Source organism: Pelophylax lessonae (assembly GCF_965119305.1).
Source record: "Pelophylax lessonae genome assembly, chromosome: 12".
NCBI classification, from domain to species: domain Eukaryota; kingdom Metazoa; phylum Chordata; class Amphibia; order Anura; family Ranidae; genus Pelophylax; species Pelophylax lessonae.
The window spans coordinates 209,992,613-210,054,150 of record NC_138779.1 but is presented as its reverse complement, the minus strand read 5'-3'; the positions used below and the strand labels follow the sequence as shown (position 1 = coordinate 210,054,150).

Genomic DNA, 61,538 nt, shown 5'->3' with positions numbered 1-61,538 from the left:
AATCCGAGCAAGTTTTGTATTCAATAATCGAATGCATCGCTCCCCGTGATTGGCTCAGCGCGGTATACTGTATGTAGCTGATGCTACGGTACATACCGGTACACTATTCCTGCACATCCAGCCAGCGCTTTAAGAGATTACACCCTGTGTACTTACCTTGGGGATTAATAGATTAATACTGTAGGGACGTTTGTGTACTTACCCTGCTTAGAGATTATTAGGGATGTTTGTGTACTTACCCTGCTTGGAGGATAATAGGGACGTTTGTGTACTTACCCTGCTTAGAGATTAATAGGGATGTTTGTGTACTTACCCTACTTGGAGGTTAATAGGGACATTTGTGTACTTACCCTGCTTGGAGATTAATAGAGACATTTGTGTACTTACCCTGCTTGGAGATTAATAGGGATGTTTGTGTACTTACCTTGGAGATTAATAGGGACATTTGTGTACTTACCCTGCCTGGAGATTAATAGGGACGTTTGTCTACTTACCCTTCTTGGAGGTTAATAGAGACGTTTGTGTACTTACCCTGATTGGAGATTAATAGGGACATTTGTGTACTTACCCTGCTTGAAGATTAATAGGGACATTTGTGTACTTACCCTGCTTGGAGATTAATAGGGATGTTTGTGTACTTACCCTGCTTAGAAATTAATAGAAACGTTTGTGTACTTACCCTGCTTGGAGGTTAATAGGGACGTTTGTGTACTTACCCTGCTTGAAGATTAATAGAGACGTTTGTGTACTTACCTTGCTTAGAGATTAATAGGGACGTTTGTGTACTTACCCTGCTTGGAGATTAATAGGGACGTTTGTGTACTTACCCTGCTTGGAGATTAATAGGGACGTTTGTCTACTTACCCTGCTTGGAGATTAATAGGGACATTGGTGTACTTACCCTGCTTAGAAATTAATAGAAATGTTTGTGTACTTACCCTGCTTGGAGGTTAATAGGGACGTTTGTGTACTTACCCTGCTTGGAGATTAATAGAAACGTTTGTGTACTTACCCTGCTTGGAGATTAATAGGGACCTTTGTGTACTTACCCTGCTTGGAGATAAATAGGGACGTTTGTCTACTTACCCTGCTTGGTGATAAATAGGGACGTTTGTTTTGGGCCGTGTAAAGTAGTCCTCACATTTGGTGCTTTTCCACTGCATGGAACCGAACATTTCGGCTGGCTTTTGCGTTTTTCCACTGCAATGTACCGCATGGTACGGTGTAGGAACGGGTTGGCACGGTACGGTGGTGCTTTTCCACTACATGGAACCGAACGGTACGGCTTGCTTAAACAGTACCACCTTGGTTGTGGTTCCAAGAGGGCCATACTGATACCATATCCCACAATCCTTTGAATGCAGCCTTGACTGTTTGTCACTACTAGCCACTGATTGGTCAGAGAATCATTGTTATCCCACCCACTTACTACTTTAGTGGAAAAGCAAACCGTACCGAACCGTTCCAACACCGTACCATGCGGTACCATGCAGTGGAAAACCAAACCGAGCCAAGCAGGGCCGAGTGGAGCCGAGCCGGTACTTGCAGTGGAAAAGTGCCAATTTTATACTCCACTACGGTACAGAAGAGGGTTAGTCTTATACGGCAAGTATAGCCCAAAACCTATATTTTAACTTAAAAATTAGGGGGGGGGGGGGTTGTCTTATACACCCAGTTGTCTTATACGCCGGCAAATACAGTCCTCCCCTTGGCAATGCCTTCAACTGCTTTTCTCTCTAGAAGGACAGAGCCATGTTTGTTTAGGGCATCAGTTTGAGATGCTTCTGATTCAGATTCCAATGCAGAATCGGGTGACCTTGGGTGCAGTCAGAACTGGTTTCTCAACAAGGGTAAAACCGACACCATTATAATCCTTTCATGGCACCATCCCACTCGTAATACCAATAGTTATTCCACTTCCAGCCCAGAGTCCCAACACATGGGACTAAAGGAGATAGATAGGAACTTTAACTGTGCCTTAGAAGGAACACTTATCAACCACTTGCCGACCGCCCGCCAGCTTTTTACTGCGGAAGGGCGGCTCGGCTGCGTCCAGTCACGTAGTACTACGTGACTTGAGTGCATGTGGTTTCGGCGGCGCGCACGGCGCTGGAACCGCTCTCCCGCTGTGTTTAGACACAGCAGCATACGGGCCACGGGAGGTGAGGTGGCGATCGCCGCCTTCCTTCCTCGATCATCCTGGAAACGGAGAGAAGACCCGCCTGCTTTTGTAAACAAAGCAGGCGGATCTTCTCTCAGACAGGCAGGGACAGATCAGCAGTTTCAGCTAAGCTCTGTCTGTGCCTGTCACAGAACCCCTCCCCCCACACACAGTTAGTAAGCACAGAGGCATACATTTAACCCCTTTGATCAACCCCAGTATTAACCCCTTCCCTGCCAGTGTCATTTATACAGTAACAGTGCATATTATTTAGCACTGATTACTGTATTAGTGTCACTGGTCCCCAAAAAGTGTCAAAAATGTCAGTTAGGGGTCCGATCTGTCCACCGCAATGTCGCAGTCCCGCTTAAAATCACAGATAAACAAATAAATAAATAAAAAGTCCAAAAATCTATCTCGTAGATTGTAAACGCTACTACTTTTGCGCAAACCAATTAAAATATGCTTTTTGGGGATTTTTTTAAAACCAAAAATATGTAGCAGAATACAAATTGGCCAAACATGATAAAAACATTTTTTTTTTTTTTTATTGGGAATGTTTTATAGCAGAAAGTAAAAAAATTGCATTTTTTTTTCAAAATTGTCGTTCTTTTTTTTGTTTATAGCGCAAAATCTAAAAATCGCACAAGTGATCAAATACCACCAAAAGAAAGCTGTTTGTGGGGAAAAAAAAGGACATCAATTTTATTTGGGTACGGCATCGCTCGACCGCATAATTATCCGTTAAAATAACATTGTGCCGAATTGCAAAAAAATGGCCTGGTCATTAACCACTTTACCACCGGAGGATGGCCACTTTTTGCGATTCGGCGCTGTGCGACTTTAACTGAAAATTGCGCGGTCGTGCGACGCCGTACCCAAACAACATTTACGTCCTTTTTTTCCCACAAATAGAGCTTTCTTTTGGTGGTATTTGATCACCTGTGCGATTTTTATTTTTTGCGCTATAAACAAAAAAAGAGCGTAAATTTTGAAAAAATAACAATATTTTTAACATTTTTTTATATGGAATTCCCCCCCAAAAAAATGTAAAAATCAAAATTTTTTAAAATTTTTGGCCAATTTGTTTTCTGCTACCTATGTTTGGTAAAAAAAAATCACAATGCGTTTACTAACTAAGGGAAAGATTTCTGTCATTTTTGGTGTTTTTTTTTTAACGAGTAATGGCGGCGATCTGCAATTTTTTTTTTGCGGGACTGCAACATTGCGGCGGACAGATCGGACCCTTGACTGACATTTTTGACACTTCTGGGGGTACCAGTGACATTACTACAGTAATCAGTGCTATATATATGCACTGTTACTGTAAAAATGACACTGGCAGGGAAGGGGTTAATTTTATTGGAGAGGGAGGGGTTAATGTATGCCTGGTGCTTACTGACATGTGTGGGGGAAGGTGACTGAGTGACACAGGGACAGATCGGATGTTCAGCTATGCTGAACCCTGCAATCTGACCCTGCCTGTCACTTAGGAGATCCGCCCGCTCTGTTTACACAAGCGGGCGGATCTCTAAACTAGATTCCCCGACAATCGGGGAAGAGCGGCGGCGATCGCCGCCGCTCCTCCCCTGGCCCGACTCCTGCTGTGAATGAAAACAGTGGGAGTGCCGCCTACAGGGGGAGGAGTCCAGCGACGTAGTACTACGTCGCTGGACGATAACGAACCACTTTGCCGCGGTACGGTCAACGTGACCGGTCGGCAAGTGGTTAAGGGGGCAAATCCTTCCGGGGCTGAAGTGGTTAACAGATATAAAAAAATATATAAAAATAACTATATTGCAGCATTACTTTATTACATTACATTATAAAAAAAAAACAGTGAAAATACGCATTACAAGCACAAGTTATTTCTTATTCGCCATAACAATGTGGTATGATGTTCAAACCAAAAAAATAGTGCTGCGCCAGAAATCATTATATGTGGTGTGGGGTGCGCTAAACAACAAATAAATAATGAATATATAACATATATCTATGTGTGAACCAAATCAACAAAAGTAAATATATATAACATATATCAATCTGTGAAGCCAATTAATAATGCAAATCAATTGGTGCATAAACATAAAAGTTCATAAGTGTCCATAAATATTTTGCAGGTGAGTAGAATTGTATTCTATCCGAATAATACGTGTATCCACCACCGAGTGAAATTCATCCTTACCAAACGGAAATAAATAAGGTGCAACTATATTTTCTTGTGCTGAAAAAATATCCAATCTCCTTGTGAACAAACACCACGTGTAAATCACCAAGAATTAGCCTCTTACCAGATGGTAATAGGTATGCACTTGTTCAGTGAAACCACCGCCTTGCTTCCTCTTTAAAATCCTGAAGTGGGATGTAGAACCGCTCTACCTTTCTTTCTCCACTAGATGGCAACGAGTACCAGCAAGAAACACAGCCTCATCCTTCTTTACAAGCTCACAAAACCACCGTGTATTAAAGGAAAAAAGAGGGCTAATAGTGTATTACCCTTGAGATTTATTCAAAAAACAGTTGATAATGCACTTACAATTAGATGTCTTGTATTCAGCATAAACATAGGCATACGAATTCCTGCAAAGGCTTGCGGCCGGCTGCAGCACGGACCGCAAGTTGTGTGTGACGTGTGCGCCTCCTAATCTGACCGGTTTCTTCCCATAGGACTTCTACTGAGACAGGAGTCTCAGAAATCATTACCATCAAAATTGTGGCAGCCCCTGGAGGGCTTCTAAAATGGCGGATGGCTAAATCTGCAAGTCTGTTTCTGACAGACGCACAGCTTGTAGAAAACTTGGAGAACTACAGAAGCCAGCGGGGAAGTTGTGGTCACACAGCCCCCACCCCTAACACTCCGCACATAGCCCCCGCTCTCTCCCCTGCTATGTGTCTGTGCTTTGTGCATAGATATACAGGTGTCAAAAACGCACATTTAAACTAACAGGAAATAGCCAGAATATGTTAAACTGTTGATCTGATAAGAATTATCTGAAATGTATGTCTTGCATAGATGAAAAGTTTAATTTTTATACTTCTTCAGGCGATGTCTCAGATAATGTTTCCTAAGGCCCATTGTACTTCACCCGGTCCCGATCAGCAATATATAAAAAGCATAAAAAGAACATCTAGTGCTCTCCGTTTAAGCTGATTGTTTATTAAAATAAAGCAAAGCAACTCACAAAGATGGCACTTAAGAAATGCGAGCTGTTCCGGCATACAACATGTATACTGCAATGGCCGCGTTGTTGCATGCCGGAACAGCTTGCACTTCTTAAGTGCCATCTTTGTGAGTTGCTTTGCTTTATTTTAACCACTTAAGCCCCGGAAGATTTTTCCCCCATTCCGACCAGGGTTTTTTTTGCGATTCGGCACTGCGTGAATATAACGGACAATTGCGCGGTCGTGCAACGCTGTACCTAAACAAATTTGATGTCCTTTTTTTCCCACAAACAGAGATTTCTTTTGGTGGTATTTGATCACCTGTGCGATTTTTACTTTTTGCACTATAAACAAAAAAAGAGCGACAATTTTCCAAAAATAACAATATTTTTCACATTTTTTATATGAAATTCCCCCCCAAAAAAATTGTAAAAATCAAAATTTTTTAACATTTTTGGCCAATTTGTTTTATGCTACATATGTTTGGTAAAAAAAATCGCAAAAAGCGTATTTTGATTGGTTTGCGCATAAGTTATCGCGTTTACTAACAAACGGAAAGATTTTTGTCATTTTTGTTGTTTTTTTTTTTTAACGTGTAATGGTGGCGATCTGCGATATTTTTTGCGGTACTGCGACATTGCGGCGGACAGATCGGACCCTTGACTGACATTTTTGACACTTTTGGGGTTACCAGTGACATGACTACAGTAATCAGTGCTATACATATGCACTGTTACTGTAAAATTACACTGGCAGTGAAGGGGTTAACTTTTTTTTGAGAGGGAGGGGTTATGTGTATCCCTAGGGGCGTGCTTCTAACTGTGATTGACTGTGGCTTGAGCTGTATGAACAGTGATCAACGGTTCTACATAGTAGAACCGTATGATCACCATTCATAAACCGGGGAGAATGACAGGCGGCTTGTTTACATTAGCCGCCTGCCTTTCTCTCTCTGCACCGACGATCGTGAGTGACCGGCGGACCCGATCGTCCGCGCGGGGGGGGTCCGTGACCGCGCAGGAGCGCGCCTCTGGCTGTGTGCAGCAGGGACAGACTGTCAGTGACACAAATCGCTCTGTTATAGGAACACAAAAGTCCTTTCAAGGACTGGTATTTGGTATAGGTGTACTATTCTTTAGTGTGCACTATATAGGGGTGTAATACACTTATAATATACTTTGTAATATAGAAAGCATATTATAGTGGATTTGTATTGTGCACTGTGCAGCATTGTGACTGGTGCGGTGAGCGTTTCTGCAGCGATACTACAACTACAAAGAGTGACAAAAGCACTTTTAAAAAAGTATTATAACTGGTGTGATAGACCAGTGGCCCCCCAATACCACAGATTGAAGCGGGATGTTATCTAACAGTATACTTTCATAACAGCGTATTTATGTCCTGCAAAAATATTGCCTCTTTTGCTGTGTTAACTCTGCTACACACAGTGCCAAACTTACTGGCCAATTTTTTGTATAACTGGTATGATAGATCAGTGGCCCCCCAAAAACCACAGATTGAAGCGGGGTGTTATATACTTTCTTCCACATATACTTCGCTTCTCTAGAGACTTTTGTCACAGGGTAATTTAAAAAATGACAGGCAGAGGAAGAGGCAGGCCCTTACGCAGGGGTGGTAGGGGTAGGGCAGGAGCAGTAGGCCGGAGCCAAAGTTGGAAGTTTCAGAAGGTGCGTTCGATTACATCAAAGGATGCACCAGACTTGGTTGAGTGGCTCACTCAGCCTTCCTCTTCTGCACCCTCCTCATCCTCTCTATCTGCACCCTCTTCACTCTCTGCTGTGTGCATCCCCAAAGACACCACCACCACCACCACCATATACCCTCCTCTTACTTATTTATCCTGTCAATGCCTAATGTACCTCCAGCCACAGAATACAAAGTTCTTTGCTGTCAGGTGAGGGCATGTGGTCTAATTTTTGGGGCCTGTAATGGCCGACACTTACTTCTGTATCCTGTGAATGCCCAATGTACCTCCAGCCACAGAAGACAACATTCTTAGCTGTCAGGTAAACGCATGCGGGCTAATTTTTGGGGCCTGGAATGGGCAACACTGACTTCTGTATCCTGTGAATGCCTAATGTACCTTCAGCCACAGAATACAACATTCTTTGCTGTCAGGTAAACCCATGTGGGCTAATTTTTGGGGCCTGGAATGGGCAACACTTACTTCTTTATCCTGTGAATGCCTAATTTTTCAGACTGGAATTGAAAATCAATGGGTCTGTAAACGTTCTGCCAAATTGTGGAACGGATGCGGACCCATTTTACAGATGTGTGAATGGACCCTATATGTATTTGACAAAGTATTTACCCGCTGCTGTCAGTTTTGGCTGATTTAAAGAAAGAAACATTTTTTTTGCGGGAAAAAAAAAATTAAATTTTATGGCAACTTTTCCAATAGCAATACTTTTTTTATGACAGTGTCCATGTGCTGGGACTATTTGTGCACAGCTAGTACGTCTTTTGTGGCTGCAAATATGACCTGAAGGTTTTTAAAGTTCGCCTGCCATTAAATTCAATGGGGCCTGCCGCAAACTTGCGGTTCGCGAACATTTGAGAAGGTTTGCGGATAACATTCACGAACCGCCTCGGCCAATGTTCGTCCATCACTAAGGGGGAACTGCTTTATCTGACCTTCTGGTGACTCAGGGGTCAGAATGTAAGGTGAGTGGCTTGATCACAGAGGTGGAGGATAAGCACTGAGCACTTTGTTCTCTGCACGGATGGTGGATTCGATTTTATTGACTTTGCATTTACATGTGGATTATTCATGGACATTTTTTTACATTTTTATGTATTTTTATCTGCATTCTTATGTGCATTCTTACCTTGTTTTCTGTTTTCACGGAAGGTGGATTTGGTTTGAATTCACTTTGCATTTACATGTGGATTATTCATGGACATTTTTTTTTTCACCATTTTTAATGTCTTTTTATGTGCATTTTCACACTAATTTTTATGGTAATAATTTCTGGCGCAGCACTATTTTTTGGTTTGAATATTATTTTTGTGAAGTTAACACACATTATTAGTGACAGCAGCCAGTCCTTTAGAATTTTTGCTTGCTTTGATTTGCGCTGATTTATTTTTGGTTCATTTTTGGTTAATGGTTATTATAATGTGGTATAATGGACTAAAGAACAATACCAAAGAGTTGTAATGGATTGACGCGTTTCATAATGGTATTGCTACCTAAGGATCCAAGCCTTCAGTTAGATATTTAGAATATAGCTCAACCACTTTTAACTGAATGAATGGCAAACAGCACCAGAGATAAAACAATCTATATCCCTAAAAATGGGCTCTCCATCTCATCAAATTCCCCAAAAGTTGTCCCACAACAGGCCAAAAGGGTGGACAGGGTCTATAAAGTCTACAGGAGGATCCCAATTGTGGTACTGTTTCCTGAGTAGCATCAAGCCTCACGTTCAGCCAGGCAAAGGGTCCACAAAAATGGCATCCCAGTCAGAACTGGGTTTTGGACCGAACCCAGAAGTTAGCTGTCATTGCTGGGCCAATAGGCTGTGGGTGGGAGATTCCCTACCCTCCAGTCGCACCTATACAAAGGGGCCAGGATTTCCCATGATATTGTTGACCTAATATGGTCACATAGCCAATAAAGGTCAATGATATTGACCCAATATGGCCATGTGCCCATATTACATGTGACCAAAGCCTGATCCCCATCGCCTGTGTCAACCATGTTTGTTTGGCAAGTGCAGTGTGTTTTGTACATCAGTTTGAGAAGCTTCTCATTCAGAATGAATTGCAGGTTTGGTTGGCCAGAAGATGACCTGCAGTTGACTTGCTTCAGCAGCTTTTGCATTCCCATATTATATAGGGAGAAAAGCAGTTCTAATATTAGAAAAAGCCCGTTGACATGCCCCCTTATAGTGGCACCCCTGGCTTAGACACAAACAGTGGAGAAAGACAAGAAGTTGCCCTGCTTTGGCTTCTTTTGCATTTCCATAGGCTTTTATGGGGAGGGAAGCAATTCTCAAATTAACAAAAAACCTTTACAGTGCCACCCATGGCTTAGACTTCAAAAAAATGATGGCCATCTGCTCTTTTCGGGGCAAATCCCTGAAAAGGACAAAACGCGACTGTGGAGTTTTACCCATCTCATTTACATTTATGCAACAGGTAGTCGGTGTCTGTGTGCAGACAGCCACCATTTTGTTGAAGTCTACTGGAGCCTGACAAGGTTCTTCTGTCTATCTTGCACCAGTCTCTTCACATGTTGATCCGACTGACACAGGTTTGGAGGAGCATTCGAGCTGTACTATTTTCAGAGCAGAAGTTGACCTGATTTGGCTGCTTTTGCATTCATATAGACTTGTATAGGGAGTGAAGTAGTTCTAAAATTGACAAAACCTCACGACACACACCTTTACAGTGTCACTCTTTGCTTAGAACCATACAGTGCAGAAGGACCAGAAGCTGACCTGAAGTTGACCTGCTTCGTCTGATTTTGCATTTTCATAGGCTTGTAAAGGGAGAGAAGCCTGTCAGCACACACCCTTATAGTGCCACCTCTGGCTTAGACACCAATGGTGGAGAAGGACAGAGCCATGTTTGTTCAGGCATCATTCAGACTCAAATCTTTTAATGTACCACCCAGGCAAATTATACTTGCAAACTCTTACCAAAGCCTTGCAAACACTTACCTTAGTCTGCACCTTTTTACTTGCTCTATGTGACACCATCGCTTGGTGAGGGTTTTGGAGGTGGGTATTAGGGGTATATGTGTTTTTCTCATCGCCTTGACAAAGGTAGACTGCGATCCATTGGAGTGTTGGGCCGAATAAACTCTTCTTGTTTGGACACATACTCCTGGTTAAGACTAGGAATGAGCTTGAGCACAGTCAGAACCAGGGTCGGTTCAAATTAGCTGTATACCTATCACCCTACAGTGGCATGTATACATAGGGGCGAGGATTTTCATGACATCATTGGCCTATTATGATCACATGGCCATATTAGGTCAATAACATGGCTATGTGCCCATAACTTATGTGTCTAAAGTCTACGATCCACAACTCATAGACATTTTTAGGACCTGTGTTGACCATCTTCAGTAGGCAAGTGCAGTGGGTTTTGTACATCAGTTTGAGATGCTTTTCATTCAGAATTTAGTTGACCAGAAGTTGACCTGCTTCAGCTGCTTTTGTATTCCCATTCACTTGTATGGGTAGAGAAGCAATTCTTTCCAATATAACTTTTATTAAGGGTTTGTAATAAGGCTGTACAAGCAACAGGAGGTAAGAAACAAGAACAGAGCACCATATACAGTAGTCATATGCTTTAACAGTCAACATAAAATTCTTATTACATCAAAATTAATACAAGTGTCTAACTATCAGGGTCTCCTATCTCCTCTTAAACTTCATCAGGTCAATCTCTACCTCTTACCCTGCTCTAATCTTACCCTCTCGGTCTGGACAACCTCTACCTACCCTATCTTTTCTATTTTATATATAAATACTAACTCAAATAACCAAAAAATAAACACAACCCCAAAAAAGAGAAGAAAAAAAAAGGGGAAAAAAGGGGGAAAACCTAGCAATTCTAACGTTAATGGAAGCTTCTCCCAACACACGTCCTTATACGTCCGTATGACACCCTAGGCTTAAACCCAAACGGTGGAGAGTTCACATTTCGGAGATCATTCCCATTGTGGTCTTTCAGAATAATTGTAAAGCTCTGATATAGTAAAATACTCCAATAACTGCTTCTGACCATAGGAAAGGTAGAGAGAAGCTGATGCCTCGAGGAAGGAGTTCTACCTTCACCACATCCTCTGAGTCTTGATGACACCAAAAGCGGCAGAGCTACTGCCATTCTACTGTGGTGTCACCATTGTAGCACAATATTTTACCAAGATCAAGACTAAAATCTGGAGCCGGATATATCAAGAATATGGGTTACTATAGTGGACCAGGTTAGACACACTTATGAAGGATATTCTTTGGAACAGATGTAATAAAAAGTGCCTCAACTTCTACTTTTAATATCTAAAGAGCACCCGTGCTTTTTTGGGTTCCATTACATAATTGTTAGCTTGGCTTTCCATGGCACATAATAAGTATGTCTTCTGATCCTTTCATTATTAACCACTTGCCGACCGCCGCAAGTACATATACTGCGGCGGTCAGCCCCTCACAGGCAAAGTGAGGCTCTGGGGAGCGAGCGCGCGCTCCCGCTCCTGCGCGGTCACGGGCCCCCCCCGCGCGTTTGAGAGGCGGACCCGATGTCAGCCGCTCACTCACGATCGTCCGTGACAGCGGGAGAAAGGCAGGCGGTTAGTGTAAACAAGCCGCCTGTCCCCTGTGTAGGAACAGTGATCATACGGTTCTACTATGTAGGACTGTTGATCACTGTTCCTACACCTCAAGCCACAGCCAATCACAGTTAGAATCACACCCCTAGGGACACACACACAGCCCTCCCTCTCAAAAAAAGTTAACCCCTTCACTACCAGTGTCATTTTACAGTAACAGTGCATATGTATAGCACTGATTATTGTAGAAATGTCACTGGTAACCCCAAAAGTGTCAAAAATGTCAGTCAAGGGTCCGATCTGTCCGCCCCAGTGTCACAGTCCCACAAAAAAAATCGCAGATCGCCGCCATTATGCGTTAAAAAAAAAAAAAACAACAAAAATGACAAAAATCTTTCTCTTTGTTAGTAAACACGATAACTTTTGCGCAAACCAATCAAAATACGCTTTTTGCGATTTTTTTTACCAAACATATGTAGCAGAAAACAAATTGGCTGAAAATGTTAAAAAATTTAGATTTTTACATTTTTTTTGGGGAATTTCGTATAAAAAAATTTGAAAAATATTGTTATTTTTGCAAAATTTACGCTCTTTTTTTGTTTATGGCGCATGATCAAAAAATCGCACAGGTGATCAAATACCACCAAAAGAAAGCTCTGTTTGTGGGAAAAAAAGGACATCAAATTCGTTTAGGTATAGCGTCGCACAACCGCGCAATTGGCCGTTAAAGTCACGCAGTGCCGAATCGCAAAATCCCCCTTGGTCAGGAAGGGGGTAAAATCTTCCGGGGCTTAAGTGGTTAAATGTCAATATTCACAAATAAGATTTCCAAACCAGGTTTTGAATCTTGTTATTTTTATTTTTATTAAATAAGGCTAAAATTGTCCAGCAATTACAATGACTTACTACACCCAGTCCAGTAGAAAAGGTGTCCAATTCTTCTTTCTTTCCACCAATGGAACCAGTCCTAGACTGGGACTTCCACATTTATGTATGGAACCAAAGTTTGTTAGCTGTGCATTGATTTAATAATAAGATATAAAATCCAGGTAAACAGCTGTAGCCTTTTTTTAGGAGGACCTTGATGTAGCAGAATAGGATATATGTATGTAAAGATAGACTAGGAAATTGTTGTGGGACTTTTAAGGTGCAAACACACAAATAAATGATGGAGAAAAAAATCATTTTGATAAAACAATTTACACATTTTTATTAATCCAAAATGACAAACATATTAAAACCATATAAAAGGAAAAAATAACTATCTAATGCCTGCTCAACATGTTTCGCCATCTGGCGATAGCTTCTTCAGGAGACTGACGGCATCTCTATTGAGTTATTTTTCTCCAAGAAAACTGCATTGTGCTCCATATGGAAAGGGCCAAGATGGAAATGCCTCTTAACATGAAACTCCAGGATGAAATCGCCCATTTTGCATACGATGCATCATAGAGGGGGGAAGAGCCAAGCCTTTTTATTTATAATCTGATATGTATAATCTGAGTTTGACTGCTTGGTCCATGGAAAGGAGGATTACTAAAGGCCAATACTCTCAAATTACCGGTTGATTGGATATAGATTTGAGACTTCTTAAATAGGATTTTTTCCACACATTTGGGAAACCTCTCTCTTTAAAAAGTATTTTGAAGAGAAATTGATCGATTCAAGAGGCTTTGCTTCATTTACCTGTAAAATAATTAATATACATATATATATAATAGATCCCCCCTCTTCCAATCGAGTCTTAGGCTCCATTTACATCATAAGGACAGATTATATATATCAGATTAGAAATAAAAAGGCTTGGCTCTTCCCCCCTCTATGATGCATCCTATGCAAAATGGGGGATTTCATCCTTGAGTTTCATGTTAAGAGGCATTTCCATCTTGGCCCTTTCCATATGGCGCACAATGCAGTTTTCTTGGAGAAAAATAACTCAATAGAGATGCCTGTCAGTCTCCTGAAGAAGCTATCGCCAGTCCTGGCTCTATGTTATAACTTGGGTACATATTCAGAGATAGGGAGATTCCTTACCATCTCCAAGATAACATTGTCCAGTTCAAGTACAGTATATGCATCAGTTAAAGTACTGTATAGCTAAAGCATTTAACCTTTAAAGCCTGAAACGTTTTCATGTGGAATGGTTATAGCCCGTCAGGTTTTTCATTTTTTGCCACCTGTGTCTCATTGGGTAGATTTCAATTTGAGCCTAACTCCAGCCTTATCTTCAGTCTTGCAAATTTGTCCAGGCTCCTCTCCTGTACTGAAATGGCCTAATTTGATTTCACTGCACACTGTGAGCTTCTCACAATGTGCATTACAAGCTGCAGCAAGTCTTGAGCTAAGAGCCTGTTCTCAACCCTTTCATCTTTTACTAACTCTCCCGGCTGCCTGACAGGAGGGACCCAAGAAGAGGACCAGTGATGTCTCCATTGCTGAGATCCATTGTCTGCATCAGTGGCATAATTAGGGTGGTGCAGTCCACACTGGGTACTGGCACTCTGAGGATTCGGGCCCGCACCCTGATATTTGTTTTGTTGCACCTGCTGCCAGACAAGCAGAAGTTGCAGTGTAGTACCAGTTTCATAGATCCTAGATGCAGAAGATAATCGGGAGTGCCCACGTCAGAGGGAGTGGGGGGTACTGTTTGGCATTTTTTCACCCTCGGCACTGAATAATCTTGTTCTGGCATTGCCAGGGACCATCAGGCTGGGTAGCAAAAAGACTAGATGGTACTGGAGGTCCTCCAGCCAGGAAATGAGGAACCTCCAGTATCTTCTAGCCTTTTTGCTACAGTGGTGTAATTGGAAACCCGTCAATAAATAGTGTGCAGTTTTTGTATCATGCGAGAAGATATAACACTTCCGTGCATTTGTTTTTGGTTAATGTAGAAGAGATGCAGGGAGCTGCTGCAGCTCCATGTGTGCCCCTGCTTCTACATAGAGACTCTGCATCTAAGGCATGTGTCCCTTCTGCCCACCCCTTGTCCAAGGGTGTAGGAACCCACACAAATCTGGGGGGAACAGCATTTTTACTCACCAGGTATATGCTTTTTCAGTAAACTGCGAGAGAGAGAGAGAGAGAGAGTGTGTGTGTGTGTGTGCGTGCAATACAGTTAATTAATCAAATTTGTTTATTATATCCCACATAACCCACATAGCATTAATAAAAATTAACCCACATAGCATTAATAAAAATTAACCCACATAGCATTAATAAAAATTAACCCACCTTGCATTAATAAAAATGAACCCCCAAATTAATCCCATGGCATTAATAAAAATTAGTGCTGGTGCTGATGCTTGGCTTGCTGGCTGGGCTGGCATATGCTTGTCCATGTGACGCCACTCCCGCATACTGTCCATGTGACGCCACTCCCGCATGCGCTTTAGGCCTGGCCGCCTAGGCTGAATGCTTGGTGCGCGCCGCGCACTCTCCCTATGCTGGTGAGACGTCTTGCATGATGCCACTCCGCTGTGCACGCCCCCCTCCACCCGCCTGCCAGCCTGTGTTTGTAGGACATAACAGGACCCCCCAGGGCAAGACAGGACCCCCCAAAGACAGTAAAGGACCCCTCAGGATAAGACAGGACCCCCCAAAGGAACAGGACCCCCAAGGACAGGACAGGACCCCCCAAGGAACAGGAAAGGACCCCCAAGGACAGGACAGGACCCCCAATGATTGCAGAGTGCCAACCACAGCATTGCCCCTAATGATTGCAGAGTGCCAGCCACAGCATTGCCCCTAATGATTGCAGAGTGCCAGCCACAGCATTGCCCCTAATGATTGCAGAGTGCCAGCCACAGCATTGCCCCTAATGATTGCAGAGTGCCAGCCACAGCATTGCCCCTAATGATTGCAGAGTGCCAGCCACAGCATTGCCCCCAATGATTGCAGAGTGCCAGCCACACCATTGCCCCCAATGATTGCAGAGTGCCAGCCACACCATTGCCCCAATGATTGCAGAGTGCCAGCCACACCATTGCCCCAATGATTGCAGAGTGCCAGCCACACCATTGCCCCCAATGATTGCAGAGTGCCAGCCACACCATTGCCCCCAATGATTGCAGAGTGCCAGCCACACCATTGCCCCCAATGATTGCAGAGTGCCAGCCACACCATTGCCCCCAATGATTGCAGAGTGCCAGCCACACATTGCCCCCAATGATTGCAGAGTGCCAGCCACACATTGCCCCAAATGATTGCAGAGTGCCAGAACACAGCATTGCCCCCAATGATTGCAGAGTGCCAGAACACAGCATTGCCCCCAATGATTGCAGAGTGCCAGCCACACATTGCCCCCAATGATTGCAGAGTGCCAGCCACACATTGCCCCCAATGATTGCAGAGTGCCAGAGCACAGCATTGCCCCCAAAGATCGCAGAGTGCCAGCCACACATTGCCCCCAATGATTGCAGAGTGCCAGAACACAGCATTGCCCCCAATGATTGCAGAGTGCCAGAACACAGCATTGCCCCAATGATTGCAGAGTGCCAGAACACAGCATTGCCCCCAATGATTGCAGAGTGCCAGCCACACAGCATTGCCCCCAATGATTGCAGAGTGTCAGAACACAGCATTGCCCCCAATGATTGCAGAGTGCCAGCCACACATTGCCCCCAATGATTGCAGAGTGCCAGCCACACACTGCCCCCAATGATTGCAGAGTGCCAGCCACACATTGCCCCCAATAATTGCAGAGTGCCAGCCACACATTGCCCCCAATGATTGCAGAGTGCCAGCCACACACTGCCCCCAATGATTGCAGAGTGCCAGCCACACATTGCCCCCAATAATTGCAGAGTGCCAGCCACACATTGCCCCCAATGATTGCAGAGTGCCAGCCACACATTGCCCCCAATGATTGCAGAGTGCCAGCCACAGCATTGCCCCTAATGATTGCAGAGTGCCAACCACAGCATTGCCCTCAATGATTGCAGAGTGCCAGCCACACATTGCCCCCAATGATTGCAGAGTGCCAGCCACACATTGCCCCCAATGATTGCAGAGTGCCAGCCACACATTGCCCTCAATGATTGCAGAGTGCCAGCGATCCCCCCGCACTTACCTCTCTCGCAGCTTCTCTTCAGTCCCCGGCTCCATGCGTCTCCGAGTCTTCAGTCCTCCTGCGGCGCCTCCTCCTCGTCCAATGGCACGGTGTTTGCCTTTCGGCCAATCAGGAAGCGGGAGGACCCGCTCCCTGATTGGCTGGGAGGAGGATCCGTGTGACAATAGCGAATTTTCATTTGCTATTGTCACAGAATGGGCGGGTCGGGCGCTCTGCTGCTCCCTGGCCGCCACATCTGCGGCTGCGCGGTCCGAGCGCGGGACATTCAATTGTACTGCGCTCGGACGCGCCGCTGCTAAACTGGGGGGGATTTCACCATACCCGCCCCCCCCGCATTATTTCCTGGGGGGGATGTGTCCCCCCTGTCCCTCCCGGTTCCTACGCCCATGCCCTTGTCCCGGCCATGTTGGCCTCCCTTCATTGGATTACAAATCTTTAGATCAGAGTTTCTCATTCTTTTTTGAGTTAAGACACCCATAAAAATTATGAACAGTCTCAAGGCACCCATAAAAATTATGAACAGTCTCAAGGCACCCATAAAAATTATGAACAGTCTCAAGGCACACCATTCTAAAGAGTAAAAAAAATATTCTTATAATTTTATACAATGCGGGAGCATCTAGACACATAGGACACTGCCCGGGATCCCGAACCATTGGAAATTGCGGGACGCCCGTGCGATTCAAAAGTCCAACTGGCCAGCCTGTTTTTTTTTTTTTCATCTCATCTTCATTTGAATTTATTAACTCCGTTTTTTCTTTTAGATTTAGCAGGAATTATGTGAGTTCTGTTGTACTTGTGTCTGCTAGTAAAGTTTTTATTGCAATTTTAGCTAAATATATCTTTAGGCTTTATCCACATATAGGCATCTAGGATCGCGGGCAGAATTGCCGCAATTCTGCCCGCGATCCCGAACCATTGCAAGTCCCGGGACGCCCGAGTGATTCCCGTGACTTGCAATGGCACCCCAAACGTGGCATGATTTTGCTGCGATTGTCGCCCAACGAATCGCAGGAAATTGCACAAACAGAATTATGGGATGCATGTCACCCAAAAAAGTACAAGAGCTTCTTTTGGGCGACAGGCGTCCCACGATTCTGTTTGCGTGTTTTCACTGCGATTCGTCGGGTGACAATTGCGGCAATATCGCGCTGTGTTTGGGGTGCCGTTGCAAGTCACGGGAATCGCTTGGGCGTCCCGCGACTTGCAATTGTTCGGGATCGTGGGCAGAATTGCGGTAATTCTGCCCGCAATCCGAGATGCCTATATGTGTATGAACCCTAAAGCTATATTTAGCTAAAATGACAATAAAATTATTACTAGCAGACACAAATACAACATAATTCACATAATTCCTGCTAAATCTAAAAGAAAAAACTGAGTGAATAAATAAAAAAATCCGGGATCAGAGAGACAGAGGGAGGGAAACAAAGTTAGAGATAAACTCGGGAGCAGAGATAACATTAGAGCCAGGACTGGGAGGGGGGCCCACACAGGGAGAGGGATTAGTGAGGGACAACTATAGACAAATATGTATACAGCGCTATATAAAATCAAATAAAGTGACAATGTGCATCATATAAATCAATAAACTCACTTACAGTGCAATATATATTCCTCTTATATATAATGTCCACCTAAGAGAAATATATATTGCACTGTAAGTGAGTTTATTGATTTATATGATGCACATTGTCACTTTATTTGATTTTATATAGCGCTGTATACATATTTGTCTATAGTTCATTTCTCCCGTTAGTGAAGGAGGTTCTCGGCCTTTTGGCTAAGATCAAGTGTAGTATCTGTTCTTATCAGTTGGTATGGGCCTTAGCTAGTACCAGTATGACCGAAACCCGGAGCGCTCTTAGTTGGTGAGGCACGGGGAGTAGGTCATCTGGGAAAGCATGTGGGGACCGCCGCCTTCTGATTCGAATGGGTTGAACTGTCCTAACCAGTTTGAAGGGGGCAGGAAAGCCGGTCTGACTGGGTGGCCGGTGGAACTGCTCCTGGATGTAATGGGCTGAGGAACAGGATGGCGAGGGGAGGGCTTTCTCTCCTGGGTTTTGATCTGGCCTTGCAAAAGGCCTGTCCCCAGTGGTAGGTAAGCTCTCTCTAAGCTGTCCAGGTTCGGATGTCTGCTGGTGGGGATAGGCTACACTCGGTCTGGCCGGGGGCTGGGATTGAAAAAGCCCGTAGTGTAAGTGCCCCTGGGGTGGCAGCCCAGGGGTGCCTTAATTTCTCACTGGTGAGGGGCAGCTCGCTGTGAGTTTTTTCGGCACCTTGGTCACTGCACTATGCACACCTTTTTCACACCTGCCTCTTGGGACAGGCCTTTTGGCTTGCACCAGAGGAATTTTTTATTCCGGCTGGAAGGCCTGCCTTGGTTCCTCACATGGCACCATTGCACTTTCCCCACTTCCCTCTCCCCCACTTCTTTGTTTGTTTGTCTTTTTCTTTGGAGTTTGTCACTGCACTTTCACCTTTTTTCTTTATTTGCACGACTGGAGTGTGTGGGTCCTCGGGCCCAGCCTTGAGTCTTGGGAGGGGGTGGATATGGCCTTTTGGCTTAGTTCGCCCTCTCTCATGGGGTCTCCCTTCGGGGGAGCTCCACTTAGTACTTGGGGTGGGCTGTTTCGGCAGTGCCCCTGAAGAACGGGGTCAGTTTGGTTTCGGCCGACTGACCACAAGTACCTTAAATCCCTGTCAGGAGTCTTGCGCCCCGGGGGATCGAGGTTTCGGGTCCTACCTCTTCGGAGGGAAGACCATACGTTTTCGCACACCCTGTGCTTTTTTTGTGTTCTCACTTTGTGTGTGTGCACTTTTTTATGCACCGGGTGGAGTCTTTTGAGTGTGTTGCACACGCTACGGGCTTTAAAAAAAAAGTTAGTGAAGGAGGTTCTATATAGCTGCTGTATTTTCTTTATGTGTCCCAAATTATTGGGTCTTAACACTACACCACTTTATATTTAATTGCGCTGATTTACATTTTTGCACAAACAGTGAGGGACAACTGTCTCTTTCTCAGCAGATAAAAGCTGGCAGCAGGGAGAGAGTTCAGCTTTCAGCTGCTGGAGGAGTTCTGTATTTATTGTCCATCACTAATCCCCCTCCCTGTGGGCAACCCCTTGCTACAAGAGGACCGGTGGTCCCCCCCCCCCATCAGCGGCCCTGCACACTGGTACTGACTAGTATTCCAATGTTTCTCCTCTCCCCAGTTTCTCTCCATCACTCAGCTAATGTGACCCCATTGCTAATGGAGAGGGGCAGGGGCAGGGACGGGTCAAATAAGGATGCTGTGCAGGTGATCAGCACCCTTCTTATCAACACTGATGACATCACTGGTTGTTAGGATGCCGGTGGCTGGAAGGTTGAAATGGTGCGCAGTAAAAACCTGTGGCTTTGTGATGCCTTTAGATGCGGTGGCTGCATTCCTTTCCTTTTTTTCTTTTTCAAGCTATTGTTTCTTTATTTTCACTTATTGATCCTGCCTGTAACACGCTTCCAGACCTAAAGTGACAACGCTCACTCACTACACTATATCTACAGAGGAGCAGCATCGTCACCCTAGGTTGCTCACTCCTGATTTTTACTACAAGCACACCACCCTCTCTCTTCATCTCCATTACATAGGTGGGAGCGGTTTTGTAGCTCACAGAAAATAGCTTGGAAGGAAGATAACACTGTTTGAGATTCCCTTTGGGTGCACAGGAAGTTATAAGGACACTGCATTTCTGGCAGGATTCAGTTACTTTTTCTGCACTTGCATAATATGTACTTAGCCTGAACATAAAAGAATATGAATGCAGCCCTCACATCGAAGGACATGTATAAATGATATACTTTATTGTTTTTGTTCTTGGCTTTGGATACACTTTAAGCAAAACAGCCAGCTAACCAATCTGCTCCCAGTCTGTGATTGGACAGTTAAGGAGCAGCAGCAGACTGGCAAAGTCATCTCTCTGCTCCCTCCTTCTGTCAGCATATATACTTTAAACCACTTAGCAGATTTACTCGTACTGTCAGAGATGGTGGCAGACCATAAATTACACTGTAGGGGTAAGGACTAATCAGCGCATGATGGGCATTAAAATCAAAAGGAAGATGGCGGAAAGGGCCAACAGTAATGGGCTGTGAAGAAGAACATTGCTACTGGAACATGTATGATCAGAGGTTATTGTGAATGGTTTCTTTTTATCTTTTATTTTTTCTCTGAGATGAGCTTTACAGGTTTGGTTATTAGTACAACCTCGAACCGCCAATAAATAGTTGTATTCGCCTGTAGAGGAAATAAAAAAGGTGATTTTAATAGGATGGAAAGACGAGATTTTTGTCATACAAATGAAGATATGTCAGTACTTTACCCAGCTATTAGTTTGAACTTCAGGCAGATGTAAAGGTGTGGACTATACATGGTGTTCAGAGCACATGCGGAAGGGAAGATAGGGGAAGACAATAGGGAACAAAACAGGAAAGGAAAAGAAAAGAGAAGGAAAAAGGAAATGTAAAGGAAAAAAGGGGAAAAGGGAAAGGAAAAGGAAAAGAAAGGGAAAGGGGAAGGGAAATGAAAAGGAAAAAAAACAGGAAAGGGAAGGAAAAGGGAAGGAAAAGGGAAGGAAATGAAAGGAAAGAAAAGGGAAAAGGAAAAGGGAAGGAAAAGGGAAGAAAATGAAAGGAAAGGAAAGGGAAAAGGAAAAGGAAAAGAAAGGAAAATGAAAGGAAATGAAAGGAAAGGAAAGGAAAGGAAAGGAAAGGGAAAAGGAAAGGGTGGGAAATTGAAAAGGAAAACAGAAAGGAAAGGAAAACGAAAAGGATAGGAAAGGAAAAGGAAAACAAAAAGGATAGGAAAGGAAAGGGAAAGGAAAATGAAAAGGACAAGAAAGGAAAAGAAAGGAAAGGGAAAGCCAAAGGGAAAGGGAAAGGGAAGGGAAGAGAATTGAAAAGGAAAACGGAAAGGAAAGGAAAGGGAAAATAAAAGGATAGGAAAGGAAAAGGAAAGGAAAGGAAAGGAAAAGGAAAGGGAAACGAAAAGGACAGGAAAGGAAAAGAAAGGAAAGAAAAAGGTAAGGAAAGGAAAGAAAAGGGAAAGGGAAAGGGAAGGAAAGGGAAAAGGAAAAGGAAAGGAAACAGAAAGGAAAACGAAAAGAAAGGAAAATGAAAGGAAAGGGAAAGGGAAAAGGAAAGGGAGGGAAATTGAAAAGGAAAACGGAAAGGAAAGGAAAATGAAAAGGAAAGGAAAAGGAAAGGAAAACAAAAAGGATAGGAAAGCAAAAGGAAAGGAAAACGAAAAGGACAAGAAAGGAAAAGAAAGGAAAGGAAAAAGAAAGCCAAAGGGAAAGGGAAGGGAAGGAAATTGAAAAGGAAAACGGAAAGGAAAGGAAAGGAAAAGGAAAAGGGAAACAAAAAGGATAGGAAAGGAAAAGGAAAACGAAAAGGATAGGAAAGGAAAGGAAAACGAAAAGGATAGGAAAGGAAAACGAAAAGGATAGGATAGGAAAAGGAAAGGAAATGAAAAGAAAAGGAAAAGAAAGGATAGGAAAGCAGGGGAAAGGAAAAGAAAACAAAAAGGACAGGAAAAGGATAGGAAAGGAAAGGAAAGTGAAAGGAAAGGAAATGAAAGGAAAGGGAAGGAAAAGAAAATGGAAAGGAAAGGGAAGGAAAACGAACGGAAAACAAAAAGGATAGGAAAGGAAAAGAAAGGAAAGCAAAGGAAAGGGAAAGGGAAAGGGAAAGGAAAATGAAAAGGATAGAAAGGAAAGAAAAGGGAAAAGAAAGGAAAGGAAATTAAAATGACAGGAAAGAAAAAGAAAGGAAAGGAAATTGAAAAGGAAAGGAAAACAGAATAGAAAGGAAGAAAGGAAAACAGAATAGAAAGGAAGAAAAGAAAAGGAAAGGACAGGAAGAGAAGGGAAAGGGAAAGGGAAATGAAAAAGACACGAAAGAAAAGGAACGGAAAAGAAAGGAAAGGAAACAGTGGGGCCCCATAATCTTATGCCACCCCAGTCACTAAATGGGGCTCTTACTACTGACTGGGTATAAGAAGTGAGATACGAGATGACCCCTCCCTGGGATGTTTCTTTATACACATTCTGTATGCATTGGGATAACTGTGAATAACCCCCCCAATGAAGCAAATTCCAGCCTCCACTCTTCCAAAACAGCATTGTTGCAGATTATTCCCTTATTCCCTCAGCACTGATCCTGCCATTGTGGCTGTTCGGTGGCTACATGGGGTGGTACAGATAGAAGGACCTATAGTGTTCAACTCCTGTCCCTTGCAATGGGGCCAAAATAGCAAACGTTGATAGTTCTATCCATGGCACATTTCATATTTGGGGAGAGCTGATATACCAGACAAACATTTGAATGTTTCTGAGAAGGACTACATCAGTTCTAGCACTTCTTACTTTCTAATAGGCCCTAGAAACATAAGAAGGGTATGCTGACTGCAAAAGGCAACATCAGATACTTCAACAGCCAAAGATCCCTATTTTTTCATAAAGAGTACCTGTCACTATCGTATTCCGATGTATACAACTCAACTCCTGTCCGATGCAATTCACAAAAGTGTTGCAGTCACAGCTTTTGGCAGCGGTGTAGCAGGATTTGCAGATTACCCCATTGCGTATAATCTTCACATCCTTTGGGGGAGGTCTGTCTGGTTCAACTAATAGCAAAGAAAATACACATATTAAAAACATAAATATTACATTCTAGAGTAGTTTTAAAGCTAAAACCTCAGTAGGGAATAGTTAGAACCCCTGCCAGTTTTTTGCCATCTTGTTAAAGGGAGCTTCCAGATTTCGATAAGCCCCCTGCTCGCAGACCCCCACAACCAACGACCAGGGTTGTGGGGAAGAGGCCCTTGTCTCTATCAACATGGGGACAAGGTGCTTTGGGGTGGGGCAAAGCACCCCACCATGTTGAGAGCATGTGGCCTGTTATGGTTAAGGAGGGGAGTACTTGCTCACCCCCCCCCCCCCCATTTTCTGCCCTGCCAGGCGGATAAGGGTTTGGTATGGATTTTGAGGGGGACCCCACGTTGTTTGTTTTATTTTGGTGTGGGGTGCCCCTTAAAATCTATACCAGACCCAAGGGCCTGGTATGGACTGGGGGGGGGGGGGACCCCACATTTATCCCTTAATTTTCTTAAATATCTGGGTAATTGCAACCGTGAGTCAATTTAAATGTAATTTGACTCATTTTTTTTCTTTAGAAATGTCATTTTTGCTGCAGCAGGTTCTATACATGCTACAGATGCGCCACTTTACAGGCAGGCTAAGGGGCCCTCCAGCCACTATATTTAAAGGAATTTTACATTTTTATTGTTTCACTTTAAGCATCGTTAAAATCACTGCTCCTTTTTTGCATTGATACATGTCCCATGGGCAATACCCGAGCCCCCATACCTTTAATATGGGCAATAACGTGCATATAAGCCTTCAAAATGGGGACTTTTGTTTTTTTATGTTCAACTCCCAAAGACTTCAATAGAGTTTACGGCTCGGGGCCAAACTTTTCCCCTCTTTGGGAGTTCTGGTACGAATGAAACAGGAGAGGTGTTCCGCCCATCTCTATTAAGAATGAAGGGGATCCTCTAAGGCAGGGGTCTTCAAACTATGGCCCTCCAGTTGTTCAGGAACTACAATTCCCATCATGCCTAGTCATGTCTGTAAATGTCAGAGTTTTACAATGTCTCATGGGATGTGTAGTTCCGCAACAGCTGGAGGGCCGTAGTTTGAGGATCCCTGCTCTAAGGGGTGGAAACCTGGAGCCAGAAGCTTGGCTTTAGGCCTTGTGAGTAGGGGATACATTGCACTTGTCCTGGGTATTTTCCTTCAAAGTTGATTACATACTGGATACTTACTGGTAGGCTCGGGTGGAATGCAGGAGGTCTCTTTGCAGCATGTTGAGTTGCTCTTGACTGTTCCTTTATGAAACCTCACAGTGGCAGGAGGGAACATGTCACATTTTCCGCACATCATCAAAAATAACGTTGTCAATTTTGTACCTATATGTGGAAAACATGGCATTATTAAGACTGATTTATATAATTCTAAAATATTTACTGAGAGAAACAACCACCTTGGACATCAAAGGGTAATTTGCACAACTGGGTTTCCTGTGGTTGTCCTTTTTAGACCCAAGAGGAGGCCTTGGGTCCTAAAGTGGGAGGGGGAGCACAAAAAGGGGGTGACCTCTTCAGAGAGACCACTGCTTCCTCATAGGAAGTGAAAGTTTTTCTCTGCAGCATGAAATGTGACTTCCTTTATTGTTTGTGACTTCAGTGACAATCAGATCACATTGTATAGGCCAGGGATCCTCAAACTATGGCCCTCCAGCTGTTGCAGAACTACACATCCCATGAGGCATTGTAAAACTCTGACATTCACAGACATGACTATGCATGGTGGGAATTGTAGTTCCTGAACAGCTGGAGGGCCATAGTTTGAAGACCCCTGGATAGGCTATTCATTGGGAAATTCGTAAATATTCATATGTTTTTTTTTTTCTTTTTTCCACTTTTCCCATGACTGTAAATGCTGTGGAAACTCTGTAGATTTGTATTTTATTTATTTTGATATATCAAGAAAATGCTCCAAATTTCCTTACAAAAATCAATATTTCATATTTCGCTTTCTATACTGGGAATGTTGTAATCAGTGGTGGCTGGTACATTGGAGGCGCAGGGGTGCCGCCCCCCCTATCCATGCGTCCGGCCCCCTAATCTACATGCGGGGCACCGGACGCATGGATTTTCAATGGGGGTTTTTTATTTGAAGCATGTGATTTTAGACTCCCCCCCCAACAAGGCTGTTGAAAGAATGTTAAAAAAAGGAGGGGTAGCAGTGGCGGCCTGTCTATTGGGGGCGCAGGGGCACTGCCAGAGGCTCTACTAGACTTCTAAAAAGGGTGAGCTCGGGGAGCAGAGCACTGCACCCTGAGCCCACCCAGTTGTGTGACAATAGCGAATGAAAATTCGCTATTATCACACGGATCCTCCTCCCAGCCAATCAGGAAGCTGGTCCTGAGACCCGTTTCCCGATTGGCCAAAAGGAGAGGCCATGCTATTGGCCTAGGAGGAGGAGGAGGGAGGAGACGCAGGGAAAGCCACCGCCGCCTCTGCCGCCGCAGCTGGGGGAAGCCGCCGCCGCCTGCTTTCCATTTCAGTCCAGGGTGAGTGAGCCGGTGTCAGGGGGTGGGGGATGGCATGGTGTGTGAGCGAGCTTGTGTGGTCGGGGGGGGGGGGGGTATGGTGTGGTCCGTCTGCCGCCCCCCAGCCCATGGAGCACCAGCCGCCACTGGTTGTAATCTAATGTCATTGGTTACCTGAAGTCTGCATAGAGCTTGAAATCACATTTTAGGAATGTCCCGCTAGTACTGACAGCGGACCCCCCCCCAAATTGGCGTTCAGTTTAAGAGAACTGGCAGGGCTTATGTTCTTTCATATATTTATAATTAATCTGGAAAGGATACTTGGTGTGGAGTCTCCATGTAATTTTTTATTTAGCCAGGCCCCAGCAGGAGTCTGCACCCTTTTTATTCTAATTATTCTCAACTTACACAAGAAATCTATTGTTGGCTAATTAGCACAAACCTAGATAATATGTTTTTTTTGCTGAGGCTTCCTGTCTTCTAATTGCTTCCAGATCATCATCTGAATTGGAGAGAGGAACAGACTGCAAAATGGATATAGTTGGATGCATTTACTCAGGTGTTTGCCTGTATACTGTATATATATATATATATATATATATATATATATATATATATATATATATATATATATATAAATAAATATATATATATCTGTATATGTGTATATATATATATATATATACATATATATATATATCTATCTATAGTATCTCACAAAACTGAGTACACCCCTCACGCATTTGTAAATATTTTATTCTATCTTTTCATGTGACAACACTGAAGAAATGACACTTTGCTACAATGTAAAGTAGTGAGTGTACAGCTTGTATAACGGTGTAAATTTGCTGTCCTCTCAAAATAACTCAACACACAGCCATTAATGTCTAATCCGCTGGCAACAAAAAGTGAGTACACCCCTAAGTGAAAATGTCCAATTTTGGGCCCAATTAGGCATTTTCCCTCCCAATGTCATGTGACTCGTTAGTGTTACAAGGTCTCAGGTGTGAATGGGGAGCAGATGTGGTAAATTTGGTGTTATCTCTCTCATTCTCTCCTACTGGTCTCTGGAAGTTCAACATGGCACCTCATGGCAAATAACTCTCTGAGGATCTGAAAAAAACAATGTTTGCTCTACATAAAGATAGCCTGGGCTGTAAGAAGATTGCCAAGACCCTGAAACTGAGCTGCAGCACAGTGGCCGAGACCATACATCGGTTTAACAGGACAGGTTCCACTAAGAACAGGACTGCCCCTGCACCATGCCCTCGGGCCCTGCATCTCCTACACCATGCCTGCAGCCCCTGCATCTCCTACACCATGCCTGCAGCCCCTGCATCTCCTGCACCATGCCCACGACCCCTGCATCTCCTGCACCATGCCCGCAGCCCTGCATTTTTTACACCATGCCTGCAGCCCCTGCATCTCCTGCACCATACCCGCGGCCCCCCACATCTCTTGCACCATGCCCGCAGCCCCTGCATCTCCTGCCCCATGCCCGCGGCCCCTGCATCTCTTGCTTAATGCCCGCAGCCCCTGCATCTCCTGCACCATGCCCACAGCCCCTGCATCTCCAGCACCATGCCCACAGCCCCTGCATCTCCAGCACCATACCCACAGCCCCTGCATCTCCTGCACCATGCCCGCAGCCCCTGCATCTCCTGCACCATGCCCGCAGCCCCTGTATCTCCTGCACCATGCCCGCAGCCCCTGCATCTCCTGCACCATGCCCGCAGTCCCTGCACCATGCCCACAGCCCCTGCATCTCCTGCACCATGCCCACAGCCCCTTTATCTCCTGCACCATGCCTGCAGCCCCTGCATCTCCTGCCCCATGCCTGCAGCCCCTGTATCTCCTGCACCATGCCCGCAGCCCTTGCATCTCCTGCACCATGCCCGCAGTCCCTGCACCATGCCCGCAGTCCCTGCATTTCCTGTACCATGCCCACAGACCCTGCATCTCTCTCTTATTTGTTACAAATATTTTTTTCCTCTTTGTGTATGTTTAGGTGACCAGGGTGCGAGGGGCGAGGGGTGAGGATGGGGGGGGGGCACCACAAGATTAGCTCGCACAGGGCGCCTGAACACCTAAGGCCGGCCCTGATCCCATCCGATCCGACCCGCTGGATGGATGGCGAACGTAACCCCATCCATCTTTTTAGGGCAGATCTTGTCGGATCGGGTGACAGACAGGTGTCAGCGGACACATCTCCGCTGACATCCGCCTCTCCATAGATTAGAATGGGTGGCCCGATCAGGTCCGCCTGAAAAACGGACAGGCGGACCTGATCGTGTCCGATTGTGTAAAAGGGGCCTTAGTCTATGACTTAGAACAGGCTGATATAGGACTTTACCTTACCTACGGTGCCTTTCTCATAGTAGGAGATGCATGCGGTATCTGAGGTACTGCAGGTCACTAAGTTTCTTTTACACGTTGCCTGAGTTGAATTTGCGCATTGGTTACATTTCAGCAGATCTGTAAAAAAAAATACATTTATAGACAGAGAAAAAAAAAATTACATCAGTATGTAAAATTTCCCCAAAATCACAGCAGTATTTTTCCCTCTATGGGGTGGCTGGCCAGAAATCAGCTTTCCATTTGAAAACCTTTTGATTCCTCAGTATACCACCTGATTGGTTACTTTAACCCCCTTCGCGCCTAAGGGTAAAACAAATCTTAATGCCTAAGCCCAATTTTGTAAATTTAAAAGGTAACTCCACCTTCATAGGGAAAAAAAACAGCAAAAAAAAAATAATAATAATAATAATATAGCGTATACAATTGTGACACAAATCATATTGTAATTGAATGTTATTAAAAATTCCCTTTCCTTTTCAATCTGCAGCTGTTGTAATTTTCTGAAAATGCAATGCAATATGGCCGCCTGGAGCTGTTCTGTACACAGAATGTATACTGACCACACCCCCAGAAACATAATTTCCTGCTTGTGTGATTGGCTCACCAATTTTCCCAGAAGTCTGCACTAAGATACAAGTCAGATTTCTGGCATCCCCTGCAACACAAATGTCATTTTTGGTGAGATCCTCCCAATAGGAACACGTCTAAAGGGATGCAGGCCCAGCAGCTTTCCTCATTAGAGCCTTGCAGCTGCCACAGCTGATAGATAATTATGAAACCACTCCCATTTGACCCACTCAGCACAGAGGAACAAACAATGATTTCTTCAGAATAACAAAAGGAAGGAATCTGCAACAAAGTTTGTTATAATCCTTGTAATGTACAGAGATCACCCAGAGGGGAATGTTTTTTTTTTTTCAACAAAAGTGGAGTTACGCTTTAACATCTGTTTGCAAAACCATACATATCACAGCTACTTTGCGTATCCAGGTGAATTACAGGTGCATCTCATAAAAATAGAATGTCATCAAAAAGTTCAATATATGGTTGTGTGAAATGACAAAACAGATGCGAACGGTCGGGGTGACATTGACTTTTGGTGTGGGATTTTTACTTATATTTGCAGTTAGATGGCGTCACCTGTAAGGTTAAATTTGTTAAAATCTTTATTCTATTTGATTCTGTTTAGATAGATTTACAGTGCATTGCGAAAGTATTCGGCCCCCTTGAACTTTTCGAACTTTTGCCACATTTCAGGCTTCAAACATAAAGATATAAAACTGTAATTTTTTGTGAAGAATCAACAACAAGTGGGACACAATCATGAAGTGGAACAAAATTTATTGGATATTTCAAACTTTGTTAACAAATAAAAAAGTGAAAAATTGGGCGTGCAAAATTATTCAGCCCATTTACTTTCAGTGCAGCAAACTCTCTCCAGAAGTTCAGTGAGGATCTCTGAATGATCCAATGTTGACCTAAATGACTAATGATGATAAATAGAATCCACCTGTGTGTAATCAAGTCTCTGTATAAATGCACCTGCACTGTGATAGTCTCAGAGGTCCGTTTCAAGCGCAGAGAGCATCATGAAGAACAAGGAACACACCAGGCAGGTCCGAGATACTGTTGTGGAGAAGTTTAAAGCCGGATTTGGATACAAAAAAATTTCCCAAGCTTTAAACATCCCAAGGAGCGCTGTGTAAGCGATAATATTGAAATGGAAGGAGTATCAGACCACTGCAAATCTACGAAGACCTGGCCGTCCCTCTAAACTTTCAGCTCATACAAGGAGAAGACTGATCAGAGATGCAGCCAAGAGGCCCATGATCACTCTGGATGAACTGCAGAGATCTACAGCTGAGGTGGGAGACTCTGTCCATAGGACAACAATCAGTCGTATACTGCACAAATCTGGCCTTTATGGAAGAGTGGCAAGAAGAAAGCCATTTCTTAAAAATATCCATGAAAAGTGTTGTTTAAAGTTTGCCACAAGCCACCTGGGAGACACCAAACATGTGGAAGAAGGTGCTCTGCTCAGATGAAACCACAATCGAACTTTTTGGCAACAATGCAAAATGTTATATTTGGCGTAAAAGCAACACAGCTCATCACCCTGAACACACCATCCCCACTGTCAAACACGGTGGTGGCAGCATCATGGTTTGGGCCTGCTTTTCTTCAGCAGGGACAGGGAAGATGGTTAAAATTGATGGGAAGATGGATGGAGCCAAATACAGGAACATTCTGGAAGAAAACCTGATGGGAGTCTGCAAAAGACCTGAGACTGGGACGGAGATTTGTCTTCCAACAAGACAATGATCCAAAACATAAAGCAAAATCTACAATGGAATGGTTCACAAATAAACATATCCAGGTGTTAGAACGGCCAAGTCAAAGTCCAGACCTGAATCCAATCGAGAATCTGTGGAAAGAACTGAAAACTGCTGTTCACAAACGCTCTCCATCCAACCTCACTGAGCTCAAGCTGTTTTGCAAGGAGAAATGGGCAAAAATTTCAGTCTCTCGATGTGCAAAACTGATAGAGACATACCCCAAGCGACTTACAGCTGTAATCGCAGCAAAAGGTAGCGCTACAAAGTACTAACTTAACCACTTAAGCCCCGGAAGATTTTACCCCCATTCCGACCAGGGTTTTTTTTTGCGATTCGGCACTGCGTGATTTTAACGGACAATTGCGCGGTCGTACGATGCTGTACCTAAACAAATTTGATGTCCTTTTTTCCCCACAAACAGAGCTCTCTTTTGGTGGTATTTGATCACCTGTGCGATTTTTACTTTTTGCGCTATAAACAAAAAAAGAGCATCAATTTTGCAAAAATAACAATATTTTTCACATTTCTTTATATGAAATCCCCCCCCAAAAAAATTTAAAAATCAAAATTCTTTAACATTTTTTGCCAATTTGTTTTCTGCTACATATGTTTGGTAAAAAAAAATAGCAAAAAGCGTATTTTGATTGGTTTGCGCAAAAGTTATCGCGTTTACTAACAAAGGGAAAGATTTTTGTCATTTTTGTTTTTTTTTTTGGCGGCGATCTGCGATTTTTTTTGCGGTACTGTTACATTGCGGCGGACAGATTGGACCCTTGACTGACATTTTTGACACTTACCAGTGACATTACTACAGTAATCAGTGCTATATATATGCACTGTTACTGTAAAATAACACTGGCAGTGAAGGGGTTAACTTTTTTTGAGAGGGAGGGGCTATGTGTGTCCCTAGGGGCGTGATTCTAACTGTGATTGGCTGTGGCTTGATGTGTAGGAACAGTGATCAACGGTCCTACATAGTATAACCATATGATCACTGTTTCTACACAGGGGAGAATGACAGGCGGCTTGTTTACATTAGCCGCCTGCCTTTCTCCCGCTGTACCGACGATCGCCGAGTGACCGGCGGACATCGGGTCCGCCGGTCACACGCGCGGGGGGGTCCGTGACCACGCGGGAGCGGGAGCACGCGCTCGCTCCCTAGACCCTCACAGGCTAGCGACGCAGACCTACGTCACCCTGCCTGTGAGGGGCTGACCGCTGCAGTAAATAGTCATCCCCAGCAACAATAGACCCCCTTGCTAAATTATATCCCCTCCAGTTAGAGTAGATCCCCTCACAGCAAGAATCAATAGACCCTGCAGCACACCCCAGCACCCCTTACCATTACATACAGTCAGTCTGGAGGTGCCGGAACTGCGTTCCCCCGCGTTCCCGCTGAAAAAAAGCCCTGTGTATATATATATATATATATATATATATATATATATGTATGTATGTGTGTGTGTGTGTGTATACATATATACCGTGTATATATATATATATATATATACAGTATGTGTGGATATATATACAGTATATATACATATATACAATATATATATATATATATATATATACATATATATATATTTGAGCTTTGGGGGTGCACACCCTAATGCAATAGGCTGCGCACACCTATGGTTCCCTCAATGAACTGTAGCTCCCCAGTGCCGGCAGCACTCATGCAGCCCCATATTGTGAGATACTGTAGTTCCTCATTTTATAGCATGGATTTCTTCCATTTTTGAGCTAAAGAGTCCATTAGAGTGGTGGCATGTGCTTTGCAAAGAATATTATATCTACGCTGTGTGTATTTCACCTCATGCCCTTGATGCTGGTGAACTCTCATCCGGCATTGGCATTGCATATATGATAAGTAAATACTGTCGAACATTTGCTTATGTAAAGAAGTTTGCATACTTATTGTTGCAGTGGATGCAGCTGTGTCCTTTTAAAGCCTTCAATATAAATTCTGCTTCTTACTACGTGAGCTCCTCCTGCACACCTGGAAGTTTATAAACTATACATTTGGAAGTTCTTGATTATCCATATGTCAGTATAGACATTGCCAATTAATTAAATGTGAGGGAGACCCCATAAACCTGTTTGCAATTCTGAACATTCATAATGTCTCCTCTTGACCACAGATTTCAGATGCTATCTATGGATCACCTATATCATCAGAACTGAGTTTATATCATCTACATTTATCCCTAACTTAACCACTTAAGCCCCGGAGGATTTGGCTGCTAAAGGACCAGGGGTTTTTTTGCGATTTTTTACTGCGTGACTTTAACGGACAATTGCACGGTCGTGCGATGCTGTACCTAAACGAATTTGACGTCCTTTTTTTCCCACAAACAGAGCTTTCTTTTGGTGGTATTTGATCACCTGTGCGATTTTTTGATCACGCGCTATAAACAAAAAAAGAGCGTAAATTTTGCAAAAATAACAATATTTTTCACATTTTTTTATATGAAATTCCCCCAAAAAAAAAGTAAAAATCAAAATTTTTTAACATTTTTCGGCCAATTTGTTTTATGCTACCTATGTTTGGTAAAAAAAATCGCAAAAAGCGTATTTTGATTGGTTTGCGCAAAAGTTATCGCGTTTACTAACAAAGAGAAAGATTTTTGTCATTTTTGGTGTTTTTTTTTTTAACGCGTAATGGCGGCGATCTGCGATTTTTTTTTCGGTACTGCGACATTGCGGCGGACAGATCGGACCCTTGACTGACATTTTTGACACTTTTGGGGTTACCAGTGACATTACTGCAGTAATCGGTGCTATACATATGCACTGTTACTGCAAAAATGACACTGGCAGGGAAGGGGTTAACTTTATTGGGAAGGGAGGGGTTAAGTGTGTCCTAGGGGCGTGCTTTCTACTGTGTAGGGACATTGCTATTGGTGTAAAAGCAAAGATCAACCGTTCTACATAGTAGAACGGTCAGATCTTTACTTTTACACAGGGAGAACTGACAGGCAGCTTGTTTACACAAGCTGCTCTGTCTTTCTCCCTTCACAGGAGCGATCGTAGTGTGGCCGGCGGACATCGAGTCCGCCGGTCACACGCACTGACTTGCCTGTGAACGAGCCGCGGCGGGCGCGCGCCTCGGCGGGCGCGCGCCCGCTCGCTATAGGCTCGCAAGTCAGTGACAGGCTAGTGACGTACCGATACGTCACTCTGCCTGGCCGGGGCTGACCGCCGCAGTATATAGTCGTGCGGCGGTCGGCAACCGGTTAACTGGTTGCCGACCACCGCACGGCGATATACGTCGGCAGTCAGCCCTGGCCAGGCAAAGTGATGTATATATACGTCACTAGCCTGTCACTTGCTTGGGAGCAAATAGCGGGTGAGCGCGCGCCCATGGAGGCGCGCTCCCGCCCCGGCTTGTTCCCCAGCAAGTCCGTGCGTGTGACCGGCGGACCCGATGTCCGCCGGTCACTCGGCGATCGTCAGTGCAGAGGGAGAAAGGCAGGCGGCTGATGTAAACAAGCCGCCTGTCATTCTCCCCTGTGTAGGAATGCTGATCATACGGTTCTACTATGTAGGACCGTTGATCATTGTTCTTACACCAGTAGCCATGTCCAATCACAGTAAAAAGCACGCCCCTAGGGACACACTTAACCCCTCCTTCCCCAATAAAGTTAACCTCTTCCCTGCCAGTGTCATTTTGCAGTAACAGTGCATATATATAGCACTGATTACTGCAGTAATGTCACTGGTAACCCCAAAAGTGTCAAAAATGTCAGTCAAGGGTCCGATCTGTCCCCCGCAATGTCGCAGTAGCGCAAAAGAAAATCGCAGATCGCCGCCATTAAGCGTTAAAAAAAAAACACCAAAGATGACAGAAATCTTTCCCTTAGTTAGTAAACGCAATAACTTTTGCGCAAACCAATCAAAATTCGCTTTCTGCAATTTTTTTTACCAAACATATGTAGCAGAAAACAAATTGGCCAAAAATGTTAAAAAATTTTGATTTTTACATTTTTTTTGGGGGGAATTTCATATAAAAAAATGTGAAAAATATTGTTGTTTTTGCAAAATTTACGCGCTTTTTTTGTTTATAGCGCAAAAAGTAAAAATCGCACAGGTGATCAAATACCACCAAAAGAAAGCTCTGTTTGTGGGGAAAAAAAGGTTGTCAAAATCGTTTAGGTACAGCGTCGCACGACCGCGCAATTGTCCGTTAAATTCACGCAGTAAAAAATCGCAAAAAAAACCCTGGTCAGGAAGGGGGTAAAATCTTTCGGGGCTTAAGTGGTTAAAGGAAGGGGCTTTATAGTTCCATCTTCAATCAGACATTTATTGGATGGATATTTTGCTACCATCGCATCAATCAGTGATATGTGAGCATTACGTATCAAATTTATTCCCAAGAGTTCATCATTGATATATCAATGCAAGGTTTGGGAGGGAGACATACAGTGAACCTCATCACGAACATATTCACCGTTTGTTTAGATTGCCTCCTCTTGACCACAGAATTGATATGGTGTCTTTTGTTTTTTTTGGGTCATTTATATTATCAGAGTTGACTTTATATCTTTAACCAAGTTTCCAGCTCACCAGAAGGGGTCTACTAGTTCCATATACCTTTATCCTGATATTTGATCAATGGGGTCTAGATCTACCAACAGTGTAGCATTTGGGTCTGTGGATATCCATGTATGTCAGGGGCTTAGCTACAGGGGTTGCAGGGGTTGCAATTGCAACCGGGCCCCATGCTCCAGGGGGCCTGTGCGGCTCCCCTGTACACCTGGATAGGGGGGGGGGGCAGGGGTAGCATGTAGAGAAATCACTGTCCTTTTTTCTCCTGTAGCTGCAGGAGTAACATGGAGGAGATTGGTTCCTCTGTATGCTTCCCCCGTCACTCCTCCTATCCAGTCCAGTTTACTTGTCTTCTGCTGTCTCTGGGCCCCTGTGTGCCCCCCTGCCCCCCCCCCACTGTGCTGCCCCCCCCCCTCCCCCACACTGTGCTCCCTCCCCTCTCCTGCCAGCTGCTGCAATATGCAATAGGGTTTCCATCCATACAGATTTCACGGACAGGATCGGATGACATGTCCCCCCTGACATCCGCTGCCCCATAGGAGTGCATGGAGCATCCGATCAGATCAGCCTAAAAAACTGACAGGCGGATCTGATCGGAGCGGTCCTGTGAAAGGACCCCAAGGCATCAGCATACCAAGACATTTTGGACAATTTCATGCTCCCAACTTTGTGAGAAAAGTTTGGGGATGGCCCCTTCCTGTTCCAACATGACTGCACACCAGTGCACAAAGCAAGGTCCATAAAGACTTGGAAGAGCGAGTTTGGGGTGGAGGAAGTTGACTGGCCTGCACAACCCGATAGAACACCTTTGGGATGAATTCGAGCGGAGACTGCGAGCCAGGCCTTCTCGTCCACATCAGTGCCTGACTTTACAAATGCGCTTCTGGAAGAATGGTCAAACATTCCCATAGACACACTCCTAAACCTTGTGGACAGCCTTCCCAGAAGAGTTGAAGCTGTTATAGCTGCAAAGGGTGGGCCAACTCAATATTGAATCCTACGGACTAAGACTGGGATGCCATTAAAGATCATGTGCGTGTAAAGACAGGCGTCCCAATACTTTTGGTAATATAGCGTATATCTCTTGTATTTAGTCATTAATTGCATTTTGCACAGTTCAGCTTGAACTGCAACCCTTTCCAGCTTGGAATAGTCAGCTTCTGTTATCATCTGATGCTACATTCGGCCACCAGGGGTGAAGAGAAGTGTAATCTATGAGTCACCAATTTTATTGCTGTCTGTCCCTCTGCTAAGGAGATTTACTCTAATTGTCCTGGTCACCATTGTAATGGAATAAAAAGTGATAGGTTATATAAATTGCTACTATATGAGAAGCTGAGAAGCAGGGTCGCTGATAAGGCAGTACAGCCTGTCCTCCTGTACTGGGCCAATCAGTGCAAAAGGGTTGCCCGGGCACCTGTTGAGCAGGAGCAACTGCTGTACTGCTAACTCCCCATGGCCCCCCCTGCAGCTCTTCCGGGTTCTTCTTTTTCTTCCTTCATCTGCACTGCAGGCTGATTGGTATCTGCATCCCCACCCCCCCTGCTGTCCGGGTATCCCTTCTGTGTGGCCCCCTCCCCTGCAGCATTGCCAGCTTCCCTTCTCTCCTCTCCTCTCCCACCAGCAGCTGCTGAGGGCACACAGGAGGATGTTTTAGGATTGGAAAGGTGGTGTCCTTTCCTGAATTAACACAGTGAGCGTTCAGCACCTATCACTCATTGTGTCCATTCATTTCTGAAGCAAAGTAAATTGTGTTTACTATACTTCCGTTTGTGAATGAACAGGGAGCCTCAGAGCGCTTCCCATTAATGTACTGTCCAGTGCAGCTGAGGCTGCAGAGAAAGGGAATGGGGAATCTCTGTCCTCAGTCCCTTTCTCTGTCTCAAATGTCCCAAATGTGAGCAATCTGGGGTCTGTTTAGACCCCATATATTTCACAAAAGACCCCCCCCCCAACAATGCTGTTGAAAGAATGTTAAAAAAAAGGAGGGGGGGGGCAGTGGCGGTCTGTCTATTATCCCCCCTATCCATGTGTCCGGCCCCCTAATCTACATGCAGGGCACCGGACGCATGGATTCCAATGGTTTTTTTTTTTTTTTGAAGCACATGATTAAAGCCAGAGGCTCTAATAGGCTTCAGAAAAGGGTGGGCTTGGGGCGCAGAGCACTGTGCCCTGAGCCCACCCAGTTGTGAGACAATAGCGAATGAGTATTCTCACACTGATTCTCCTCCCAGCCAACCAGGAATCGGGTCCTAAAACCCGTTTCCCGATAGGCCGAAAGGAGAGGCTATGCTATTGGCCAAGGAGGAGGGAGGAGACGCAGGGGAAGCCGCCACCGCCGCTGCCGGGGGAAGCCGCCACTGCCTGCCCTCCATGTCAGTCCAGGGTGAGTGAGCCAGCGACGGGGGGGGGGTGATATGGTGTTTGAGCTGGTGTGGTACGGGGGAAAGTATGGTGTGTTGTCCATCTGCTGGGGGGGGGGGGACCTGTCAGGTAGGCTGTACGGGGTCCCCGTTATTTCTAACAGCAGCCCTGCTGAGGAGTCTTGGAGTATCCGAGACATGGAAGAAGTCAGCACACCAGGCTCCCTCTATAAATAAATAAATATCACTTTTGGGTGGACATGCCCTTTACGTTGTTCACAGAAGCTTACTATCATTCTCTTATCACAATGGGTACGTGCTGTCAGGGCCAGGACAAGGGGTGGGCAGTTGGGACATCTGCCCTGGGCACAGCCGAGCAAGGGGGCAAAGAATGGACACAGGACAGTAAACCCATTCTATGGCATGCACTAACGGCGGGGGGAGGGGGTGCAGTTCCACTTCCTTGGCCTTAGCGCTAGATGAACCTATCCCGGTACTGAGTAATGTGTATTCAATGTATCTCCTGCTGTCATCTGCCTGTGTATTTCTTTCCTCGCTGGGTCTCAGTGTTCTCTAAGTGCTCTGTTATCCTCAGAAAGCAATTTAATCAGCTGATGAGCGCAGACTGGACTGAGAGGACCCCGCTGCATTAATCCCCCAGTGACATGTTACGGTTTTTAAGCGAGCATTGAAAACCAAAACTTTATTTATAGCATGCCTCCTGACACTAACATGCTACTTATTCTGACATATGTGATGTCTGATCTACTGCTATTCTTGTGCCCCGCTCATTCACTTATCAACATCTATAATTAGCAATCATAATAAGGACACAACCCCTGAATTCACCATACATATTACACATTCATTGTACAATCTTTGTACACTTACCTTTAGATTTTCCAAGACTACACTATATTATTATTATTATTATTATTTCTATTATTATTTTTTAATATAAAAACACACTATATCATTATTGTTATTGTTATTATTATTTTTATTATTATTATTTCTATTATTATTTTTTAATATAAAAATACACTATATTGTTATTGTTATTATTATTTTTATTATTATTATTATTATTGTTATTATTATTATTGTTATTTCTATTATTATTTTTTTATATAAAAAATATACTACATTATTATTGTTATTATTATTATTTCTATTATTATTTTTTAATATAAAAATACACTATATTATTATTGTTATTATTATTTTTATTATTATTATTATTTCTATTATTATTTTTTATATAAAAAATATACTATATTATTATTGTTATTTTTATTATTATTATTACTATTATTATTATTATTATTGTTTTTTAATATAAAAAATACAATATATTATTATTGTTATTGTGCAGACTGCATACATTTTAACCGTAATTTCTGTAATAGATTAATTCCTATTATTGTCAGGTCCATCTAGTGATCAAAATGTGGTATATTTTCTCATTAGGGTATTTCAGAAAGCCTAGACTATTCTATTTTTATCTATATATTTTTTAATATATTTTTTCCATATTTCCATTTATAGTTTGATATTTGTGATAATTCATGATGGTATATTTATTTATATTTTTTGTACATTAATGCAAGCGCCACCTAAGAACAACTCTTTAAAAGTCAGAGATGGGAGTTTACTCCCACTTTAATCAAATCTGAGCAAAGTGGCAATTTGCATTAATAATAATAATAGTAATAATAATAATAATAATAATAACAATAATAGTAATAATAATAATAATATCAAAATAATATTAAAATATATATCAGCATAATTATCTTTAACTCTTTTATTTTACCAATATATTTTTTACAAATTATTTACTTGAAAATCAGGAACAATTTAAAACAATTTTGTGATTGGAACATTTCTTTTTGAAGGGATGCATTTGTAAAACACTTTGGGGAGAACATAGCACACATTCGTGCAGGCTGCATACATTTTAACCGTAATTTCTGTAATAGATTAATTCCTATGATTGTCAGGTCCATCTAGTGATGAAAATGCGGTATATTTTCTCATTAGGGTATTTCGGAAAGCTATACTGTATTATGGCCACTAGATGGAGCTGAGGATCGTAGAAAGGGAAAGGAGAAGTACAAGCATAGCTTGTTTGGCTGTACAGTACTCCTCCTGTGGATCACAGGAGTGCAGTTCCTTCTTCACTGCTGTGCCAGGTTTTCATCAGACAGCGGGCTGCTGCACTTTGCAAAGTGCACCGTCTGTTGGCCTTTAATAAATCAACCCCATATGGACTTTATGGAGGTTAATTTACTAAAACAGAAGAGTGCAAAATCTGGTGTAGCTGTGCATGGTAGCCAATCAGCTTGTTTAATGAAGCTTTGACAAAAAAAAAAAAAAAAAAAAAAAACCTGGAAGCTGATTGGTTTCCATGCAGAGCTGCACCAATTTATGTAGTCTCCAGTTTTAGTAAATAAACCCCATAGTGTTTCATTGTATTTACTGCTATGTTCATATACATATAATATGAGACCTTTCTGCATATTACATAATTTAAAGGAACTTTACAAATGTATTTTATTAAAATGTATTCATGTGTTAATACCCTTATTAACCCTTAGTTAACTCTAATCAGTCCTTATTAACTCCTTCTTTCCCTTCTTTTAGCATTTTTTTTGCCATTTTTATTTCTATTTTTATATTTACACACACACATTATCTATCTATCTATCTATCTATCTATCTATCTATCTATCTATCTATCTATCTATCTATCTATCTATCTATCTATCTATCTATCTATCTATCTATACTGTATACAGGTATATTGTAGTATCTCTCTCTCTCTCTCTCTCTACCCCCGCTCTCTAAACTGTATACAGGCATATGGGAGTATCTCTCTCTCTCTATCTCTCTCTCTATCTCTATCTATCTCTCTCTAAACTTTATACAGGTATATGGGAGTATCTCTCTCTCTCTCTCTCTCTCTACCCCCGCTCTCTAAACTGTATACAGGTATATGGGAGTATCTCTCTCTCTCTCTACGCCCCCTCTCTAAACTGTATACAGGTATATGGGAGTATCTCTCTCTCTCTCTACGCCCCCTCTCTAAACTGTATACAGGTATATGGGAGTATCTCTCTCTCTCTCTCTCTCTCTCTCTCTATCCCCCCTCTCTAAACTGTATACAGGCATATGGGAGTCTCTCTCTCTCTCTCTCTCTCTATCTCTCTCTCTCTCTCTCTCTCTCTACCCCCGCTCTCTAAACTGTATACAGGTATATGGGAGTATCTCTCTCTCTCTCTACGCCCCCTCTCTAAACTGTATACAGGTATATGGGAGTATCTCTCTCTCTCTCTCTCTCTCTATCCCCCCTCTCTAAACTGTATACAGGCATATGGGAGTCTCTCTCTCTCTCTCTCTCTCTCTCTCTATCTCTCTCTCTCTCTCTCTCTCTCTCTCTCTCTACCCCCCTCTCTCTAAACTGTATACAGGTATATGGTACTATCTCTCTCTCTATCTCAATCTATCTCTCTCTAAACTTCATACAGGTATATGGGAGTATCTCTCTCTCTCTCTCTCTCTCTACCCCCGCTCTCTAAACTGTATACAGGTATATGGTACTATCTCTCTCTCTATCTCAATCTATCTCTCTCTAAACTTCATACAGGTATATGGGAGTATCTCTCTCTCTCTCTCTCTCTACCCCCGCTCTCTAAACTGTATACAGGTATATGGGAGTATATCTCGCTCTCTCTACCCCCCTCTCTAAACTCAATACAGGTATATGGTAGTATCTCTCTCTCTCTCTATCCCCCCTCTCTCTAAACTGTATACAGGTATGTGGTAGTATCTCTCTCTCTCTCTCTCTCTCTCTATCTCTATCTATCTCTCTCTAAACTTCATACAGGTATATGGGAGTATCTCTCTCTCTCTCTCTCTACCCCCGCTTTCTAAACTGTATACAGGTATATGGGAGTATATCTCTCTCTCTCTACCCCCCTCTCTAAACTGTATACAGGTATATGGGAGTATCTCTCGCTCTCTCTACCCCCCTCTCTAAACTGTATACAGGTATATGGTAGTATCCCTCTCTCTATCTCTCTCTCTCTCTAAACTGTATACAGGTACATCTATCTATCTATCTATCTATCTATCTATCTATCTATCTATCTATCTATCTATCTATCTATCTATCTATCTATCTATCTATCTATCTATCTATCTATCTCTAATCTCTCTCTCTCTCTCTCTCTCTCTCTCTCTCTCTCTCTCTAAATATATATATATATATATATATATATATATATATATATATATATATTATTTTGTCTGTTTTGCTGGTGACATTCTTCATTGTCATATACCCCAAAAAACGTGCAAAATTAAAGAAAAAAAAAAAAAAGTATTTTATTCTTCCATTTGTAACCAACTTTGCCATGCTTTGTACTTGAAACATCATTTTAGTGCAATATATACATTCTAGAACAAAATGTATACTTTTTTTTTTTTTTTAACAGTAAATATTTTTTTTTTTATAATAACACTGGTCAAAACAGAAAAAAACAATGTTTACATTTTTTTTTTTTATAGAATCCATTGATTTTTATTTTCTTTTAAAATCAGATTTTATTTAATAAGGGTTTTACATTTTTTCCACAACAAAGAAACAAACGCCAAAATGGGCAACACAAAAAAAAGAAAAAAAAAGATTTTTGCAAAGCAATATTTCCAAAAGAGAAGTTTACTCCACCCCCCTCCCCATAAAATAAATAAATAAATAAATAAAAAAACAACTGTTTACTCTTACATACCATGTATTCTGTTTACTAGAGTTATGTTGCCAACTCTTCTATTTTACTGCTTAGTACTCATTGTACCTTAACCTACTCTACAAAATTCAATACAAATTTTATTTTGAAAAAAATAAATAAATGAATAAATAAAAAACAACCCTAATAAAACAGGCCCACAGTGGAAATATATAAGTTGCTCAGGTTAAAGCTTAAAGGGTAAGGTACAAAAGTTGAAGTGATAAATATATACCGTAGTTACCAGAATACAGTATTTTTTTTTTTTTTTTTTACTATAATGGTCCTTAAAAGTAAAATAAATAAAGTTAACTAACCAAATGTAATTTCTTATTTTTTTTTTTTTTTTTCCACTAAGTATTCTAATTTCAGAATATCTGAGGCCAGGTGTAGAGTTACCTGTGCAATCACTCACCTGCAGATGTGGCTGATGGTAGGACCCAGATGGAGAGGACCAGAGGTAGCAGCATGATGCTGCCAAGCCTCACGGAGGATGCTGCGAGGACACAGCGATTATGGGCAGACTGTGTTTGTGTTTCTGATTTACTTTATTTCAGGGCGTTGGCTTTATATGATTACGCTGTAAAAAACACGGACAGGGAGGGTGGGGGTTGTGGGGGGGGGGGGGGGGGTTTAGAGTATAAAATGCAAGTTGCTAAGAGCTACTTACGGGCTGAGATTACATCAGACATGATTGAACTGTCAGGGAACGGCGTGAGATGTTTTATCTTCTTATGGTGAGAGGAAGAGAGCGCAGACATGAAATGCCGGATTGGAAAGCAACAGTTGGAATGAGATTAATGTTGGCTACAGGGATTAAAGAGTCAGAAGTTTCTGTGAATAATGCCGGAATCACAATTAGGCCTGTACGCCACCCAACCCTCCATCCCCCCCCCCCCCACACCTTCACCCCTCACCCTTCCAAACCAACCCAAAGAGGGCAATATTTCAGCCAATCAGAAATCATCACTCAGTGACTGTACTAAATTCTGGCATATGACTTTGCATTTCATTACTCTGCCCACTGTACTATATTATTAAGGGTCAGACCACCCGATAAAAAAAAAAAAAAAAAATTATATATATATATATATATATATATATATATATATATATATATATAGATATATATATATAGAGATATATATATATATATATATATATATATATATAGAAATAGATATATATATATAGATATATATATATATATATATATATATATATATATATATATATATATATATATATATATATATATATATATATAATAGAAAAGTAGTGGCCACAGGGGAGGGGGTAATTTGCAAGGGACAATCAGTGACTGCCATAGGTGTGCGCCGCCCTGCAATGAATGGTGGCATATGAGCATATGACTTTGCATTTCATTACACTGCCCTTTGTATTATTTTATCAAGGGTCAGACCACCCAATGGAAAAAAAAATGTATATATATATTATACTATACTATATACGTGTGTGTGTATATATATATATATATATATATATATATATATATATATATATACACACACACAGTGAATCCGGAGAGTATTTACAGCACTTCCCTTTTTCCACATTTTGTTATGTTACAGCCTTATTCCAAAATGGATTACATTCGTTGTTTTTCTCAACATCCTACAAACAATACCCCATAATGACGACATGAAAGAAGTTTGTTTGAAATCTTTGCAACTTTATTAAAAATCAAAAAAATCACATGTACATAAGTATTCACAGTGTTTGCCATGACACTCAAAATTGAGCTCAGGTGCATCCTGATTCCACTGATTATCTTTGAGATGTTTCTACAACTTAATTGGAGTCCCCCTTGTTTTAAACTCAGTTGATTGGACATGATTTGGAAAGACACACACCTGTCTATATGAGATCCCACAGTTAACAGGGCTTTTTAGAGCTAAAACCAAGCCATGAAGGAGAGGATGGACTCCGGCGGAGTTCCATGACACACCAAGTACATATGGCCCAGGGGATATCTATACAGGAATCCACTTATTCTGATGATTTCTCTGTCTTAATATCGTCAGTGTATCATATTGAACATGGTCCCCCACATATAACTACCTACTCATCCCGAGATACAGTCAGATCTAACGCACATACCGAGGGACGATCGATTGACCTGGTGTAATTGGGACCCTTGTGATACCTCTTGAGAATTGGCAGCGGTGATGTCCTGGTTGTCTCTACCAGGACATCACCATCACATCCTCTGGCTCTAACTACGTTGACTCCTTCCTTCTCCCCCTCCATCTCCCTGTGTCCGTCCTTCATTGATTTTATTTCACACGGCTCCTTCATCATTGAGGTATCCTAAATTGGAAATCATACAACTCCATGTATGCCTCGTTTCCACTGAGTGGTACGGTACAGTTCGGTTCAGTACGGTAAGGTTCGGTACGGTTCGGTATGGAACACATTGCGTTTCCACTGCCAATAGTACCCTTTCATGATAGGCGTGGTGTAGCAGGAAAGCTGTGATAGAGAATTCTCTGTCAACCAATCAAAGTTCTGCAGAGTGTAGCTCCACCCAGTTGGTATGGTACTAATGTGCTTGGTACCCCAATGAAAGGGTACCAAAAAAGTGGTACGGTACGGTTCGGAATTAGGGTACCATTCATAATGGAAACGGCATAAATAGCGTACCGTACCGAACCAAACAGTACCAGAAAGCTCAGTGGAAACGAGCCATTATGTACCCCATGAGGAAAGGTGGTTTCACTTGAAACGCGTCGGATTTGCAGGATTTCCCTGCCATCATCTTCATACTCCTGATGAATTATTTTTGAAAGCAGTGTTCATTATTTTAATTCTTTATACAATTTTTTTTTGACATGTATGTATTGTAATATGTATCTAGACACTTGATGTGTCAATCTATCTACATTTGTTACTGATTTGAATAAACTATAATTTTATGTATCTGGACTTCATAGTCCCATTCCACTAGGGGGTTTCTTTGTTTCTGTCATACCGGGACGATGGCAACCCACATCCCGGATTTTGAATAATTGGGGACCATTTCCAAGGAATTGTCTGTAGAACTCGGAGACAGGATTGTATGGAGGCACAGATTCGGGAAGGGTACAGAAGAATGTCTGCAGCATTGAAGGTCCCAATGAGCACAGTGGCCTTCAATACCAATAAATGGGAGAAGTTTGGAACCACCAGGACTCCTACTAGAGTGGGCCAGCCAGCCATACTAAGTGTTCAGGGGAGGGGAATTTGGAAACAACAGGTCTCTTCCTAGAGCAACCCGCCCGGCCAAACTGAGCGATGGGGGGAGAAGGGCCTTAGTTAGGGAGGTGACCAAGAACTCGATGGTCACTCTGACAAAGCTCCAGCATTTCTCTGTGGAGAGAGGAGAACCTTCCAGAAGAACAACCATCTCTGCAGCACTCCACCAATCAGACCTGTATGATAGCGTGGCCAGACAGAAGCCACTCCTCAGTAAAAGGCACATGACAGCCCGCCTGGGGTTTGCCAAAAGGCACCTAAAGGACTCTCAGACCATGAGAAACAATTCTCTGGTCTGATGAAACAAAGATTGAACTCTTTGGCCAGAATGGCAAGCAACATGTCTGGAGGAAACCAGGCACTGCTCATCACCTGGCCAAAACCATTCCCACAGTGAAGCATGGTGGTGGCAGCATCATCCTGTTGGGATGTTTTTCAGCGGCAGGAACTGGGAGATTAGTAAGGATTGAGGGAAAGATGAATGCAGCAATGTAAAGAGACATCTTTGATCAAAACCTGTTCCACAGTGCTCTGGACCTCAGACTGCGGCGAAGGTTCATCTTCTAACAGGACAACGACCCTAAACACACAGCCAGGATAGCAAAGGAGCGGCTACGGGACAACTCTGTGAATTTCCTTGAGTGGCCCAGCCGGAGCCCAGACCCAATTGAATATCTCTGCACCAACGCTTCCCACCCAACCTGATGGAGCTTGAGAGGTCCTGCAAAGAAGAATAGGAGAAACTGCCCAAAAATAGGTGTGCCAAGCTTGTAGCACCATACTCAAAAATACTTGAGGCTGTAATTGGTGCCAAAGGTGCTTCAACAAAGTATTGGGTAAAGACTGTGAATACTTATGTACTTTGTACATGAAGTATTCCTTTAATTAAGAGTACCTTCCATTAAGAGGACCTTAATTATGAGGAGCGATTACAAGCGCCTAATTTAATCTCCTTGGAGAGGAGAAGCCTGAGAGGGGACATGATAGAGATTTATAAATACCTCAATCGTGATCCCAGCATAGGAAAAAACTATTTAGTCTCAATGAGTGCAAGAGGACACTTGGCCACACAATGAGAATAGAGGCGGTTTAACCTTAAGCTGTGTAAGGGGTTCTTCACTGTAAGGGTGGTGAGAATGTGGAACTCTCTTCCACAATTGGTGGTAGCTGCGGGGAGTATGGCTACTGGACGTGCATCTCACAGATCACAACATTCAGGGTTATAGGAAATGAGCAGGCCACTGACACACACACACACACCTGTACAGGTTGAAGTGGATGGACTGATGTCTTTATTCTCAGAAGAGCAGCAAGGGATGCTGCATATGTAAATGCACCCTAACCCAGCTACTCACCTCTGCATCCCAAAGCCCCCCTATTTGCTTACGTCTACATGCCCTGCTCACTATTGCACCCCCACAAATCTGATGACCTTGTAAAGATTAGCCGGTCAGTGGTGTGCACTCTTCTTCCTCACGTGCCCACAGAGAGGGCTCTGCGTTCCAGCTGTGGCACGCGTGCCATGGGTTCACCATCACTGCTTTATAGTATTCTTTTTCACTCCTACCCAGGAGGTAAGGGGAGGGGCAAAAGAACTGGGCCAGCACTGACAACAATTAGCCACTCCCAGAAGAGAGAGGACTATAACATGGAAGGAGGAGGGTTGGAATAGTAGACTGAATAGAGCTGGGCCCCTAGCGGATTTTCCTTGGTACCCATGATTGTATTTGAAAAATACTCTATTACTATTATCCCAATGGGACATCTGGGTGATGTATAGGCTGCTTCTGTACACCAAGGGTACAAAATCGGCATAATGGTTTGTAACAAATGTGGAAAATATAAGTCTGTTATTAGATTATAAATATTAATGGAATAACAGTAATATAATTTATTAAAAGCAAAAGACTGCATACACTTGAGCAGATTAGTTCTTAATTGTTGCAGCACAATATACTGAAGTTGCAGGTATACTGGACAGCCACTGAAATATCTCGTGAATATTTAAAATGCACAGATAAAAAGCATAAAACAAAACTTTACTGGACATCAAAATACATAAAGCTTCTTACGCATAAAAGTTACCATAAGCAGTACACAAAATACCACGACTTAAACATACACTCCTATTCCCGACATCCCAAAATATCAAATAATACTTAGCTCTGGTAGTTGAATGTCAACAGCTCACACTGGATAGCTGGAGGAACAGGACAATAAGAAATCCTGGCTGCATGCTTGGTCTTTCCACAGCTCCATAAAGCAGCCTATTCCTCATGCTATGGACTCTTTTTATAGGCATGTATACCAGAGACCGCCCACAGGATGTAATCATTCCTCTTGACCACTCACAGGTAATTTTGTGATTAACCTCCCTGGCGGTATTCCTGAGTGTGGCTCGGGGTGAAATTTCAGTGCCATTAGCGGTAACCCCGAGCCTCACTCAGGGTACCGCCAGGGAGCATCGCTGGATCCTGGTAGAGAGGTTACTTACCTTGTCCCTGGGATCCCGAGATGTGTCACTGCAGCATACGGCGGCCGGATCTTCCTCCCGATGCTGTGAGCCCCCCGGCTTCCGGCTTCCGTCTCCTGCAACGTGAGGGGGGGGGGGGGGAACCGGCTGCAAATTTGAAAAGTAAAACACGCTGATATATTGCAATCCTATTGGATTACATTACAAAATAAAATAAATGGACATTAGTTTGCCCCCCCCCAGTGCCCTTTCCTGCAGTTTTACTGTACTTATATATACAGTATATATATATATATATATATATATATATATATATATATAGGTATACACACACACACACACACACACATTATTATAATTATATTATAATTTATGATTTTGTGTTTCAAACTTTATCATACCCGAGATGTTATAAAGAAGAACGCACAGTACAAAAAAACCATATGTAAATAGTTGGTTTGGAAGAATTACATGCAAAATAATTGTACCGCTTTCAGCACCTAAAATTGGAAACAATCATACCGCCAGGGAGTTTAAGGTCAGCAACACATGGTTGCACTTCCCCCCCACAACCACATGGTCAATTGGATATGTGGCAGCCATCTTTAACCTCTTTACGACCGCCCGCCGCAGATGTACTGCGGCAGGCAGCCGATCCTGCGCAAACTGCCGTAACTGTATGGCGGTTGTGAGCAGGAGGCTCAGTAAACAGCAGAGAGGTATAAAAAAGTAAAACGTTTATTGCCTATACAATGCATGTAAAAAGGTGATAGACATCACAATAAATTAGAGCAATGAATGAACATATAATATATGAATATAATGCTTAACCACTTTACCACCGGAGGATTTTGCTGTCTTACGGCCAGCCCACTTTTTGCGATTCGGCGCTGTGCGAATTTAACTGACAATTGCGCGGTCGTGCGATGCTGTACCCAAACGAAATTTACGTCCTTTTTTTCCCACAAACAGAGCTTTCTTTTGGTGGTATTTGATCACCTGTGCGATTTTTACTTTTTGTGCTATAAACAAAAAAAGAGCGTTTATTTTGAAAAAATAACAATATTTTTAAAAAAATTTTATATGAAATTCCCCCCAAAAAAATGTAAAAATCTAAATTTTTTAAAATTTTTGGCCAATTTGTTTTCTGCTACATATGTTTGGTAAAAAAATCACAATAAGCGTATTTTGATTGGTTTGCGCAAAAGTTATTGCGTTTACTAACTAAGGGAAAGATTTCTGTCATTTTTTGCGGGACTGCGACATTGCAGCGGACAGATCGGACCCTTGACTGACATTTTTGACACTTTTGCGGTTACCAGTGACATTACTGCAGTAATCAGTGCTATAAATATGCACTGTTACTGTAAAAATGACACTGGCAGGGAAGGGGTTAATTTTTATTGGAGAGGGAGGGGTTAATGTATGCCTGGTGCTTACTGACGTGTGTGGGGGGAGGTGACTGAGTGACACAGGGACAGATCGCATGTTCAGCTATGCTGAACACTCCGATCTGTCACTCCCTGTCACTTAGGAGATCCGCCCGCTTTGTTTACACAAGCGGGTGGATCTCCAAACTCGATTCCCCGACGATCGGGGAAGAGCAGCGGCGATCGCCGCCGCTCCTCCCCTGGCCTGACTCCCGCTGTGAATGAATACAGCGGGAGCGCGCCTCCGGTGGCGCGCGAGCGCCGCCTACAAGGGGAGGAGTCCAGCGACGTAGTACTACGTCGATGGACGATAACGAACCACTTTGCCACAGTTGAGCTCGAGTGAGCAGTCGGCAAGTGGTTAATGCCATCCACATATAAAGGAACCCTACTGGTTTGCATAATAAAGAAACAATAGTTTGGTGGTGAATTGGCGCAAGAAGAGGTCTCAAAAAAAAAAAAAGTCTGGTCCTGGGGACCCGGGGGAGGGGGGGAAGGGAGAAGGGAAACACCAGGGGTGGGGGGACCCCCAAACAGTTCAGGGGGTAGCTGTCCACTGTAGCGGCTGCCGGCGGAAGAGACAGAAGGGATCTCTGGGGGGAGACAAGAGGGAAGACAGCGCAGCGCCTTCTAAGTGCAGCAAGACATTTATTGAAGTATGCGCAGCAGTATTACACTCACATTTAGTCGGTGAATAAGATGCAGTTAGTCAAGTAATGTTGATCATCAGGAGCATCACTGGAGCGGGTCCTGGTGGTGGAGGCAGTGGATCCCGGTGAGAGCGGCAGGGGGTTCCTCCGTGTGTACAGGGACGGCCTCGGTGGTGTCCGTGGGCTCCTCGTCAACAGGTGGAACGCTGGCACTCGTGGGTCCTGGGATCCTGAAGTCACTCCTGGCGGTGATGCGGGATGCTACGGCCAATGAGGAAAATAATAATCTAATAACAGTGGGAACCAACAATTTTTTTTAAAAAGCAAAAGACTTCTTACACTTTTGGGAGATTTTATAATTTTTTTATCAGCTGATTCTTACACTTGGATGGACTCCAAGCACAATATGCTATTTTTGCAATGCTCTTATTAATTTTGTGAGACTACACGTGTTTGTATTATATTCTTTTATATTTACATGTCTTTGAATATATATTTTCAGAAAAATCAGTGTAACCTTATTGTCCATTATCACCCCTGAAGAAGACAGAACAAGTCGAAACGCGTCGGGGGTTTGGACAAGAATCAAGGGGACTGCACCCTGTTGTGTACTAACACTGTTAAGTCCATGCTGTGATGTGCTACATTAGTTTCACAGTCTTAATGGTTGTTTTAACTGTTTGTTATTGAGTCCCACCTGTGGGGATGTTTTAACTTGTGTTAGCAACAAAAAATGCATAACTTTTATATAACAACGTTCCTGTTGATCACATGATTTTTGGCATCGCTCAAAGTCCCGCCCCTTCCCCTCTTGGCCCACGTGGCATATTTGGTCTACCAATCAGGGGCAGATGCCTTTTTTGCATGATTGGTATAGCCAACAGTTAGATGTTTGCAAAAATAAAATGACTGCATACACTTGAGCAGATTAGCTCTTTCTTTCTTTTTTTTTTTTTTTTTCGGGAATAGCCTTTTTTTTTTTTTTTAATAAATTTTATTAAAAGGAATTAACAATACAATGTATAACACTTTGAGGAAAGTCGAGATATACGTGTTTCAGATTAGCTCTTAAAGCGGTTGTAAACCCTATAAAAAAAAAAAAAAACCTGCAAGACAAAGGCATAATGATCTAGTATGCATCGCATACTAGCCCATTATGTGTAACTTACCTTAAAACGAAGCCCCGATACGGACCCCCGGACATCGCTGCGGGCGCTGCCATGATCCCTCGCCGTCTCTTCCGGGTTCGGCGGCTCCGGCACGCTGATTGGCCGGAAGAGACGGCTTCGGCGCGATGATTGGCCGGAGCCGCGATGGGAGTGATTTTTCCGGCAAGCTCCAGCAAACATAATTGAAGGTCCCCCCGGACCTTCAGAGCGCATGCGCCGCTCGCGCGAGCGGCTGCATGCACTGTAAATATCTCCTAAACCGTGCCGGTTTAGGAGATATTATTTGTACCTACAGGTAAGCCTTATTATAGGCTTACCTGTAGGTAAAAGTGTCAAAAAGCGGGATACTACCGCTTTAATTGTTGCAGCACAATATACTGAAATTGCAGGTATACTGGACAGCCACGCAAATATATAGTGAATATTTAAAATGAACAGACACACCAAGAGCAGTTTTGAGAAAAAGAATAAAACGAATGAGAAAATTATGCGGGGCTCTGTGTATCATCCTCTCGACATATTCACAATGTTATTAGGTAGAAACGTAATAGTGATTTATTGTTTTCTTAACCGCTTCAATACTGGGCATTTTTACCCCCGTCATGCCCTGGCCAAGTTTCAGCTTTCAGCGCTGTCACACTTTGAATGACAATTGGGCAGTCATGCAAACACTAACAAAATTACATTTTTATCATTTTTTTTTTCACACAAATAGAGCTTTCTTTTAGTGGTATTTAATCACTGCTGGTTTTTGAAAAAAAATTTGCTAAAATAAAAATGAAAAAAGACCAAAAATTCTGAAAAGAAAAAAAGTTTTTCTCAGTTTCTGTCAGAAAGTTTTGTAAATAAGTAATTTTTCTTCTTCACTGATGTGCATTGATGAGGCTGCACTGATGGGCATTGATGAAATTGCACTAAAGGACACTGATGAGGTGGCACTGATGTGAAGGCACCAATATGCCTCACTGATGGGCACTAATAGGTGGCTGAAGGGCACTGATAGGTGGCACTGATGGACACTGATAGGCGGCACTTATGGGCAATGATAGGTTGCACCAGGGTGGATAAACATCAATGATTAGAAAAAAAAAATGAAATTTAAATAAGATTTCTTTTTATTTAAATCAGATATTTTTTTTTATTTAAATCAGATTGTTTTGATTTTTATGAAATTTATTTTATTAAAATGCTTTTGGAGTAAAAAATCTATCTAAAGATAGTTTCTGTTTAAGATACATTAATAATTTAGTTTATTCAGCGTGAAATGGAGCTTAGTTATGTAGCATGAGGCTGTAAATTCTGCAATATTTACATTTTTGGTAAACTCATTCAATGAATCCAAACTCTTCAAGCTGAGATAACATGCACTGCATTGATGCATTTACACAATTTCACACTAACTACCAGCAAGAATAAGTCCTTACATTTAACCACTTGCCGACTGAGTACGGTAGTACTACTGCGGCAAAGTGGTTCGTTATCGTCTGACGACGTAGTATTAACGTCGTCAGACACTCCCCCTTCTGGGCGGAGCTTGCGCGCCGCCGGAGGCTCGCTCCCGCTGCTTTCATTCACAGCGGGAGTCGGGCCAGGGGAGGAGCAGTGGCGATCGCCGCTGCTCTGCCCCGATCGTCGGGGATCTAGTGTGGAGATCCGCCCGCTTGTGTTTACACATCTCCATAGTGACAGGGAGTGACAGATCGGACTGTTCAGCATAGCTGGACATCCGATCTGTCCATGACTCACACAGTCACCTCCCCCCCTACACGTCAGTAAGCACCAGGCATACATTAACCCCTCCCTCTCCAATAAAATTAACCCCTTCCCTGCCAGTGTCATTTTTACAGTAACAGTGCATATATATAGCACTGATTACTGCAGTAATGTCACTGGTACCCCCAAAAGTGTCAAAAATGTCAGTCAAGGGTCCAATCTGTCCGCCGCAATGTCGCAGTCCCACAAAAAAAATCGCAGATTGCCGCCATTACGCGTTAAAAATAAAAACACCAAAAATGACAGAAATCTTTCCCTTTGTTAGTAAACGCAATAACTTTTGCGCAAACAATCAAAATACGCTTATTGCGATTTTTTTTTACCAAACATAGGTAGCAGAAAACAAATTGGCCAAAAATGTTTTAAAAATTTGGTTTTTACATCTTTTTTGGGGGGAATTTCATATAAAAAAATGTTAAAAATATTGTTATTTTTTCAAAATAAACGCTCTTTTTTTGTTTATAGCGCAAAAAGTAAAAATCGCACAGGTGATCAAATACCACCAAAAGAAAGCTCTGTTTGTGGGAAAAAAAGGACGTAAATTTCGTTTGGGTATGGCATCGCACGACCGCGCAATTGTCAGTTGAAGTCGCACAGTGCCGAATCGCAAAAAGTGGCCTGGACGGAAGACAGCAAAATCCTCCGGTGGTAAAGTGGTTAAATCAGATTGTTTTGATTTTTATCAAATTTATTTTATTAAAATGCTTTTGGAGTAAAAAATCTATCTAAAGATAGTTTTCTGTTTAAGATACATTAATAATTTAGTTTATTCAGCGTGAAATGGAGCTTAGTTATGTAGCATGAGGCTGTAAATTCTGCAATATTTAAATTTTTGGTAAACTCATTGAATGAATCCAAACTCTTCAAGCTGCATTGATGCATTTACACAATTTCACACTAACTACCAGCAAGAATAAGTCCTTACATTTAAAGAGCACCTGTCATTTCAGATCCCTCATGGCAGTGCCTGTTAGCGGGCATCCACTCACCTGCTGCCGCCACGTCCCTCACCTTGTTGTGTCACTGCCGCATCACCAGCTGTCCCATTAAAGTGAATGGGACTGTCGAGAAGTCAACAGCGGGTCAGAGGAGGAACCGCTGTGGGACAGAGATGACAGTTGCTCTTTAAAAGTGATAATTTAAATTGAGTTGATTTAAATCAAGCCTTTTTACTAGTGATTTAAATCAGGATTTAATTGGTGATTTAATTGACTTGATTTACAAACCCAATTCCAAAAAAGTTGGGACACTGTACAAATTGGGAGTAAAAAAGGAATGGACTCATTTACAAATCTCATAAACTTATATTTTATTCGCAATATAATATAGAAAACATATCAAATGTTGAAAGTGAGACATTTTGAAATGTCATGCCAAATATTGGCTCATTTTGGATTCCATTATATTATAATATATTATATTATAATATTAGTAATTATTATATTATTAATTATACTCATTGTTTTAAAAATTAATATTCTAATAAGTATTATAAGAAAAAAAAAAATAACACTAATGCAGCCATCACATCTAATGATTGGTAAGCTGCAATATATTCCATTTGTGTTTTTTTGTGTTTAATTCCACTTTTTATTACCACTATGAAATTCAAAACAACGAGTGTAGTCATTATAGATATTTCAACTGTCATATACAGAGTATGAGATTTCATTTTTAGGCATTCTTCCCAAATCGGCCCTAAGTTGGGTTTTCTGGCTTTCTATGACAGTAGTATGGCGGTCGGCCTACTTTCCAAACCCTGAAAACTTGCACAATGTATTCCAGCCAGATGGAAATTCAGTCACTTAATGAATTATTCAGCCCATTTTAAAGCGTCGGCCAAATACATCATTATTATCAATTAACTTTAAGTGATAAGATTCTCGCAATTCGCAGAAGTAAGGAGATGGCCATCATTAGGGCTAAATAACAAAAAAAAATGATTCACTTTAGAGAAAAGAAAAAAAAATCTTTCATTGGCAACTTTCTGTACTGCAATATTTAATAGTGAAGTGATAAACAAAAAAGAAAGGAAAAAATTGCCATGGTAGAGAGAGATAATGAAGACTGAGGTTTGCGTTACGGATTTACAGAGCAGTGGTTTCAACTTTCTTGATATTGGTGGCCTCAAGCGAGGCCCCCTGAGTTCATCAAAGGACAACACATAAAATTCAGTGAATATTCAGAAGCAGCATGCAGGCAGGTGCAGTTTGCTTCTTTGCCACTAGGTGGCTCTGTACCAGAATAGTGTCTGGTTACAGTAATTAAGGTCATCGCAGAAATGTCATAGGTAAGTCCAGGGCTGGGACAAGGAGTGGGCAGGAGGGCACTGTGGTATAATGTGCGGTGCAGGGGCAACACAAGGAGATTGGGGGGAGGGGATGCCATAGGAAATGGTAAGAGACTATGAGCATGCCATTGGACATGATAAGAGACCACGTGCATGCCATAGGACATGGTAAGAGACTACTGGCATGCCATAGGACATGGTAAGAGACTACTGGCATGCCATAGGACATGGTAAGAGACTACTGGCATGCCATAGGACATGGTAAGAGACTACTGGCATGCCATAGGACATGGTAAGAGACCACTGGCATGCCATAGGATATGGTAAGAGACTTCAGGCATGCCGTAGGACATGGTAAGAAACTATGGGCATGTCATAGGACATGGTAAGAGACTATGGGTATGTCATAGGACAGCGGTCACTAAATGGCGGCCCGCGGTCCATTGGCGGCCCGCGCGATGCTTCCGCCCGGACCGCCACCTGTATTCTGCCCCCTCCTCACTGCGGCTCCCGGCTCACTTGCAGCCGGTGTCCTGTCAGGCCGCGAGCCGGGAGTAGGGGCGTGACGTCACGCGCGCGCCCTGCCCCCTGCTCCTGACTGATAGACATTGCGGTGTCCTGTCGGTCCGCGAGTAGGGGCGTGACGTCACTCGCGCGTCCCGCCCCCTGCTCCTGACTGCGGCTTCCTCTAAGCAGGGCAGCGAGCTAGGGTGTGACACTATGTGCACGCCCCGCCCCCCTGTTCGCGGCTTTTGGACAGCTCCTGGCTCCAGGTATGTGGAGCACATTTTTAGAGGGGAATATCTGCATTTAAAAAAAAACCTCTCAAGCTTTAACAAGTGTGCAGACAAGTGGCATATTTTGTTGTGCTCATTAGAGTGCCCCATAAAAGAAACAAAATATGCCCATCAGAGTACTCCCTTGACATAAAATGTGCCCCATATTTTATGCTAAGGGACAAGCTGATGGGCATATTTTATGTTAAGGGGCACGTTAATGGGCATATTTTATGTTAAGGGGCACGCTAATGGGCATATTTTATGTTGAGCGCAACGCTGATTTACACGTTTTGTTTTGCCCATCAGAATGCCCCCTAACATAAAATGTGCCCATCAGAGTGTACCTTATTTTATGTTAATGGTCACGCTGATGGGAATATTTTATGTTAAGGGGCACTCTGATGTGCATATTTATGCTGTGGTACACACTGATGGGCATATTTTATGTTAAGGGGCACTCTGATGGACATATTTATGCTATGGGGAACTCTAATGGGCATATTTTATGTTAAGAGCAACGCTGATTTACACGTTTTCTTTTGCCCATCAGCGATCCCACGATCATAAAATATGCCCATCAGGGTGCCCCCTAACATAAAATGTGCCCATCAGCATGACCCTTAACATAAAATATGCCCATCAGCGTGCCCCTTATTTTATGTTAAGGGTCACGCTGATGGGCAAATGTTATGCTAAGGGGCACGCTGATGGGCATATTATATGTTAAGGGTCACGCTGGTGGGCACATTTTGTTCTGCCCATCAGAGTGCCCCTAACATAAAATGTGCCCATCAGCGTGACCCTTAACATAAAATATGCCCATCAGCGTGCCCCTTATTTTATGTTAAGGGTCACGCTGATGGGCAAATGTTATGCTAAGGGGCACGCTGATGGGCATATTTTATGTTAAGGGTCACGCTGGTGGGCACATTTTGTTCTGCCCATCAGAGTGCCCCTAACATAAAATGTGCCCATCAGCTTGCCCCTTATTTTATGTTAAGGGTCATGCTGATGGGCATATTTTATGTTAAGGGGCATGCTGATGTGCATATTTATGCTGTAGTACACACTGATGGGCATATTTTATGTTAAGGGGCATGCTGATGTGCATATTTATGCTGTGGTACACTCTGATGGACATATTTATGCTATGGGGCACACTGATGGGCATTTTTTATGTTAAGGGGCACTCTAATAGGCATATTTTATGTTAAGAGCAACGCTGATTTACACGTTTTGTTTTGCCCATCAGCGTGCCCCCTAACAAAATGTGCCCATCAGAGTGCCCCCTAACATAAAATGTGCCCATCAGCGTGCCCCCTAACATAAAATGTGCCCATCAGAGTGCCCCCTAACATAAAATGTGCCCATCAGCGTGCCCCTTATTTTATGTTAAGGGTCACGCTGATGGGCAAATTTTATGCTAAGGGTCACGCTCTCGGACACATTTTATGTTAAGGGGCACTCAAATGGGCATATTTTATGTTAAGAACAACGCTGATGAACACGTTTTGTTTTGCCCATCTTTCTGAGTCATAGCACAGACTTCAGATCCGGACCTCGGCCCAAAGAAAATTTTAGCGACCGGACCTCCTTGAATTTTAATTCATTACCCCTGACATAGGACATGGTAAGAGACTACAGGCATACCATAGGACATGGTAAGAGACTACGGGCATGCCATAGAACATGGTAAGAGACCACGGGCATGGCATAGGACATGGTAAGAGATCACAGGCATGCCGTAGGACATAGTAAGAGACCACGGGCATGCCATAGGGCATAGTAAGAGACCACGGGCATGGCATAGAACATGGCAAGAGACAATGGGCATGCCGTATGACATGGTAAGAGACTATGGGCATGCCATATGACATGGTAAGAGACTATGGGCATGCCATAGGACATGGTAAGAGACCACAGGCATGCCATAGGACATGGTAAGAGACCACAGGCATGCCATAGGACATGGTAAGAGACTAGAGGCATGCCATAGGACATGGTAAGAGACTAGGGGCATGCCATAGGACATGGTAAGAGACCATGTGCATGCCATAGGACACAGTAAGAGACTATGGGCATGCCATAAGACACAGTAAGACACTATGGGCATGCCATAGGACATGGTAAGAGACTACGGGCATGCCATAGGACATAGTAAGAGACCACAGGCATGCCATAGGACATGGTAAGAGACTATGGGCATGCCATAGGACATAGTAAGAGACCATGGGCATGCCGTAGGACATGGTAAGAAACGATGGGCATGTCATTGCTTGTGATTAGTCAAAGCAGGGGCATAACTACAGGGGTTTGCAACTGCAACCGGGCCCCATGTTCCAGGGGGCCTGTGCGGCTCCCCTGTACTCCTGGATAGGAGGGGGGTGGGGGCAGCATGTAGAGAAATCACTGTCCTCCTTTTTCCTTCTGTAGCTGCAGGAGGAAAATGGAGGAGATTAGTTCCTCTGTATGCTGCCCCCCCCCCCCCAACTCCTCCTATCCAGTTCACTTGTGTTCTGCTGTCTCTGGGCCCCTGTGTGCTTCTAGTGGGTGAACTTCAAGGATCGCAAAGCTCACACTTGCAACTGGGCCCTGGCATTCCACCATCATGGGGAGGCCCCAAGAATGCAGGAAGGGGACCCACTGCAGAACTTGTGAAAGGGTCCCAATGCGGGACAGTAATAAAGGGCCCTGCAATGAGAGTAAAGGGCCCCAGGATCAGTGGGAGGAGCCCCAGGCTTGAAGGGAAGGGCCCCGGCCAGGGGTCCGGGGGGCCCTTCATGGTTTCTTGCACCGGGGCCCTGAAGGATTTAGTTACGCCTCTGGGCCAAAGCATGCACCTGACCTGTATGCTTTGGCCAATCACAGCACAATGTCCTTTCAGAGTCATGATTGACCAAAGGCAGGGTGCCTTTAGCCAATCATGGCTCAGGGGCTGGATCCACGCCCCACACTGTATAAGGCTGCTGCTTACATGGCAGCCCTGTATAGTGTGTGATAACAGAGGTTAGGCACGTAGTAAGTGGATAGTCGTACGTCGTACCCCTACCCATTCACCAAAAAAGTGGGCAGTACCCGGGTCCCCATACACTTTTTATGGCAATAACTTGTATATAACCCTTTAAAATGAGGACTTTTGATTTTTCATGTTCGTGTCCTCATAGGCTTTATTAGAGTTCGAACGTTCTCTAGAACTTTTTCCCAGTTCGAGATGTTCTGGTGCGAACCGAACAGGGGTGTGTTCGGCCCATCACTAGTATACAACTATGTATAATGTGTGTCATACCATAAACCAGAAATCATTAATGATGATGCAAAAGTATTGAGACGCCTGCCATTACACACACATGAACTTTAATGGCATCCCAGTCTTAGTCCGTAGGGTTCAATATTGAGTTGGCCCACCCTTTGCAGCTATAACAGCTTCAACTCTTCTGGGAAGGCTGTCCACAAGGTTTAGGAGTGTGTCTATGGGAATGTTTGACCATTCTTCCAGAAGCGCATTTGTGAGGTCAGGCAATGATGTTGGAGAGAAGGCCTGGCTCATAGTCTCTGCTCTAATTCATTCCAAAGGTGTTCTATCGGGTTGAGGTCAGGCCAGTCAAGTTCCTCTACCCCAAACTCGCTCATCCATGTCTTTAATAGACCTTGCTTTGTGCACTGGTCTAATTCATTTGGTGGAGGGGGGATTATGGTGTGGGGTTGTTTTTAAGGGGTTGGGCCTGGCCCCTTAGTTCCAGTAAAAGGAACTCTTAAGGCATCAACATACCAAGACATTTTGGACAGTTTAATGCTCCCAACTTTGTGGGAACAGTTTGGGGATGGCCCCTCCCTGATTTCGCACCAGTGCACAAAGGAAGGTCCATAAAGACATGGATGAGTGAGTTTGTTGTGGAGGAACTTGACTGGCCTGCACAGAGTCCCGACCTCAACCTGATAAAACACCTTTGGGATGAATTAGAGCGGAGACTGCGAGCCAGGCCTTCTCATCCAACATCAGTGCCTGACCTCACGAATGCGTTTCTGGAAGAATGGTCAAACATTCCCATAGACACACTCCTAAACCTTGTGGACAGCCTTCCCAGAAGAGTTGAAGCTGTTATAGCTGCAAAGGGTGGGCCAACTCAATATTGAACCCTATGGACTAAGACTGGGATGCCATTAAAGTTCATGTGTGTGTAATGGCAGGCGTCTCAATACTTTTGGTAATATAGGGTATTTCTCTGCTGGGAAAGACCCCTGTTTCTACAGACCTTGTGTCTGGGCACAGGAACTCACTAATCAATTATGCAGATCAGCTGACTTTTTTACGCACTGCCTGTATTTTAGTTTTTATGTAACAAATTTTCTTTTCCCACGCTGAGCTGTAAGCAGTAGCTTTGCTGTGGAGGCGGGTGCAGAGGACACAGCCGACAACGGAAGCCCCAATGTAAGTTTATGAGTGACGTCACTTCCTATTGATTTCACAGCCGTTGTCGGCTGTGTCCTCTGCAGAGCTTCCGCCGCTGGAGTCAAGACCAAATCGGCTTCAAAAAAGGTAAGTATACTGATTTCTTCTTTACAGGGCTAGATAGATTAGTGTTAGAACATAGAGATCTATAGATGCAGGGATTGTAGTTTTAGGGTGGACTTATCCTTTAAGTACAGAAGCTTGGCACCAATCCACGAGCATGCGCAATTTTAAAGCGTGACATGTTAGGTATCTATTTACTTGGAGTAACATCATCTTTCACATCATCCAAAAAAACTGGGCTAATGTTACTGAAATATATATATATATATATATATATTGTGACAGGAAGTCAGGTAAATCTGGGAATGTAGTCACAGGAAGGAGATACATTTTCCACCTGATTGAGAAGTCCATTAATTAATTTAGGGTGTTGGCTACAGAGCTAGCCAGCAGGAAGTTGAAAGGCCTTCACCTGTTCAGAATGAGGGAGTTAAGGCTCTATAATTTGTTCAGAGAAATTCCTGTTTTTTGCTGCCTCCAGAAGCTGCATCCTGAAGCCATGTGGGCTGGGAGCAGGAGGACAGTCAGCGTGTGCCTCCCGACAGGATGTGTGGGCCTGGGAGAAGACCCCCCGGAGTGATGTGTGCCCGGGACGGTAACCAAGGGTGAATACGTCTCAAAGGTGAGAAGACGAAGTGTTTCTGTGTGAAAGAAACAAAAGGACTGTGTTGCCCTGTGAAACTATTATAAAAGGACTATTGAGTGTCCACTGTAGGACAAGGAAGTCTGCCCGACGGTAGGTTGGAGACAGACACTTAGGCAGGTTCCAGTTGTGAGAAGGTAGCCGCCCACAGAGGCAAGGATTTATTTTCTGTTTTATTTTATTTTGGATGTTTTGCTGCATACAGCCTGGTGAAGAAAACACCATTTAATAAACCACACTGTTTGTTTGCAAGCACTTGTCGGCTACCTCTCTGGGAAAACGCACCCCCCAAGGGGTCATCCACGCCTACCACCGAG

At 43.2% G+C, this 61,538-nt stretch overlaps 1 protein-coding gene across 1 annotated transcript; it reads right to left on the bottom strand.

The window, feature by feature from the left end:
* Window positions 1-20,621: 20,621 nt before the first annotated feature.
* LOC309569021 (uncharacterized protein) lies at window positions 20,622-44,565 on the bottom strand (the record flags this gene model as incomplete). Its single annotated transcript, XM_082274782.1, has 6 exons — window positions 20,622-20,968; window positions 23,198-23,356; window positions 24,557-24,700; window positions 28,204-28,320; window positions 42,662-42,792; window positions 44,414-44,565. The coding sequence occupies 6 exons, from the start codon at window positions 44,563-44,565 to the stop codon at window positions 20,760-20,762; spliced, it is 912 nt and encodes a 303-aa protein (XP_082130908.1). The 3' UTR covers window positions 20,622-20,759.
* Between the last annotated feature and the right edge of the window lie 16,973 nt (window positions 44,566-61,538).